At 41.5% G+C, this 70649-nt stretch overlaps 18 gene segments (V, D, J or C); 5 read left to right on the top strand and 13 right to left on the bottom strand.

The window, feature by feature from the left end:
- Positions 1–2693: 2693 nt before the first annotated feature.
- Positions 2694–3184, bottom strand: LOC115579306 (Ig kappa chain V region 3374-like). The segment is given in 2 exon segments: positions 2694–3025; positions 3133–3184. Coding segments are annotated over 2 exon segments (384 nt in total).
- A 6380-nt stretch (positions 3185–9564) lies between these two features.
- On the bottom strand, positions 9565–10055 carry LOC115578483 (Ig kappa chain V region 3381-like). The segment is given in 2 exon segments: positions 9565–9896; positions 10004–10055. Coding segments are annotated over 2 exon segments (384 nt in total).
- Positions 10056–16165: 6110 nt separating this feature from the next.
- On the bottom strand, positions 16166–16656 carry LOC115579305 (Ig kappa chain V region 3381-like). The segment is given in 2 exon segments: positions 16166–16497; positions 16605–16656. Coding segments are annotated over 2 exon segments (384 nt in total).
- A 183-nt stretch (positions 16657–16839) lies between these two features.
- On the top strand, positions 16840–18241 carry LOC115579302 (Ig kappa-b4 chain C region-like). The segment is given in 3 exon segments: positions 16840–16870; positions 17176–17229; positions 17916–18241. Coding segments are annotated over 3 exon segments (411 nt in total).
- A 1842-nt stretch (positions 18242–20083) lies between these two features.
- LOC115579301 (Ig kappa chain V region 3381-like) lies at positions 20084–20574 on the bottom strand. The segment is given in 2 exon segments: positions 20084–20415; positions 20523–20574. Coding segments are annotated over 2 exon segments (384 nt in total).
- A 751-nt stretch (positions 20575–21325) lies between these two features.
- On the top strand, positions 21326–22555 carry LOC115579300 (Ig kappa-b4 chain C region-like). The segment is given in 3 exon segments: positions 21326–21336; positions 21468–21520; positions 22212–22555. Coding segments are annotated over 3 exon segments (408 nt in total).
- A 1941-nt stretch (positions 22556–24496) lies between these two features.
- Positions 24497–24978, bottom strand: LOC115579299 (Ig kappa chain V region 3381-like). The segment is given in 2 exon segments: positions 24497–24819; positions 24927–24978. Coding segments are annotated over 2 exon segments (375 nt in total).
- Positions 24979–26312: 1334 nt separating this feature from the next.
- LOC115579298 (Ig kappa-b4 chain C region-like) lies at positions 26313–29712 on the top strand. The segment is given in 3 exon segments: positions 26313–26364; positions 28254–28304; positions 29369–29712. Coding segments are annotated over 3 exon segments (447 nt in total).
- A 1222-nt stretch (positions 29713–30934) lies between these two features.
- LOC115579078 (immunoglobulin kappa variable 3-20-like) lies at positions 30935–31624 on the bottom strand. The segment is given in 2 exon segments: positions 30935–31252; positions 31469–31624. Coding segments are annotated over 2 exon segments (369 nt in total).
- Positions 31625–33633: 2009 nt separating this feature from the next.
- LOC115579297 (Ig kappa chain V region K16-167-like) lies at positions 33634–34123 on the bottom strand. The segment is given in 2 exon segments: positions 33634–33962; positions 34070–34123. Coding segments are annotated over 2 exon segments (381 nt in total).
- Positions 34124–34369: 246 nt separating this feature from the next.
- LOC115579296 (Ig kappa-b4 chain C region-like) lies at positions 34370–36098 on the top strand. The segment is given in 3 exon segments: positions 34370–34373; positions 34642–34695; positions 35755–36098. Coding segments are annotated over 3 exon segments (402 nt in total).
- A 7621-nt stretch (positions 36099–43719) lies between these two features.
- LOC115578400 (Ig kappa chain V region 3381-like) lies at positions 43720–44188 on the bottom strand. The segment is given in 2 exon segments: positions 43720–44029; positions 44137–44188. Coding segments are annotated over 2 exon segments (345 nt in total).
- A 506-nt stretch (positions 44189–44694) lies between these two features.
- LOC115578401 (Ig kappa-b4 chain C region-like) lies at positions 44695–46161 on the top strand (the record flags this gene model as incomplete). The annotated part of the segment is given in 2 exon segments: positions 44695–44761; positions 45824–46161. Coding segments are annotated over 2 exon segments (405 nt in total), but the record flags the coding sequence as incomplete, so codon positions are not given.
- Positions 46162–47946: 1785 nt separating this feature from the next.
- Positions 47947–48573, bottom strand: LOC115578399 (Ig kappa chain V region 3381-like). The segment is given in 2 exon segments: positions 47947–48414; positions 48522–48573. Coding segments are annotated over 2 exon segments (375 nt in total).
- Positions 48574–50812: 2239 nt separating this feature from the next.
- Positions 50813–51312, bottom strand: LOC115578398 (Ig kappa chain V region 3381-like). The segment is given in 2 exon segments: positions 50813–51153; positions 51261–51312. Coding segments are annotated over 2 exon segments (390 nt in total).
- Positions 51313–58019: 6707 nt separating this feature from the next.
- LOC115579295 (Ig kappa chain V region 3381-like) lies at positions 58020–58513 on the bottom strand. The segment is given in 2 exon segments: positions 58020–58351; positions 58459–58513. Coding segments are annotated over 2 exon segments (384 nt in total).
- Positions 58514–63383: 4870 nt separating this feature from the next.
- Positions 63384–63865, bottom strand: LOC115579293 (Ig kappa chain V region 3381-like). The segment is given in 2 exon segments: positions 63384–63706; positions 63814–63865. Coding segments are annotated over 2 exon segments (375 nt in total).
- A 358-nt stretch (positions 63866–64223) lies between these two features.
- On the bottom strand, positions 64224–67969 carry LOC115579292 (Ig kappa chain V region 2717-like). The segment is given in 3 exon segments: positions 64224–64386; positions 67495–67810; positions 67918–67969. Coding segments are annotated over 3 exon segments (531 nt in total).
- Positions 67970–70649: the final 2680 nt, after the last annotated feature.

Here is a 70649-nt window from a genome sequence, read left to right as displayed (position 1 = left end):
GGAGTCCCCTGAAATGCGCAATAGCTTCCTGCACTTCTTTATTGATAAGGTTGCTACTGCAAGGGCTCTCATTAACACACCTGCATCTGACCCCTCTGACCATGTTCTTTGCTCAGCTGTGTTTGATTTATTTGAGCCTGTGTCTCTGATGGCTTTAGAAAATGTGGTTGGCCAGATTAAGCCATCAGGCTCTCCCTGTGACACTGTCCCGCCTCACTTTTTTAAAGAGGTATTTCCTTGTATAGGGCAGTCAGTTCTGGCCATTATTAACAGCAGTTTATCTTCTGGTGTTGTTCCCCAAAGTTTTAAACATGCTGTGGTGCAACCCCTGCTTAAGAAACCTGGCCTTGATCGTGGTATGCTAGCCAATTATAGATCTATCTCCAAGCTGCCTTTTATCTCAAAAATCCTGGAAAAAGTCGTCCATGCTCAGTTAAAGTCATTCCTGGATGAGCATGATATTCTGGAAGTTTTCCAATCTGGTTTTAAAACAAGGCATAGTACGGAGTCAGCTTTATTAAGAGTCTTCAACGACAGCCTCCTGGCGACTGACTCTGGAGAATACGTGATCCTTGTCCTGCTGGACCTAACAGCAGCTTTTGATACTGTGGACCACAATATTTTAGTGTCCCGCTTGCAGCACCTAGTGGGCATTAGTGGTAGCACCCTGAATTGGTTCAGATCATATCTTGAGGGAAGATCTATGTGTGTACGCCTTCGTGGCTCTGAGTCCCGCTCCGCTGTCATATGGGGTTCCACAGGGTTCAATTTTAGGGCCTCTGCTTTTCTCTTTGTATCTGCTTTCCCTGGGTTCCATCCTGAGAAAACATGGCATCTCCTTTCATTTTTATGCTGACGACAGTCAGATTTAAGTGCCGCTGAAAAAGAAAAACGCCTGTCTGAAATCACTTCTTTTATGTCTTGAAGACATTAAAGCATGGATGTCACTGAACTTTTTAAAATTTATTGAAAAAAAGACAGAAGTGATGATTTTTGGTCCGAGCGGCTCTAGTGAACCCCCCCTGTTGACTTGGGCCCTTTGGCACACTATATGAAGCCAACAGTCTCAAACTTGGGTTTTAAGATGGACAGTGATTTTAAACTGGACCGGCAAATTGGTGCAATAATGAAGTCCAGCTTCTTTCACCTGAGGCAGCTGGCAAAGGTGAAGCCCTTTCTTGCACAAAAGCACTTTAGAACAGTAATCCACGCCTTCATTACATCTCGGCTGGATTACTGTAATGCACTTTACTTTGGAGTCAGCCAGTCCTCCATCACACGTCTCCAGTTAGTCCAGAACACTGCTGCTCGCCTCTTAACTGGAGCACGTAAGAGGGAGCACATTACTCCCATTCTGGCCTCCCTCCACTGGCTGCCTGTGCATTTTAGAGTTCATTTTGAGATTCTTTTATTTGTTTTTAAATCTTTAAATGGTCTCGCCCCGCCTTACCTCTCTGAGCTGCTCCATCCCTACGCTCCTGCCCGGTGCCTCAGGTCAGCTGACCAGCTGCTCCTGGAGGTACCGAGGTCCAAGCGGAAGCTCAGAGGGAAAAGAGCTTTTTCCATTGCCGGTCCCAAACTTTGGAACGCCCTCCCGCTCCATGTCAGACAAGCCCCCTCACTGTCCATTTTTAAAACGCATCTTAAAACCCATTTTTATTCCTTGGCTTTCAACCCAGCTTGAGACTCTGCTGTTGTTTAGTGTTTTAATGTCTTATTGTTTTTATTGTTTTTATTGTTTTAACATTTTTATTGTTTTATTGTTTTTTATTCATTTTATTCTATTTGTTGTTTCCTATGTTTTATGTTTCATGCTCTATTTCTTTTCATGTACAGCACTTTGTTCCAGCTGCGGCTGCTTAAAGCGCTTTATAAATAAAGTTGAGTTGAGTTGAGTTGAGTTGAGTTGAGGACAACAATGTAAACATCTTGTCCAGAGAGGACAGATGGTTTGAAAGAGGAGTAAAAGAATCCATCTATGTCAAACTGGAACAACTATCTATGAACAGAGAAGGTGGCCTGAGATATTAATTATCACCCACCTACAATGTTGTACTGAGTTCCCTCACTGGACAGCATAACAACCATTCACACCTAAACCTACCAGAATTTAGCTTTACTATAATCTGGATGACTGAGAACCATCATCAACTATTAGTTAAGCATTTAAAAGTTTTTGGTGTCATGCTTTCTACTATGTTTTATCTCATAACAGATTATGGCATTTCTGTTCAAATATTCATGGCTTGTTTCATTCCTGCTTGGTTAGTAAGCCTGCTTGGGTGAAATAGTGCCTGTGTTTTTTGAGATGCCTGGCCCTCTTATTTTGTGGAGGAATTATCTGCTGCTGCTCAGGACAGATGTCCCGTTATTACAAAATCTCCCTGCAGAGTTGATGCACCAAAGACTTTTTGTCAAGATTAAATCAGAACATATCATCTATTAATCTGTTCAATCTTCAGTCTATAATGACCTATTATCTTCATTCAATTTGATTTGATGAATGCACACATTTGGTTGATTTGGTGTAAGTGATAATACGTGTGTGTGTGCGTGTTTGTGTGTGTGTGTGTGTGTGTGTGTGTGTGTGTGTCCTCAGTGAAGTGTATCAGTCTCTGCAGTAGCTTCCAGCTGCAGCAGTCAGTTCAGTTTCTGTTCAGTCTGACTGAGGGAGGTTTTTGTACGACGGTTTTTCACTGTGTGAACACACGCTGACTGTTGATGTCATGATAACTCTGACAGTAGTAAACTGCTGCATCTTCAGCCTGAACTCCACTGATGGTCAGAGTGAAGGCAGAGTTTGATCCACTGCCTGTAAAACGACCTGGAATCCCTGATTCTCGAGTGCTAGCCCAGTAAATGAGAAGTTTAGGAGTTTCTCCATCTCTCTGTTGGTACCAGCCTAAGAAGTGGTAGCCGCTCCAAACATAAACATTCTGACTGGTCCGACAGTTGATGGTGACGGAGCCTCCCAGAGCAGAGCTCACTGCTCCAGGCTGAGTCACTGTGTACTGACCTCTGGACTCTGAGGACACAGAGACAAAAACATAAAGCAGCGTCATGGTTTTGTGGGCTTCATTTCAGAGGGACGGATGTTGATAGAGGAGAGAAGTTTGATTCTCTGGACTTTACCTGTGAAGCAGCAGCAGAGGAGAGTCCAGATGAGGACGCAGATCAAAGTCATGTTTTTGATGAGGAGGATTTCTGTGTCTTCTGTTGTCATGAAGGACAGCTGTCAGTCATCCAGTGTTCAACTCTCAGGACTATAAACTCTCCCAGAGCACTGGAGCATGGTGCTGCTGATGCAAAGTGGCTCTCTATGGAAATGCTTCAGTCATGTCAACCTGGACCCTCCCATGAGTTTTGTCTGATACATCCAAGAATAAACTTACGGATCAGTGGTATTTAGAGAAAAAAATTAATAATTTTAACCCACATTGAAGGAGGAATACATTGTGTCCCATTATATCTTTTCAAGCTCTTCAAGGATAGGCATAACTTAACATTCATGAACATTCAACTGCTTTAAGCTGCTTGTTATCCTAATCCATCCATGTTCACATCAAACCATCATTTCTCCTGAGTTCAGAGATTCCAAGGTGCTTTTCCAAACTGAACTATTGTCTTTATTTTACCAGTTTCTACCTGTGCCAGGAGAACGCTTGGCCTGTAAATTCTAAAATTGCATCTCGTCTTGATTTAACTCATCTAGTGTATTTGTCACAATCAGTGGCGTTTTCTTGCAGAGGCCAAGGGAAGCCAGGCTTCCTCACTTTGTTCAGAATATAACCGTCATTTAATAAAAACACTTTTTTAATAGTTTACGTAATCCTTCTTGTGTGTTGTGTCTCTGTCGTCTCCTCCTCGCCTCTCTTCATTAATTATTGGTGAGGTGAGGCTATTGTCATGACACTGCTCCCCTGTGATTGATCAGGACAGTGTAAGGGAAGCCACGCACTTGTTGGCATCACGCCAATCAAATCACAGTATGTTATCATCGACGTCATTGAATGACATAATGGAAGATTTGTTGATTTGTGTTGATATCGTGGTAAGCTAGCAAAATTATTAAGCACAATTATGGAGCATGGAGATTTGGAGTATTTAGTCAAAATATTTTTACTTAACTGACTCTACAGCAACAACTCCGAATTAAATCTGACCGCAGGCCAACGCCAAAATCAGAGCTCCGTACTGAGAGGAAGAAAGGTTTTCAGACTTTGAATGAGGAGAATTCGTTTGCACTGAGTGGCTTGCTGGTAGCGCTAATCTTCAGCGGCTATTTTGCTCGCCCTATCTCCTTTCGGACAAGGATTCCTGCTGGCTGAACAATCCCTGGGTGACCACAGGATTCACCGACCTTAGGGGTATTGCACAAAACTAGGATAAGGGATTAAGCCGGGATATCTTGGTTATCCTGGCTCAATTTATCCGTGATCCAGTTGCACAAAAGCAGGATAGGGGGCAGTAGGATATGTTATGGTATAAGTTACCATGGAGATTTATTCTGTGGAGCTAGCCTGCTCCAGACCAGGCTAACAGCCAGGCTAAGATTAATCCTAGTGATTCACCTGTATTTCCACCGTCAATCCTGTGGGGAATTAATGTGTTTTACAGCATGTCCATGGTCTTTCTAAGTATGTTGCATAATTTTAATTATCCTGCATTAAAATATTACATATATTGTCATTTTTCATTTCATTTAAATCTGTTGGCTGTTTGTAATCGCAACAGTCTTTTGATATTTATTCAAGTGGTAGTATTATTACTTGGGCCAAGTGTTAAATTGCTATGTAATGAAGACTGGTTGCCAAATTGCCATCAGAGATTTCATAAATATGTTTTATTGCAGTAATTGAGATTACAAAACACGGCTAATGAAGTTGCAAAGGTGTTTCCAATGAAATCTGTGACACACACACACAATGTTTTGCAAGTGGGAGCTTCCTTTATTCTGTTGGGGATGTAGAGAACCTCAATAAAGGAACCATTTGCCGCACAATAAGTGTTTGTATGGAGCTGAAGTCATTCAACATATTCATCACCTTCCCTGGCCACAGAAGACCCCTCCACATCAAGGAGTTTTACAAGATTGCAGGTAACCTCAATTTCAACGTGCAACCATTAGTTTCTAATTTGATCAGTCACAGTTGGACACTATTTTTTGTTACAGCTGGATTGCACATCAGGATCAAACGCCCCTCAGGAGAACATGAGGGAGATTACATTAACAGGAAATCCTTCCACAGCATCAATGTTCAGGTAAGAGTGATTTGTGGTTACTATGACCTACATAAATTAATTCTGTGCATTAAATGACCTTAATAGGTTACAACTTAACATTTCAGCTGATCTGTGATGCTGACTGCCTTGTCAGCAATTTAGAGGCAAAGTGTCCTGGCTCAGTGCATGACTCCAGAGTCTTATTTTTTTATTATACTTTATTTGTACTGTAAGCACCTTGGACATCATGAGTGTTTAACTCTGCCGTCTAGTTTTCTAAATGATATCTTGCATTATCAGGCGAATTCTCTGGTGTGCTGCTGGGAGACAAAGGCTATGCCTGCGAGTCATTCCTCTTGACTCCCCTTGCAGACCCCCAAACCCCACCACAGCAGGCCTACAACCATCCACACAGCAAGATAAGGGCTCAAATCGAGATGACCTTCGGCCTTCTGAAATCTCGGTTTCAGTGCCTGCACCACCTGAGGGTTTATTTGGCAGTCATTTCTCTTGGTTGCTTGGATCCTGGAATAGAGAGAGCAAAAGCAACAAAGATTAAAACACTGTATTGCAGTTATGGTTACGGTGTGCACTGAAATACTCACTTCTCTTTCTAGTTTCTGGATTTCCAGGTCCAGTTTCCCCGAGTGTCCCACGTTTGAGCTCAAGCTCCAGCTCCATTTCTTGGAGCTATCTCTTCTTCAATTTGATTTTAATGTCTGCCAGCTCTATCTGTTCCTCCGGGTGCTTTGCATAGTCTTCTGACAGTTTGTGAAGTATGTAAAAGAAATGTCAATTAGCACAGCAGGATTTGTGCATAATGTAGATTTACTTTAGCCAATACTCACAATGTTACCAGGCTGCTTAGGAGACTGTGCAGCATCTGGGTCCTGTAACACATATATTTACTATTAGCACCACATCACTGACTTCATACTTTATGGACTAAATAAGCAGAATATTTCCATAAAATTGACATACCGCAAGCCTTCTGGAGTCCAGTGACAGTCTCCTCATCTGCAGAAGTGCATTCTGCAGCTGCAGATGTGCCTTCCCCCTACCATATACAAACATACATACATACATGTATTGAGAGAACTTGAATTAAGATTTCACAGGACATACCAAACCTGTGATTTGAATACAATGTACTAACCGGATCATCTTCTGGCGCCAAGAGTGTAACTGTGTTCCCAGACACTGTGAGGAGTCAGACAGTATAATATATTTATTTGACTGTGTTCCATGTGCAGTAGTACTGCGATATGTAACTTGGATGAAGCGGACACTGGCCTCCCTTTATTTAAATGGAGTGCCAGCTCCTCCGCTGGGGTCGTATCCTGGCTTAGTGGGCCCCCCTGTGCCATTTAACTGCTACAATCATACAGACATTCAACATGTCAACAGACACCTATCTATTCACCTCATTTGTTCACTGTTATCTAAAGTCACCAGCCTGCAAAATGTTCTTGTATTTAATTTTAACTTGCTGCCAGGTCATTTTATAGCCAGACAAGTTTGTTCTTTATGAAGGAGAGAAAGATAAAATAGATACAAACATAACATGAGAAAAATAGATTAAACGACACACGTTGTGGATAATTGTTTGCACTTAATCATACTCTACATTTCCTGAGTAACATGCAAAGTGTACAACAGTTGATTAGTGGACTTTAAAAGTATCTCCTTTAGTCCTTTAATTGTAGCCTAATTATGACAGTTCCAGTGGAGCACTGTTTATTAATTGTACAGTTTTGAACTACTTACGCATTAAGCCGGTCCGCTGTTGTCTGTCAGGCTTTCTCTCGTTCTTTAATTATGGCACTGTTGATGCCTTTTTTTCTTATAATGTCTTTCACCTCTGCATAGAACTACGTCAGGAGCTGTTGTTCAGCAGCCGTGAGATATGAAGCTATCGAAAGGCACGGCAAATCCAAAAACTACATCAGCTGTGCCGTGAAACTGAAGCTGTTTGGACGCGTCAGGATTAATAAGGCTCTGGATTTGGCAAATAGTCTGAGCACAAATAAGCACAATGAACAGGTGAAGAAAATCGGGATATTTTAATGAGACTCATCATTGCAGCCCTGTATCTTACGCGCCAAGAGCAAGCATTCAGGGGGCACAATGAGGCTGCTGGCAGCGCAAACAGGGCCAATTTTGTAGAGTTTGTGCATGCTTTTGCAGAGTTTGACAACACTCTTGCTGAGTACTTGAGCTCGTCAACAGTTTTCAGTATGTCAAACACCATACAAAATGACATCATCAAAAGCATCATTCACACTATCCCGGATGAGACTAATAAAGAAATACGCAAGTCCCCTTTCATTGCTGTACAAGTGGATGACACGTCAGATGTGGACAGGACAGGCTGGTCAACTTGGCCATGATATCCATAGACTCTGTTGTTGTGGAGGACCTAAAGGCCAGTGGGAAGTTCTAGACATGGTCAGCAATCACTTTGCCACCATGAGAGAATGAAGAATGGCCTTGGTCTTCAAACAGGGTGAGTAAAACGCTTTATTTTCTGTGTGCAGCTTAATAGTTGCTGAACTGCCCAATTACCAATGTGTGTTATTTTTGATGTGATTATAGGCCTTATTGTGTCTTGCTTGCTTTGATTAAGCAGCATGTGAGTCCACTGAAGTTGTTGTTGGTTGTTGTTGTTGTTGTTGTTTATGTGGAGAAAATGAGCACCACGGACAGCAGCCGTGACGGGCCAGGCTGTCTGAATACATGCACATGTCAGGTGTGCTGTTTACAGCCACTGGTACTGGGTTGTTGTGTTGCTGTATAATGAACATTTACATTTACTATATATATAAACGATTAGGAAAAGTGAAAAGCATTTGTGTATCTCATATAGAGTGTACAAGTAGTGTTTGGTTATTTATTATGGTGATCTTTTAGCATGTATTACTTATGTATAGTGTATGTATGTGTTATGTGATGGGATATGTGCAATACTGTTATGTATTTGTCAGTGATGGTATGGCTGATGATGTATTGTTTATTGTCATTGTGGCCGTCAAGGCATTTATGGCGCAGCTGTTGAGTCCAAGACAAATTTCCCTGAACGGGACAATAAAGTATATCGTATCGTATCGTATCGTTTGACGTGGACGTAAAACGTAACAGCTTCTGAATGAGAGTGTGAATTAATTTGCATCCTTCTTATATGAAATGTGTGCTGTGCGTAAAGTAGCTGGTTGTGCTTTTGGGAGCGTGGTTGCATAAATTAATGACATGTTTAAGAGGACTGAGTGTATGTGTGTGTGTGTGTGACTGAGTGACTGAGGGAGAGAGAGAGAGAGCGCATTGGTGCTCAAAGTGTCAGTTAGATAATAAGCATGTGTAAGTCCTGGTAAAACGATGCTGGGCGCTCTAATAATTCATCCGAGTACATGAAATAGCAACATATGAATTGCAACAATTTTGTGCCCCCACCCCCGTAAAACATATACAGCTGGAGGTTGTGTCTCACTTGGCTTCCTCAGAAATGTTCTGCACGCAACGCCACTGGTCACAATGAACTATATATGGAAAGTTTGTCATTCTTTACTTCAACTTTGATGAGGAACATTGCTGTAATTCTATAACAATAGCTCAGTATTGATTTACCTCAGCTAGACTGGTAACAGTCTTTTAGAGGTGGGACAGTATTTCTTAATTCCTCTGTACAATAAGGATATATGGTCATATGTAACATGAAACCTATTGTTTTTAATCTACTCCTCTTTCTTTGGTAAGTTCTCGTAAATCATGGTAAATGTAAAAATCTGCTCTTCTATGATCAGTTAAACTACATGAAATAGGTATAAAATTGGACGACTAATCCAGACCCACAATATGTTGATTATAGTCTATCAAATGTCCAATATACTGCTATTCAAGTCATTGCTGACCATTTGCCATTGCTGTCTGAGGCCTTTAAATCTCAAGCAGGGCATTTCTGTCCTCTAGCCATTGATGGTGAAGTTACTCAGGTCACTCCTGACTATTCACTATTGCTGACTAAAACCTATTAGTTAAGAATGTTAAAGTTTTGGTGACATGCTTTCAACTATGTTTCATCTCATAGCAGATTATGGCATTTCTGTTCATATATTCATGGCTTGTTTCATTCCTGCTTGATTAGTGAGCCTGCTTGGGGGAAACAGTGCCTGTGTTTTTAGAGATGCCTGGCCCTCTTATTTTGTGGAGGAATTATCTGCTGTGTGTGTGTGTGTGTGTGTGTGTGTCCTCAGTGAAGTGTATCAGTCTCTGCAGTAGCTTCCAGCTGCAGCAGTCAGTTCAGTTTCTGTTCAGTCTGACTGAGGGAGGTTTTTGTACGACGGTTTTTCACTGTGTGAACACATGCTGACTGTTGGGATAGTGAAAACTCTGACAGTAGTAAACTGCTGCATCTTCAGCCTGAACTCCACTGATGGTCAGAGTGAAGGCAGAGTTTGATCCACTGCCTGTAAAACGACCTGGAATCCCTGATTCTCTACTATTAGCATTGTAAATGAGAAGTTTAGGAGTTTCTCCATCTCTCTGTTGGTACCAGGCTAAACGGTGGTTGCTGCTCCAAACACGAACATCCTGACTAGTCCTACAGTTGATGGTGACGGAGCCTCCCAGAGCAGAGCTCACTGCTCCAGGCTGAGTCACTGTGATCTGACCTCTGGACTCTGAGGACACAGAGACAAAAACATAAAGCAGCGTCATGGTTTTGTGGGCTTCATTTCAGAGGGACGGATGTTGATAGAGGAGAGGAGTTTGATTCTCTGGACTTTACCTGTGAAGCAGCAGCAGAGGAGAGTCCAGATGAGGACGCAGATCAAAGTCATGTTTTTGATGAGGAGGATTTCTGTGTCTTCTGTTGTCATGAATGACAGCTGTCAGTCATCCAGTGTTCAACTCTCAGGACTATAAACTCTCCCAGAGCACTGGAGCATGGTGCTGCTGATGCAAAGTGGCTCTCTATGGAAATGCTTCAGTTATGTAAACCTGGACCCTCCCCATGAGTTTTGTCTGATACATCCAAGAGATAGCAGGCTGCAGAAGTCGGGGATGCACTTATGGAGGTGAGGGACAATGCTATAGATCCAGCCATAAAAATGGAGGCACAATCTTTGTCTGAAGAGGTTGGATCTTACCGCTTCTCAATCTGTACTGTAGCATGGCATGACGTCCTGACCAAAATTCTGCATGTCAGCAAATTATTGCAATCAGAGACAATGCAGATGGATCCAGTCAACCTTCTGAGGAAAACTGAAGTGTCAGCTAAAAAAATGTGTGAGAAGATGAATGTGGAAGCTGTTCTTAAGCAGTAGGGTTTGCGAACAACGAAGAGACAATTCTCCTATGAGGCTCCTGACCAGGAAATGACAGATGCACTGAGGAAAATGGAAATCTACTTTTTCAATGTGGTGGTGGATGTCTCCATTGTGTCACTGCAGGAAATATTTCAGACTTTGGGTGAAGTTGAGAAGAACTTTGGTGTCGACTTCCCTGACCTGCCCAACGAAGAGATAAGTAAACAGTGTGAAACATTCAGCAATACCTTGAGCTGTAATGGGCAGTCAGACCTGGACTAGAAGGAACTGGCACAAGAACTGCAGACTTTCCCAGAATTGCCAAAAGGTAAAATGACTACCTTTGAACTTCTCAGCTTCTTACAGGAGAGGAAAGTCGAGGAAATGTATCTAAATGTGTGGGTGGCCCTGAGGATTGCTGTCACCATTCCAGTGACAGTTGCTGCAGCAGAGAGGAGCTTCTCCAAATTGAAGCTCATCAAAACACACCTGAGATCCACTTTGTCTCAGGAGCGTTTAAATAGACTTGCACTGATGAGCATAAACCGTGAGGTGTCTAGGCAAGTGTCATTTAATGACACAATAAATGCCTTTGCTGCAAGGCTGTCCAGGCGTGTAGAATGTAGTTGAAATTTAGTTGAAGCACATGTAGGAAAGAGTGACTTGAAAGTTCATTGTTGTTATTCAAATAAAACTGTTGTGATTGTTCAGATGGTTCAGATTTTGTCATTCAATTGTATGATGGTGTTCTCTTTTATTCGGGGGAGTAATCTTGCCTAGGGCACCAAATGGGCTAGAGCCGGCCATGGTGCCAGGAGAATTATTTCCGATACATTCTTAAATAGCATCTGGTCTTGATTTTCCTCATCTAGCATACTTGTCACAAGGAACTATTTGTGGGAAGCTTGTTATTTTTGTCTTCATTTTAAGGGATTAGGAACATTGCTGTCATTCTATAGCAGCTGGGTCTTGATTTACCTCAGATAGATGGGTAACAGGCATTTAGAGATGGGCCAGTATTTCCGAAAGCCTGTGTACATTTAGGGTATTTGGTTAAATGTAACATGAAACCTATTGTTTTTTTAATCTGCTTCCCTTTGCTTGATAACTTCTCTTACATCATAATGCATGTAAAAATGTGTGTGTGTGTGTGTGTGTGTGTGTGTGTGTGTGTGTGTGTGTCCTCAGTGAAGTGTATCAGTCTCTGCAGTAGCTTCCAGCTGCAGCAGTCAGTTCAGTTTCTGTTCAGTTTGACTGAGGGAGGTTTTTGTACGATGGTTTTTCACTGTGTGAACGAATACTGACTGTTGATGTGATGTTGACTCTGACAGTAGTAAACTGCTGCATCTTCAGCCTGAACTCCACTGATGGTCAGAGTGAAGGCAGAGTTTGATCCACTGCCTGTAAAACGACCTGGAATCCCTGATTCTCGAGTGCTAGCATAATAAATGAGAAGTTTAGGAGTTTCTCCATCTCTCTGTTGGTACCAGGATAAAAGATGTTTGCTGCTCCAATATTGAACATCCCGACTAGTCCTACAGTTGATGGTGATGGAGCCTCCCAGAGCAGAGCTCACTGCTCCAGGCTGAGTCACTGTGATCTGACCTCTGGACTCTGAGGACACAGAGACAAAAACATAAAGCAGCATCATGGTTTTGTGGGCTTCGTTTCAGAGGGACGGATGTTGATAGAGGAGAGGAGTTTGATTCTCTGGACTTTACCTGTGAAGCAGCAGCAGAGGAGAGTCCAGATGAGGACGCAGATCAAAGTCATGTTTTTGATGAGGAGGATTTCTGTGTCTTCTGTTGTCATGAAGGACAGCTGTCAGTCATCCAGTGTTCAACTCTCAGGACTATAAACTCTCCCAGAGCACTGGAGCATGGTGCTGCTGATGCAAAGTGGCTCTCTATGGAAATGCTTCAGTTATGTCAACCTGGACCCTCCCCATGAGTTTTGTCTGATACATCCAAGAATAAACTTACAGATGGGAGGTATTCAGAGAAACTAATAATATTATAAGATATAAAATATCTTATTTCCTGTGATCTGAGTTTGGACTGAGCTGAAGTTTGAACTATAACCATCCACATTATATCATGTTGTGTCTTTTGCCAAACCATTGCTCAAATATCAGTTTCACAGTCTCCATCCTGATCCCTTTATCTTCACACCAATCCACCATTTCTTCTGGGTTCAGAGTTTCCAAGGTGCTTCTCCAAATTGAATCATTGTCTACATTGTACCAGTGTCTAGCTGTGGCAGCAGAACTATTTTCCTGTCAATTCTAAAATAGCAGCCGGTCTTGATTTTCCTCATCTAGCGTCCTTGCAACAGCAAACTATTTTAGGGAAATGTGTTATTCTTTCCCTCAACTCAAGAGATGAGGAACATTGCTGTAATTCTATAATAGCAGCTGGGTCTTGATTTACCTCAACTAGACGGGTAACAGGTTTTCAGAGAAAGTCCTCTGTACAATAATGGTATTTGGTCATATGTAACATGAAATCTATTGTTTTCAATGTACTCCTCTTTGTTTGGTAAGTTCTCGTACATCATGATGCATGTCAAAATCTTCTCTTCTATTATCAGTTATATTACATTAAGTAGGTCTTTATATGGATGACTAATCCAGGCCTACAATACGTTGATTATAATTTATCATGTTTTTCAATGTATTGCCATTCCAGACATTGCTGGCCCATTTGCCATTGCTGTCTGAGTCTTTTTAATGTTAAGCAGGGCATTGTTGTCCTCAAGCTATTGCTGGCTAAGATTCAGGTCACAGCTGACCATCATATATTAATAGTTAGTCTTGAAATATCAAACAGGGGATTTATTTCCTCTAACCATTGATGGTGAAGTAATTCAGGTCACTTCCGACCATTTACTATTACTGACTAAAACCTAGTTAGTTAGGAATGTTAAAGTTTTTTGTGACGTACTTTCTACAATGTTTCATCTCATAGCAGATTATGGCAATTCTGTTCAAATATTCATGGCTTGTTTCATTCCTGCTTGGTTAGTGAGCCTGCTTGTGTGAAATAGTGCCTGTGTTTTTTGAGATGCCTGGCCCTCTTACTTTGTGGAGGAATTATCTGCTGCTGTTGCTTTGTGTGTGTGTGTGTGTGTGTGTCCTCAGTGAAGTGTATCAGTCTCTGCAGTGGCTTCTAGCTGCAGCAGTCAGTTCAGTTTCTGTTCAGTCTGACTGAGGGAGGTTTTTGTACAACGGTTTTTCACTGTGTGAACACACGGTCACTGCCGGGCCAGTGAAAACTCTGACAGTAGTAAACTGCTGCATCTTCAGCCTGAACTCCACTGATGGTCAGAGTGTAATCAGTCCCAGAGCCTGACCCACTGAAACGATCTGAAACTCCAGAATGTCGAGTTGAGCCACATCTAATAAGGAGTGTAGGAGCTTCTCCAGTTTTCTGAAGGTACCAGTTGAAGCAGTAACTTGTACTTTGACTGACTTTACATCTGATAGAAACAGTCTGTCCTGGAGCAACAGACTGAGCTCCAGGAGACTGAGTCAGGGTGGCTTGTCCTGATGAATCTGAAAACATGAAAAAGAGCACAAGAGCTATTGAGACAAATCCAGTTTGGAGAAAGACGATCAACATCCAAACAGAAGAGGATCATTTCTTTAACATGGAGAACAGATGGAAGAAGGTCAATGCTGCTTGTTTCAGTGTTTCTCCATCATAGCAGAACATCACTGTGGTGAACCTGGTCGCATCCTGAAGCAAAGTTTTCAGCAGAGAGTCTCACCCTGAACAAGGAGCCCCAGGGTGGCCAGCAGTAGAACCAGTGACATCATCATTGTGCTGCCGGCGTGTCAGTGGCTGTGAAAGGCCTGGACAGCCACTGATCAACACTTGCCTCTTAACGGCTGGGAGCAGAGAGGCAGGACACATATGCAAACACACAGAGTCAGTCAACTGTAGCTGTCCTCAACATATTTACATATTTACATGGAGAGGATGTTAAAGTCTGGTCGTCAACTGATTTGTTTGTTGACAATCATTATTCATATCAATATTACTGTTGTTTTCACATAGTTAGATGATTAATCACCAAGTACAGCAGTGATGATGGATCTCAAATTTCTTGCTCATGAAACTCTTACCAGAAGTTTTGGACATGTGGGCAGAATCAGAAAACATAGAAGTTTTCATCAGTTACAGTTGGACAGATTTCTTTGTCTCAATTCCATGTTGTAACATTTTGGCAACTGGGCAACTGACTCAGCTGAAGAGTATCATGTCCTCTTTAAAAGCTCTGCATTGGTTTAATTCCTCACTGCTTAATGTTCTTTTTCTTCTGGGTTCTGAGAATATAGTCACACATCTCACACATATTGGGATAGTCTTCATATTTACCAGTTTTCCGAAGAACTTTTCCAAATTAAAACATTGTCTTCATAGTACTAGAGTCTACCTAGTAGAGAAATTGTTTTCTGTAAAGTCTAGAATAGCGGCCAGTGTTGATTTTCCACAGCTAGCATACTAGCAACAAGGAACTATTTGTGGTCATAGTCTGTCACAGTGGTCCAGCCATTCTTTACCTCAACTCAACAGATGAAGGAGATTGCTATAATTCTAAAATAGCGACTAGGTCTTCATTTATGTTGACTACACCGGTAACAGGCTTTTAAGGATGGGCCTGTTTTTCTAAATTCCTTCGTACAAGAATGGTATGTTCTAAAACCTTGCAGACTGTTTTCAATCAACTCCCCTTTGCTTGTACATCCTGATGCATTTAAGAATCACACTTCCATTCTAGATATAGATATAAATAGGTCTAAAGTTTGTTGAGTAATCCAGAACTAGAATATGTTGATTTGAACTATTGCTGGTCAAAGCCTATTCAGGTGAAAAAAAGCATTTATGGTACACAGTTGATTATATATATTTTTCTGTTTCATTCTCTTATTTCATGTCCATCTCTAAAAAGATTTCAGAGACTGTTGTTTAATTGAGGCCTTTTACATTTCCCTTGATAGTTAAGTATTCAGTTTATTTGATGTCAGGCTTTGCTGCTATGTTTCTTCTCATAACAGATTATGGCATTTAAATAACCATTGGTTGTGTCATTCCTGCTTGGTCACTGAGCTTCCTTTGGGGAAATATTTGGCTGTTTTCTTTGGATGGCTTGCCCCATTCATTTAGAGGAGGAATTAACTTGTTTCTGCTCAAGGCGGACGTTCCACAACTACAAAATCTCCCCATAGAGAAGCTGCACCAAATACTTTAATCAAGAATAATCATCACATGTAATCTGTTCATCTGTGAACAAGACTCATGAAGATTCATCTTTAATCCATGATAACCTTTTTACTTTACTCAATGCACCTGTCTTAATGTGATGTGACTTTACGTATGCACATGTTAAACTGGGTCCATGGTCTATAATTAAGGTTTCTAAAGCAGATCTGTGTCACAGTGTTTTTCTTTTGAATTGAATATAGTTAAATTGAATGTGTTCCAGTATGTAGCTGAGGTGAAAGGTGTGTGTGTGTGTGTGTGTGTGTGTGTGTGTGTGTCCTCAGTGAAGTGTATCAGTCTCTGCAGTAGCTTCCAGCTGCAGCAGTCAGTTCAGTTTCTGTTCAGTCTGACTGAGGGAGGTTTTTGTACGACGGTTTTTCATTGTGTGAACACATCTTGACTGTTGATCCAGTGATAACTCTGACAGTAGTAAACTGCTGCATCTTCAGCCTGAACTCCACTGATGGTCAGAGTGAAGGCAGAGTTTGATCCACTGCCTGTAAAACGACCTGGAATCCCTGATGCTCGAGTGCTAGCAAAGTAAATGAGAAGTTTAGGAGTTTCTCCATCTCTCTGTTGGTACCAGGCTAAAAAGTGGTATGGGCTGCTATAAGCAACATCCTGACTGGTCCTACAGTTGATGGTGACGGAGCCTCCCAGAGCAGAGCTCACTGCTCCAGGTTGAGTCACTGTGATCTGACCTCTGGACTCTGAGGACACAGAGACAAAAACATAAAGCAGCGTCATGGTTTTGTGGGCTTCATTTCAGAGGGACGGATGTTGATAGAGGAGAGGAGTTTGATTCTCTGGACTTTACCTGTGAAGCAGCAGCAGAGGAGAGTCCAGATGAGGACGCAGATCAAAGTCATGTTTTTGATGAGGAGGATTTCTGTGTCTTCTGTTGTCATGAAGGACAGCTGTCAGTCATCCAGTGTTCAACTCTCAGGACTATAAACTCTCCCAGAGCACTGGAGCATGGTGCTGCTGATGCAAAGTGGCTCTCTATGGAAATGCTCTGACTGACTCCAACAGGGACTTGGATTAAACTCATCATGCTGCTTATCAATGGATCAGTCACTTCAAGTATTGATTAGGCAATTTTCTCATATCAATTTTATAGGAGTTGGCTTCATGCTTGTTGAAAAATGTGTTTGACAACGTCGTCTGTCTTGGTAAATTAAATGAAAAGTAAATTAAGTTGTATTAAAAATGAACATATATCAAATAAAAACATACATTCTGTAAATCTGTGGCTCTGTGTTATCGTCACTTTTCATATCAGCTGATCATATTTTACAATGAGAGACTAATTGTGTTGAATGTGTTTGTGTCAAAGTCAGAGAGCCGTGTCTCTCTACAGTCAGAGGTTTTTGTACGGCGGCTCAATGAGTTTGTATCACTGTGGTACACGTTCGGTGGAGGAACCAGACTGGATGTTGGAAGTAAGTTTCTGCACAAATCCTTTGTAAAATACCGTGAAATCATTTTTAATGTTATGTGTTGGATGTTTGAGGCAGATAAATATATCTTGTTTTCATTCCAACACTTTTAGTCTTCAAGTTTTAATTCTCCTACTTGATCATGGAGGCTAACTCAGAGCAGCTTTACTAAACATTTCTTTACACATTCCTGTCAAAGTGACATTTAAACAGCCTGAAGTGTAGAAAAGATAAAACTGTGAACCTGTTTTACAAATGTTTTGTAAGAGGAGATGTAATTTTTCACCTCAATGATAGCAGTGTTCAAAACGCTCCTCTTGTCCAACATTTGATTGCAGTCGGTTCATTTTCTGTATTTGTGTATGTGTCCACTAAATACTTTAAAGTCACATATAGTTCAGGTTTTGTCTGATTGTGATGAGAAAGTTTGATGTGTTTTATTTCCAGTGTAGTTTGATATATTTCAGCTCATTCTGTTTGATGATTCTCTCTGTGCTGATATGCATGAGAGGCTTCTTAAAGGGAAGTGAAACAATGTGTGAGTGAGTGACTGGTGGAGCAGAAAAACCATCTGACAGAAACTCCTTAAAGGACTAAATCAACTCTCACACAGTGAAGGTGTCCCAGTGTCTGCTGGTTGATTGACAGCAGTGTGGTCCCTGTCCTCTAAGCTGATTGGTGTCTCCTAGGTGATGTCCGTCCCACCCTGACGGTGCTGCCCCCCTCCAGTGAGGAGCTGCAGCAGGGGAAGGCCACGCTCATGTGTCTGGCCAACAAGGGCTTCCCCTCAGACTGGAGTCTGTCCTGGAAGGTGGACGGCAGCAGCAGCAGCAGCTGGGAGCAGAGCAGGAGCCCCGGGGTGCTGGAGAAGGACGGCCGCTACAGCTGGAGCAGCACCCTGAGGCTCCCTGCAGACCAGTGGAGGAAGGTGGGCTCTGTGACCTGTGAGGCTACCCAGGGCTCCCAGACTCCAGTCTCAGAGACACTGAGGAGAGACCAGTGTTCCCAGTCCTGACCTGACTCACTGGGACTCTGCTGCTGGTTTTACTCTCATACTGCTCTCAGCTCTCTCTCTGTTCTCTCTTTCTCTCAACATGTTTCAACATTAATGTCTTCTTGCTTCTGTTTCAACATTTTACAACAATAAAGATTTCATTACCTTTAGTATAAATGTGACATGTCTTTGACCTTCTTTTTCAAGATATATGATATATGAGGAGCATTTCTCAGATTAATGCACACAGTCACTCAAATAACAACGTCATTATTTCCTCATTACTTTTTCAATGTATTAAGACTGTAGGTATTCTTCTATAGTCTGTCTAGTATGATAAATATATAAGCACCAATCAAACATGATTTTTGGTTCATCGTTGTTGAAAAATGATTCCAGATGTCATCTGTCTAATTTTAATTCATCAAAATAAAAAATGAAGTTTTGTGTCTTTATTGGACGTGCATCAGACTGACATGAAACCATCATCAACATGACAGAGTCTTTATGGATGGAAATGACTGTTTATGCCATTCAGTCAATTATTTTGAAGTTTTTAATATGATGCTGACACTGTTTGAGATGAAGACATAATTTTATACTTTACTTTTATTTGTGTATTTATGCTTAAATACAACTTTTCTCTGACTATAAAAGGCACAATGCAACAGTGTTTATGTTCTTTCTAGGTTCACAGCAACTGCTCAGAGTTTGTATAAAGTATGGTATGTATGACATCAAATTTAAATTAAAAAAAGAGAGTTATCATGATAGCCAGAACTAAGAAGGATCAGAAGCTAAAGTTTCCCTCCTTTTACTTGTCTGAGCAAGAGCTAGATACTGTAACCAAAGTAAAATACTTAGGGCATATCATCAGGAATAACCTTAATGATGATGATGATATTCAGCGCCAGTGCTATAAATTTTGTGCTCAGGCAAATATGCTGGTAAGCTAATTTCATATGTGCACTGATGAAGTTAAAACAGCTCTTTTTAGAGCATACTGCACTCTGCTTTACACAGCACACCCATGGTGTAGCCACAGTAAAGCAAAGACGAATAAGATTGAGGTGGCATATAATGATGCTCTTAGAATCTTGTTAAAGTAACCAAGGTGGGAAACTGCTAGCAAGATGTTTGTGAACTGTAATGTTCCCACATTTCAGGCATTACTTAGGAATTTTATGTATAAATGTATGTGTCGGATGATTGAGTCAAGGAATGGGATTATAATGTCTTTGATTGACCCAAAGTGAGAAAAGATATTCCTCCAGCTTTTGGAAATATTGGAACCAACATTTGTATGTTTTTTAACCATTGAGGACACATGTCTATCTATGAGTAATCTTATGTCTGTCTGTATATTGTGTGTGTCTTTTATATCTGGATGTCGAGTCTGTCAATAAAGATAATCATTTTGTCTTGTGTTCTTTTTCATGCGGACATTTAAATGTTTTTCGCTGAACATGACTTTGTTAATTTAAGATAATATCAGTTATAATTTGAGGATAACAGCTTATTTTGGGCCGACCATGATCAGGATTGTTTCTGATGCTGCTCTGTGTCTTCATGTTGTCTTGAATTAAGAAATGTTCTAATCTGATGTGATACAGTATCAAGCTGAGGTCAAAGGTCAGAAGGTTTTTCATTAACTGTCCTTGTTTGGCTCCTCCTGATTATATGGTAACTCAAATAAGAGCATGGCATTATAATTGAATTTAAATGGAAGTTGAGACACTGTGTGTGTGTGTGTGTGTGTGTGTCCTCAGTGAAGTGTATCAGTCTCTGCAGTAGCTTCCAGCTGCAGCAGTCAGTTCAGTTTCTGTTCAGTCTGACTGAGGGAGGTTTTTGTACGACGGTTTTTCACTGTGTGAACACAGCTTGACTGTTGGGATAGTGAAAACTCTGACAGTAGTAAACTGCTGCATCTTCAGCCTGAACTCCACTGATGGTCAGAGTGAAGGCAGAGTTTGATCCACTGCCTGTAAAACGACCTGGAATCCCTGATGCTCGAGTGCTAGCAGCGTAAATTAGACGTTTAGGAGGTTCTCCATCTCTCTGTTGGTACCAGGCTAAATAGTGGGTGCTGCCAGAAACATAAACATCCTGACTGGTCCTACAGTTGATGGTGACGGAGCCTCCCAGAGCAGAGCTCACTGCTCCAGGCTGAGTCACTGTGATCTGACCTCTGGACTCTGAGGACACAGAGACAAAAACATAAAGCAGCGTCATGGTTTTGTGGGCTTCATTTCAGAGGGATGGATGTTGATAGAGGAGAGGAGTTTGATTCTCTGGACTTTACCTGTGAAGCAGCAGCAGAGGAGAGTCCAGATGAGGACGCAGATCAAAGTCATGTTTTTGATGAGGAGGATTTCTGTGTCTTCTGTTGTCATGAAGGACAGCTGTCAGTCATCCAGTGTTCAACTCTCAGGACTATAAACTCTCCCAGAGCACTGGAGCATGGTGCTGCTGATGCAAAGTGGCTCTCTATGGAAATGCTCTGACTGACTCCAACAGGGACTTGGATTACTCTCATCATGCTGTTTATCAATGGATCAATCACTTAAAGTATTGATTAGGATATTTTCAGTGTCAATTTTATAACAGTTTGGCTTCATGCTTGTTGTACAATGTGTTTCACAATGTCGTCTTTCTTGTTAAATTAAATGAAGAGTAAATCAAGTTTCATTAAAAATGAACATATATCAAATAAAATCATACATTCTGTAAATCTGTGGCTCTGTGTTATCGTCACTTTTCATATCAGCTGATCATATTTTACAATCAGAGACTAATTGTGTTGAGTGTGTTTGTGTCAAAGTCAGAGAGCCGTGTCTCTCCACAGTCAGAGGTTTTTGTACGGCGGCTCAATGAGTTTGTATCACTGTGGTACACGTTCGGTGGTGGAACCAGACTGGATGTTGGAAGTAAGTCAAATGTTTCAATGTTTTTATCATTTCAGGCACTATTTTCATTTTTTTCTTATTAGAAGGAAAATAGTCAGTTTTTATCATTGATGCTTAATTTTTGCACAAATACTTTGCAGTAAGAGACAAAGTTTGCTTCAGAAATATGAATTCAAAAAATTATTGCAAGTATTACTAAATGTTAAGACAGTAGACAAAGCATTATTTCATGCTTTAATAGTAAAGTTGCACCTTGAGGGCTTGTAGGTTTAGTTCAGTGTGTCAAAGTCAGAGAGCCGTGTCTCTCTACAGTCAGAGGTTTTTGTACGGCGGCTCAATGAGTTTGTATCACTGTGGTGGACTTTTGGTGGAGGAACCAGACTGGATGTTGGAAGTAAGTTTCTGCACAAATCCTTTGTAAAATACTGCCTTTTTATTTCATTTTTGATGTCATGTATTGGATGTTTTAGGCAGATAAATATATCTTGTTTCAATTCCAACACTTTTGGTCTTCATGTTTTAATTCTCCTCCTTTATCATGGAGGCTAACTCAGAGCAGCTTTACTAAACATTTCTTTACACATTCCTGTCAAAGTGACATTTAAACAGCCTGAAGTGTAGAAAAGATAAAACTGTAAACCTGTTTTACAAATGTTTTGTAAGAGGAGATGTAATTTTTCACCTCAATGATAGCAGTGTTCAAAACGCTCCTCTTGTCCAACATTTGATTGCAGTCGGTTCATTTTCTGTATTTGTGTATGTGTCCACTAAATATTTTAAAGTCACATATAGTTCAGGTTTTGTCTGATTGTGATGAGAAAGTTTGATGTGTTTTATTTCCAGTGTAGTTTGATATATTTCAGCTCATTCTGTTTGATGATTCTCTCTGTGCTGATATGCATGAGAGGCTTCTTAAAGGGAAGTGAAACAATGTGTGAGTGAGTGACTGGTGGAGCAGAAAAACCATCTGACAGAAACTCCTTAAAGGACTAAATCAACTCTCACACAGTGAAGGTGTCCCAGTGTCTGCTGGTTGATTGACAGCAGTGTGGTCCCTGTCCTCTAAGCTGATTGGTGTCTCCTAGGTGATGTCCGTCCCACCCTGACGGTGCTGCCCCCCTCCAGTGAGGAGCTGCAGCAGGGGAAGGCCACGCTCATGTGTCTGGCCAACAAGGGCTTCCCCTCAGACTGGAGTCTGTCCTGGAAGGTGGACGGCAGCAGCAGCAGCAGCAGCAGCAGCAGCAGCAGCTGGGAGCAGAGCAGGAGCCCCGGGGTGCTGGAGAAGGACGGCCGCTACAGCTGGAGCAGCACCCTGAGGCTCCCTGCAGACCAGTGGAGGAAGGTGGGCTCTGTGACCTGTGAGGCCACCCAGGGCTCCCAGACTCCAGTCTCAGAGACACTGAGGAGAGACCAGTGTTCCCAGTCCTGACCTGACTCACTGGGACTCTGCTGCTGGTTTTACTCTCATACTGCTCTCAGCTCTCTCTCTGTTCTCTCTTTCTCTCAACATGTTTCAACATTAATGTGTTCTTGCTTCTGTTTCAACATTTCACAACAATAAAGATTTCATTACCTTTATTATAAATGTGACGTGTCTTTGACCTTTTTTTTCAACATATATGATATATGAGGAACATTTTTCAGATTAATGTGCACAGTCACATCAGAACCAAATCCATTTTTCCCAGATTACTTTTTAATGTTTTTAAGACTGTTGACTTTATCTGACAGAGTTTTCTGATTCATCTACTCTCATTAAATTTGGAAACAACACATTTTTTAAAAACAGTTTTGTCATTACAATCATCTTGTTTTGAAGAAGAAGAATTCGTTCCTGAAACGTATTCTTATTTTCTTAATGAAAAAATCTAAGTATAAGAACAATAATTCAGCAATATGAATAGAAATCAGAGTATCATCTGCGTGAAGTGATAACTTCTTTTCTTTCTCCAGATTGATCACGGTTTAAAAGTGTAATTTTTTAAGATGCAGTAATCTTTCTCTCTTTCTCAAAACATGTTTCAACATTAATGTGTTCTTGCTTCTGTTACAACATTTTACAACAATAAAGATTTCATTACTTTCATTATAAATGTGACGTGTCTATGTCCTTCTTTCAACGTACATGATAAATGAGGACACAGTCACTCAAATAACAATTCCATCATTTACTGATTACTTTTTCAGTGTTTTAAGACTCTGGATATTCTTCCATAGTCTTTCTTCTTTGATCTATATGAATTTATTTCCAATTTACATTCAAAATGTCATCTGTCTAATTTTAATTAATTCTAAGAGAAAATTAAGTTTTGTGTCCTTGAAGGGACGTGCATCAGACTGACATGAAACCATCACGAACATGACAGAGTCTTTATGGATGGAAATGACTGTTTATGTCATTCAGTCAATTATTTAACTTTTCAGAATAGAATAGAATAGAATATCTTTATTGTCATTGTAACAGGTTCAATGAAATTAAGTGCAGTCCTTATTCAGTGCAACAGGAGGTAGTAAATGCATAAATAGATAAATAACTAAAGTCTACTGTATGCATATTAATGCTAAAAACGCATAGGAGACGCACCCATGCATACATCCAAAATTACATTTAAAAATTGCACATAGCCATTTTGACAAAGGTAAGTGGTGAGAACCATGCTTTAGTAGCACTATTCAATGCACTTATGGCTGTTGGATGAAAACTGTTTTGTAGTAATTAAACCCCTTTTTGCTTGGTAAGTTCTTGTACATCATGATGCATGTAAAAGTCTGCTCTTCTATCATCAGCTATACTACATGAAGTAGGTCAAAAATTGGACAAATAATCTGAACCTTCACTATGTTGGTCAGGATGTATCATATTGTTTAATGTATTACTATTCAAGTCATTGCTGACCATTTGATATTGCTGTCTGAGGCATTTAAATGTCTAGCAGGTAAGTTCTCCTCAAGCTGTTGCCAGCTAAGATATTTAGGTCACAGCTGACAATAATATATTAAAGGTAAAGTCTTTAAATCTCAAGCAGGTCATTTCTGTCCTCCAGCTAGTGATGGTGAAGTTATTCTGGTCACTCCTGACTATTCACTATTGCTGGCTTAGTCAAGCATTTTAACATTTTTGGTATCATGCGTTCTACTATGTTTCATATCATAGCAGATTATGGCATTTCTGTTCAAATATTCATGGTTTGTTTCACACATTTGGTGGATAATGAGTGTCAGTGAGAAGAGTGTGTGCTTGTGTGTGTGTGTGTGTGTGTGTGTGTGTGTCCTCAGTGAAGTGTATCAGTCTCTGCAGTAGCTTCCAGCTGCAGCAGTCAGTTCAGTTTCTGTTCAGTCTGACTGAGGGAGGTTTTTGTATGACGGTTTTTCACTGTGTGAACACATCTTGATTGTTGGGATAGTGAAAACTCTGACAGTAGTAAACTGCTGCATCTTCAGCCTGAACTCCACTGATGGTCAGAGTGAAGGCAGAGTTTGATCCACTGCCTGTAAAACGACCTGGAATCCCTGATGCTCGAGTGCTAGCAGTGTAAATGAGAAGTTTAGGAGTTTCTCCATCTCTCTGTTGGTACCAGTGTAACCAGTTCCCACCATGAACATTCTGACTGGTCCTACAGTTGATGGTGACGGAGCCTCCCAGAGCAGAGCTCACTGCTCCAGGCTGAGTCACTGTGTATTGACCTCTGGACTCTGAGGACACAGAGACAAAAACATAAAGCACCATCATGGTTTTGTGGGCTTCATTTCAGAGGGACGGATGTTGATAGAGGAGAGGAGTTTGATTCTCTGGACTTTACCTGTGAAGCAGCAGCAGAGGAGAGTCCAGATGAGGACGCAGATCAAAGTCATGTTTTTGATGAGGAGGATTTCTGTGTCTTCTGTTGTCATGAAGGACAGCTGTCAGTCATCCAGTGTTCAACTCTCAGGACTATAAACTCTCGCAGAGCACTGGAGCATGGTGCTGCTGATGCAAAGTGCCTCTCTATGGAAATGCTTCAGTTATGTCAACCTGGACCCTCCCCATGAGTTTGAAAGAATAAACATACAGATGGGTGCTATTCAGAGAAACAAATTCAAATCATAGAGGTCAGGAACATCTTAATCACTAACTCCTCATTTCTCTGGGAAAAGTCTCTACTGACTCTTCCTCGACGCCATTGGAGGTGTTGATTTTGACCGGGTGGCGTTTCCACCTGACAGGCTTTCCCAAGCCGATTGCTCAATGGAATAGGAGCACTTGACCTATGGAGAGGAGGAGGAAGATGGAGGAGAGAGGGAATCCAGGGGCTCGGGGTCTGACGAACGGAGTGGTTAGATGTGTACATCACCAGGGACGATGGGCATCTCAGCATTGAGTTCAGAGGGATGGAGCTTGATACAATCCTGCAGGATAGGATGGAAAAGTTGTTGAGGTTCTCAGATCTCTTGCTCATGAAATTCTTACAAGAAGTTTTGGACATGTGGGCAGATCCAGGAAACATAGAATTTATATCAGTTACAGTTGGACAGATGTCTTTGTCTCAAGTCCATGCAGTAACATTTCAGTGACAACTGGGTAACTCCCTTTACAGAAGAGGATCATGTGATATGATTCAAAGCGTTGCAGCAGTTTATTTCCTGACCACTAAGTGTTGACATCAGTCTTCTCCTCTGGGTTTAGTGTTTGTGGACACATTTACTTGCATATCACAATAAGCTATATATTTATCAGTTTCCAAGGTGCTTTTTCAAACTGAAACATTGTTTTTGTTCCCAGTGTCTACCTGTGCTAGGAGGAATGAATTCCTGTGAATTCTAGAATAGCGACCGGCTTTGATTTTCCTTATCTAGCGTACTTGTGACAGGCAAATATTTGAGGACATTCTGTCATAGTGGCCGGTTTAGCTCATATCTAGCATGAATCCTCTTGTTTTTAAACTATTCCTCTTTGCTTGGTTAGTTCTTTCACATCATGATATGCGTAGAAGAATCTGCACTTCTGTATCTGTTATACTAATGAAAGAGGTCTATGAAATTGAAATGAGTAATCCAAACCTACTAAGTGTAGATCAGCATTTATCATATCATTTCATGTATTGCTTTTCAGGTCACAGCTGAACATTAGCTGCTGCTGGCTAAACCGATATATCACGAGCAGGTCACTGCTGTCCAAACTTCATTCAGGATACTGCTGACCATTAGCCATGTGTGGAAAAAGCCTTCAGAAGCAGGGCAAAGAATCATTGATGGCAGACTGTTAGTTTTCTTTCCGTGCCATGCTTCCTAATAAATTCTGTCCCTATGTTTGTGGTTATATTGTAATGTCTGTTTTTCCTACACATTCTGAGCTGTGATTTAATGGTGACAAGTTGTTTTCCTGATGTTGAGTTAAGAAATGTGGCCAGAGTGGGGTTTACAAGACCAGGAGCCCCCAGAGCCATTAATCAGTTCTGTCTGTATGTTAAAGGTTAGCTAGTGGAAGTGGTCCCTACAGAGTACTAAAACTGAGCTTATCTCCCATGCCAGATGTTGGGAGATGTTCAAGCATATACATTTCCCCAGAAGGACTAAGAGACCATTTGGTCTCTCTCAGGGTGTGAGGATTGACAGCAACAGAGTTAAGCATTGGGCATAACTTTGCCATAAACTTGTGAATACCAGGGTGTGGCCACACTCTTTCAGACGCAGGCTTGAGATCTGTTCAATAAAGATTGCTCTATCATACCACCCAGTCTTGCCTCTGCAGATTCTTTTATTAACAAACTACACGCTGACACATTTGATGAAGACAGCCCAGAAACAACAGTATCTTTATTTGTTTAACAGGGTCCTGTTTAATTTGTTTTATGGTGAGAAGCATTGATGGTGGAATTAACTTGCTTTCTACCATAACAAGTTTGTCGTTGAATTTGTTCTAATACAACTTTATTAGTGGTGTAAGCATCAATGATTGACATCATTAATCTGTTAGATAAAACTTTGTATGTGTGTGTGTGTGTGTGTGTGTGTGTGTGTGTGTGTGTCCTCAGTGAAGTGTATCAGTCTCTGCAGTAGCTTCCAGCTGCAGCAGTCACTTCAGTTTCTGTTCAGTCTGACTGAGGGAGGTTTTTGTACGACGGTTTTTCACTGTGTGAACACATATTGACTGTTGATGCTATGTTCACTCAGACAGTAGTAAACTGCTGCATCTTCAGCCCGAAGTCCACTGATGGTCAGAGTGAAGGCAGAGTATGATCCACTGCCTGTAAAACGACCTGGAATCCCTGATGCTCGATAGGTAGTATAGTAAATGAGAAGTTTAGGAGTTTTTCCATCTTTCTGTTGGTACAAGTGTAAACCGTGGGATGGCTCAAAGGCATTATAATAAACATCCTGACTGGTCCTACAGTTGATGGTGATGGAGCCTCCCAGAGCAGAGCTCACTGCTCCAGGCTGAGTCACTGTGATCTGACCTCTGGACTCTGAGGACACAGAGACAAAAACATAAAGCAGCGTCATGGTTTTGTGGGCTTCATTTCAGAGGGACGGATGTTGATAGAGGAGAGGAGTTTGATTCTCTGGACTTTACCTGTGAAGCAGCAGCAGAGGAGAGTCCAGATGAGGACGCAGATCAAAGTCATGTTTTTGATGAGGAGGATTTCTGTGTCTTCTGTTGTCATGAAGGACAGCTGTCAGTCATCCAGTGTTCAACTCTCAGGACTATAAACTCTCCCAGAGCACTGGAGCATGGTGCTGCTGATGCAAAGTGGCTCTCTATGGAAATGCTCTGACTGACTCCAACAGGGACTTGGATTACTCTCATCATGCTGGTTATCAATCGATCAATCACCTTTTAAAGTATTGATTAGGATATTTTCAGTGTCAATTTTATAGGAGTTTGGCTTTATGCTTGTTGTACAATGTGTTTCACAATGTCGTCTTTCTTGTTAAATTAAATGAAGAGTAAATCAAGTTTCATCAAAAATCATCATATATCAAATAAAAACATACATTCTGTAAATCTGTGGCTCTGTGTTATCGTCACTTTTCATATCATCTGATAATATTTTACAATGAGAGACTAATTGTGTTGAGTGTGTTTGTGTCAAAGTCAGAGAGCCGTGTCTCTCTACAGTCAGAGGTTTTTGTACGGCGGCTCAATGTGTTTGTATCACTGTGGTACACGTTCGGTGGAGGAACCAGACTGGATGTTGGAAGTAAGTAAAATGTTTCAATGTTTTTATCTTTCCAGGCGCTATTTTCTTTTTTTTCATATTAGAAGGAATATAGTCAGTTTTTCATATTGATGCTTAATTTTTGCACAAATATTTTGCAGTAAGAGACAAAGTTTGCTTCAGAAATATGAATTCAAAAAATTATTGCAAGAAATACTAAATGTTAAGACAGTAGACAAAGCATTATTTCATGCTTTTATAGTAAAGTTGCACCTTGAGGGCTTGTAGGTTTAGTTCAGTGTGTCAAAGTCAGAGAGCCGTGTCTCTCTACAGTCAGAGGTTTTTGTACGGCGGCTCAATGAGTTTGTATCACTGTGGTGGACTTTTGGTGGAGGAACCAGACTGGATGTTGGAAGTAAGTTTCTGCACAAATCCTTTGTAAAATACTGTCATTTCATTTCATTTTTGATGTCATGTATTGGATGTTTTAGGCAGATAAATATGTATTGTTTTAATTCCAACACTTTTGGTCTTTATGTTTTAATTCTCCTCCTTTATCATGGAGGCTAACTCAGAGCAGCTTAACTAAACATTTCTTTACACATTCCTGTCAAAGTGACATTTAAACAGCCTGAAGTGTAGAAAAGATAAAACTGTAAACCTGTTTTACAAATGTTTTGTAAGAGGAGATGTAATTTTTCACCTCAATGATAGCAGTGTTCAAAACGCTCCTCTTGTCCAACATTTGATTGTAGTCGGTTCATTTTCTGTATTTGTGTATGTGTCCACTAAATATTTTAAAGTCACATATAGTTCAGGTTTTGTCCGATTGTGATGAGAAAGTTTGATGTCTTTTATTTCCAGTGTAGTTTGATATATTTCAGCTCATTCTGTTTGATGATTCTCTCTGTGCTGATATGCATGAGAGGCTTCTTAAAGGGAAGTGAAACAATGTGTGCGTGAGTGACTGGTGGAGCAGAAAAACCATCTGACAGAAACTCCTTAAAGGACTAAATCAACTCTCACACAGTGAAGGTGTCCCAGTGTCTGCTGGTTGATTGACAGCAGTGTGGTCCCTGTCCTCTAAGCTGATTGGTGTCTCCTAGGTGATGTCCGTCCCACCCTGACGGTGCTGCCCCCCTCCAGTGAGGAGCTGCAGCAGGGGAAGGCCACGCTCATGTGTCTGGCCAACAAGGGCTTCCCCTCAGACTGGAGTCTGTCCTGGAAGGTGGACGGCAGCAGCAGCAGCAGCAGCAGCAGCAGCAGCAGCTGGGAGCAGAGCAGGAGCCCCGGGGTGCTGGAGAAGGACGGCCGCTACAGCTGGAGCAGCACCCTGAGGCTCCCTGCAGACCAGTGGAGGAAGGTGGGCTCTGTGACCTGTGAGGCCACCCAGGGCTCCCAGACTCCAGTCTCAGAGACACTGAGGAGAGACCAGTGTTCCCAGTCCTGACCTGACTCACTGGGACTCTGCTGCTGGTTTTACTCTCATACTGCTCTCAGCTCTCTCTCTGTTCTCTCTTTCTCTCAACATGTTTCAACAATAATGTGTTCTTGCTTCTGTTTCAACATTTTACAACAATAAAGATTTTATGACCTTTATTATAAATGTGACGTGTCTTTGACCTTCTTTTTCAACATATATGATATATGAGGAACATTTGTCACATTAATGCACACAGTCATATCAAAATCAAATTTATTCTTCCACAATTACTTTTTAAAGGTTTTAAGGCTTCTGATTGTATTCTTGCTTTTTCCAGATTCATCTACTCTCATTAATTTTGGCCACAATACTTTTTCAAAAATTCACCTGTTATTATCATCATCTCGGCTTTAAGAAGATGAATTTGTTCCTTGAAATCAAAACATCTAAATAAGAAATATTAAGTCAGTGTTAGAAATATAAATCAGAGTATCATCTGCGTAAAGTGATGACTCCTTCTTTTCCTCCAGATTCATAAGTTTGAAAGTGTAATTTTTGTTTCCTAAAGTAAATCTGATATTCTCTGAATGTTCAAACAATAAAGCTCTGTTGATAACTCAGTGATGTTCACACATATTATTCCAAGAATAACTCCTGTCATGTGTTGATGTCTTCATTTAAAACAGTAGATCATTTAGATCCTCACAGTTCTTCTGAGCAGCATTTTGTTAAGTTAGATATTCATGAAAATTGATGAGAATATGTAATGCAGGTGAAATCTGATAGTTGTGTCAGTGCAGCCTGACAGTGTTCAGCTGTGGTATCCTGAAGCAAGTAGATAAATAAGAGAAGGCGTTGATGGATAAAACACTCTCTCTCTCTCTTCAGCTTCACTTTTTACTGATTTGTTTAATAAAGTAAATGTCAGAGAAAGTTATCACAGCTGCTTTGTGTCTTTTTCATTTGACAGGAACAGACACTACTGTCATTCAACTGTTTTGCTGCAGAATTGTATTTCAAGCTTAACGTGAACTGATGTTGTGAAAGTGTTACTTCAAATCAGGTTCATGATGCTTTAAAACATCATGATTTTTTTTTTTTTTAATATTCGTTAATGTGTGTGTGTGTGTGTGTGTGTGTGTGTGTGTGTCCTCAGTGAAGTGTATCAGTCTCTGCAGTAGCTTCCAGCTGCAGCAGTCAGTTCAGTTTCTGTTCAGTCTGACTGAGGGAGGTTTTTGTACGACGGTTTTTCACTGTGTGAACACAAGCTGACTGTTGATGATATGATAACTCTGACAGTAGTAAACTGCTGCATCTTCAGCCTGAACTCCACTGATGGTCAGACTGTAATCAGTCCCAGAGCCTGACCCACTGAAACGATCTGAAACTCCAGACTGACGGGAACCACAGTTAATAAGGAGTGTAGGAGCTTCTCCAGTTTTCTGAAGGTACCACTGGAAACAGTAACCCGTACTTGGACTGACTTTACATCTGATAGAAACAGTCTGTCCTGGAGCAACAGACTGAGCTCCAGGAGACTGAGTCACGATAACTTGTCCTGATGAATCTGAAAAACATGAAAAATAGGAGAAGAGTTATTGAGACAAATCCAGTTTGGAGAAAGACGATCAACGTCCAAACAGAAGAGGATCATTTCTTTAACATGGAGAACAGATGGAAGAAGGTCAATGCTGCTTGTTTCAGTGTTTCTCCATCATAGCAGAACATCACTGTGGTGAACCTGGTGGCATCCTGAAGCAAAGTTTTCAGCAGAGAGTCTCACCCTGAACAAGGAGCCCCAGGGTGGCCAGCAGTAGAACCAGTGACATCATCATTGTGCTGCCGGCGTGTCAGTGGCTGTGAAAGGCCTGGACAGCCACTGATCAACACTGGCCTCTTAACGGCTGGGAGCAGAGAGGCAGGACACATATGCAAACACACAGAGTCAGTCAACTGTAGCTGTCCTCAACATATCATGATGCTGACCTACACATTTACATATTCACATGTAGATTCATATTGTTTTTGTTGTTATTTAAACTGCAAATGACAGAAAGTGTTTGATGGAATATGTGTTTCTAATAAAAATGTGGTTGTGAATTATCTGTGTCTGCAGTAGAAGATGTGATCACACTGTAAAAAATGCAAACTACCATCTGCGTTTCAGTCAAATACTTTATTTCAAGTTATACAAATTTCCAGTTAAAGCAACAAGAGGTTTGAGTTCATCCTGCACTAATTCAAGTTAATGAAGTTAATTCATTTGACATGTTGCAATCCAAGGTGCACAATGAAATGTAAACTGTAGCCCCTTCATGCGACACACATGTAGACCATCTATACAAATATGTATCCATTTTTATGCATGGTGTGCACTACAGTGGACAAATATCTGTAAGGCAATATGAAACATTACAGCTGGAGTAACATGGCCCATCCTCCATGTGGTGGACCCTTAAAGCCCTGTACACAACTTCAGTGGATTATTTATATCTGCTTGTAATTTAGAGATATTGCATCATAAACTCAAAATAACAGCGACAAGAGGAGATGCACCCAGTACATCTGAAATACATGTTAATCCTGAACTCCAGGTGTTAGAATTAAATGTATTCAGATCTTAATAACATATTTTTATACATTTTCTGAGTGAAAGTACCTTAAAAACATGTGTTTTTAAATGACAGTGGACATCACCTTCATAACACTGAAATGTGTTAAAGTTGACAAGTTTACATTATGCGGATAAAACACTGGTCCACAGACAAAGTAATGCCGTATGACACTACTCGTGTAATAATTAACTAATTTTCTTGCATTTCCTTTATACAAGTTTTAGAGGTGCAGATTTAAATTTGTGTTGCTTAAACAGGATCATAATCCAGAAACAATGTGAACATTTGAGTATTTTTAATTTCTATGGTAATCTAAGCATTAATATATAACACTTTCTCTGATTTTTGCACAGATGCTCCAGTGAATGTGTTAATTGACGTCAGTCACATTGGCAGCCTGGCAGAGGGCAGCAGTGTAAACCTGACCTGCAGCAGTACTGCCAACCCAGCTGCAGGCAGATACACCTGTACAGGAGGACTGCCTCCAGCTCCCTACTCAAGGTGGCCTCAGGACAGGTCCTGTCTTTACCCTCTCTGGAGCGGTCCAACACTGGACTTTATATATGTCAGGCAAGGAACCATGTGGGAGAAAATAACTCTGATAAAGTGCTGCTGGAGGTGGAGATTTCAGAGAGTGAGTCCCCAAACTGGGAGAAAGAGAAAGGGGGAATGACATGATGTAGGCCAGGTGGAGACACAGAGAAGTTTCTTGATGAAAGACATTTGTGTTAGTTTGACCTTTCCACAATATCTAACATCTATTCGTTATTTCTTTCTTGTTCTGAATTTTAAAATAAACTTACATTTTATTAATAAACCTGTGTGTCGAAGACTTTCTCTTGTTATTGGTGAATATGATACATATGAATGAGGCAGTCTTTTGCCATTTTCACATCTGATATTGATTTATCCTGGATGGGAGGTGAGTCAACATACACTTCAACACCTGGTCCTTTGTAAGTTGCCCACGAAATTTGCTGTTTAAGAGATCTCATGTTTCTCAATTTCTTGGTCATTTAAAATAGGAGTGATGGTTCTGAGAAAAATGTCACTAACCATCTAACCAAAAACTGAAAAAGGGAGGAGGAGGGTTTTGTATCATATAGCAGGATTTTATCTGCATATGACCTACTTTTCTGATGGTTTAAATTTTCAATTCAAGAAAGATATTGCGATTTATCTTTGGGCCTTTTAGTGAACTACTGGTGTGTGTGTGTGTGTGTGTGTGTGTGTCCTCAGTGAAGTGTATCAGTCTCTGCAGTAGCTTCCAGCTGCAGCAGTCAGTTCAGTTTCTGTTCAGTCTGACTGAGGGAGGTTTTTGTACGACGGTTTTTCACTGTGTGCACATCCACTGACTGTTGATCTCATGTGCACCCTGACAGTAGTAAACTGCTGCATCTTCAGCCTGAACTCCACTGATGGTCAGAGTGAAGTCAGTGTTTGATCCACTGCCTGTAAAACGATCTGGAATCCCTGATGCTCGACTGCTAGCATAGTAAATGAGAAGTTTAGGAGTTTCTCCATCTCTCTGTTGGTACCAGGATAAACGGTGGGCGCCATAAGAATAAACATCCCGACTGGTCCTACAATTGATGGTGACGGAGCCTCCCAGAGCAGAGCTCACTGCTCCAGGCTGAGTCACTGTGATCTGACCTCTGGACTCTGAGGACACAGAGACAAAAACATAAAGCAGCGTCATGGTTTTGTGGGCTTCATTTCAGAGGGACGGATGTTGATAGAGGAGAGGAGTTTGATTCTCTGGACTTTACCTGTGAAGCAGCAGCAGAGGAGAGTCCAGATGAGGACGCAGATCAAAGTCATGTTTTTGATGAGGAGGATTTCTGTGTCTTCTGTTGTCATGAAGGACAGCTGTCAGTCATCCAGTGTTCAACTCTCAGGACTATAAACTCTCCCAGAGCACTGGAGCATGGTGCTGCTGATGCAAAGTGGCTCTCTATGGAAATGCTCTGACTGACTCCAACAGGGACTTGGATTACTCTCATCATGCTGGTTATCAATCGATCAATCACTTAATGTATTGATTAAGGTATTTCCAAAAGTCATTTTATATGAGTTCTGGCTTGAAACTTATTGAAAAATGTGTTTGACAATGTCATCTGTCTTATATAAATTACATAAAGAGTAAATCAAGTTTTATTAAAAATCATCATATATAAAATAAAAACATACATTCTGTAAATCTGTGTCTCTGTGTTTTGTCACTCTTCATATCAGCTGATAATATTTTACAATCAGAGACTAATTGTGTTGAGTGTGTTTGTGTCAAAGTCAGAGAGCCGTGTCTCTCTACAGTCAGAGGTTTTTGTACGGCGGCTCAATGAGTTTGTATCACTGTGGTACACGTTCGGTGGAGGAACCAGACTGGATGTTGGAAGTAAGTCAAATGTTTCAATGTTTTTATCATTTCAGGCACTATTTTCTTTTTTTTCATATTAGAAGGAAAATAGTCAGTTTTTATCATTGATGCTTAATTTTTGCACAAATACTTTGCAGTAAGAGACAAAGTTTGCTTCAGAAATATGAATTCAAAAAATTATTGCAAGAAATACTAAATATTAAGACAGTAGATAAAGCATTATTTCATGCTTTTATAGTAAAGTTGCATCTTGAGGTCTTGTAGGTTTAGTTCAGTGTGACAAAGTCAGAGAACCATGTCTCTCTACAGTCAGAGGTTTTTGTACGGCGGCTCAATGAGTTTGTATCACTGTGGTGGACTTTTGGTGGAGGAACCAGACTGGATGTTGGAAGTAAGTTTCTGCACAAATCCTTTGTAAAATACTGTAAAGTCATTTTTAATGTCAGGTTTTGGATGTTTGAGGCAGATAAATATATCTTGTTTTAATTCCAACACTTTTGGTCTTCATGTTTTAATTCTCCTCCTTTATCATGGAGGCTAACTCAGAGCAGCTTTACTAAACATTTCTTTACACATTCCTGTCAAAGTGACATTTAAACAGTCTGAAGTGTAGAAAAGATAAAACTGTAAACCTGTTTTACAAATGTTTTGTAAGAGGAGATGTAATTTTTCACCTCAATGATAGTAGTGTTCAAAACGCTCCTCTTGTCCAACATTTGATTGCAGTCGGTTCATTTTCTGTATTTGTGTATGTGTCCACTAAATATTTTAAAGTCACATATAGCTCAGGTTTTGTCTGATTGTGATGAGAAAGTTTGATGTCTTTTATTTCCAGTGTAGTTTGATATATTTCAGCTCATTCTGTTTGATGAGTCTCTCTGTGCTGATATGCATGAGAGGCTTCTTAAAGGGAAGTGAAACAATGTGTGAGTGAGTGACTGGTGGAGCAGAAAAACCATCTGACAGAAACTCCTTAAAGGACTAAATCAACTCTCACACAGTGAAGGTGTCCCAGTGTCTGCTGGTTGATTGACAGCAGTGTGGTCCCTGTCCTCTAAGCTGATTGGTGTCTCCTAGGTGATGTCCGTCCCACCCTGACGGTGCTGCCCCCCTCCAGTGAGGAGCTGCAGCAGGGGAAGGCCACGCTCATGTGTCTGGCCAACAAGGGCTTCCCCTCAGACTGGAGTCTGTCCTGGAAGGTGGACGGCAGCAGCAGCAGCAGCAGCAGCAGCAGCAGCAGCTGGGAGCAGAGCAGGAGCCCCGGGGTGCTGGAGAAGGACGGCCGCTACAGCTGGAGCAGCACCCTGAGGCTCCCTGCAGACCAGTGGAGGAAGGTGGGCTCTGTGACCTGTGAGGCCACCCAGGGCTCCCAGACTCCAGTCTCAGAGACACTGAGGAGAGACCAGTGTTCCCAGTCCTGACCTGACTCACTGGGACTCTGCTGCTGGTTTTACTCTCATACTGCTCTCAGCTCTCTCTCTGTTCTCTCTTTCTCTCAACATGTTTCAACATTCATGTGTTCTTGCTTCTGTTTCAACATTTCACAACAATAAAGATTTCATTACCTTTATTATAAATGTGACATGTCTTTGGCCTTCTTTTTCAACATACATGATATATGAGATTTTCTGTTTAATGTACTCTTGTTAATTTTTGTAATATTACAAATTTTTAGTATTTTTTTTCAAGTCACTTGTTATCACAATCATCTTGCCTTCAAGAAGATGAATTTTTTCCTGGAACTTATTCTAATTTTCTGAATGAAAAAATCTAAACAAAATAATAATAATTTAGCATTACAAACATGAATCAGAGTATCATCTGTGTAAAGTGATAATTCCTTCTCTTTCTCCAGATTGATCACAGTTTGAACGTGTATTTTGCGTAGCTTGCAGTAATCTTTCTCTCTTTCTCAAAACATGTCTAAACATCGATGTGTTCTTGCTTCTGTTTCAGCATTTTACAACAATAAAGATTTCATTACTTTCATCATAAATGTGAAATGTTTATGTCCTTCTTTCAACATATATGATATATGAGGATCACTTGTCAGATTAAAGCACACAGTTACTAAAAGAACAACTCCATCATATCCTGATTATTTTTTCATTGTTTTAAGACTGTGGATATTCTTCTGTAGTCTTTCCACTTTGATCCATATGAATTCATTTCTAATTTACATTCAAAATGTCATCTGTTTTAAATAATTAAAAGAGAAAATTAAGTTTTGTGTCCTTGAAGGGACGTGCATCAGGCTGACATGAAACCATCACGAACATGACAGAGTCTTTATGGATGTAAATGACTGTTTATGATATTTAGTCAATTATTTCACTTTTTAGAATAGAGTAGAATAGAATATCTTCATTGTCATTTTAACAGGTACAACGAAATTAAGTGCAGTCCTTATTCAGTGCAACAGGAGGTAGTAAATGCATAAATAAATACATAAGCAAAAACTACTGTATGCATATTAATGTTAAAAATACATAGGAGACACACCATACATACATCCACATTTACATTTAAAAATTGCACATAACCCTTTTGACAAAGGTAAGTGGTGAGAATTATGCTTTAGTAGCACTATTCAATGCACTCATGGCTGTTGGGTAAAAACTGTTTTGTAGTCTGTTTGTCCTTGTTTTCATGGACCTGTATCTCCTGCCTGACGACAGTAGTTTGAACAGTGTGTGACCGGGGTGTGATGAGTCCTGTACGATGGTTTTGGCCTTTTTGAGGCAGTCAGAACTGTGAAGTTCTTCCAGAGAGGGGAGAGGGCAGCCAATGGTTTTCTGTGCTGCCTTTGTGACCCCCTGAAGCTTCTTCCTCTGTGCCACAGTGCAGCTTGGAAACCACACACACAGACAGTATGACTGGACGCTCTCAATTGAGCAGCGGTAGGACACCAGCAGTTTTGGGGGAAGTTGTTATTCCTGAGAACTCTTGGGAAGTAAAGTCTCTGCTGGATCTTCTTTACTAGCTCAGTGGTGTGTATGCTCCAGGTCAGGTCCTCCATGATGTTGACTCCCAGGAAGCGGAAGTCGGAGCCCCTCTCCACACAGGTCCCGCCTATGAGCAGCAGCTAGATGTCTGTTTTCTTCCTCCTGAAGTCCACGATGAGCTCCTTGGTCTTTGATGTGTTGAGGAGCAAGTTGTTAACTCTGCACTACTCCACCAATCGCTCCACCTTGTTTCTGTAGTTGGACTCTTCCACCCTCGAGATGAGCCCCACTACTGTGGTGTCATCTGCATATTTGTCAAGGGTGTTGCTGTGGTGGGCGGGGGTGCAGTCATGGGTGTAGAGGGTGTAGAGCAGGAGACTCAGCATGCAGCCGTGTGGGGAGCCAGTGCTGAGGCTGAGGGCCGTGGATGTATGGGGGCCCACTCTTACCCTCTGAGTGTCAGAAAGTCCTTAATCCAAAGGCAGGTGGAGTGTGGTATTCCAATGTCAGACAGTTTGGACACCAGTCTAGGGGGGAGGATGGTGTTAAAAGCAGAGCTGAAGTTTTTGATGAGCAGCCTAACGTAACTCCCCTGCTGCTCCAGGTGGGACAAGGCAGCATGGAGGGTTGTGGCCACGGCATCCTCAGTAGATCTAACTTTCAATCTGGTTTCAGAAAAATGCATAGCACAACTACAGCAGCTCTTAAAGATGATGTTATTGATTCTATGGATAACAAGCAGCATTGTGCAGCCCTCTTCATTGATCTTTCCAAGGCATTCGACACAGTGGACCACTTTGTGCTCAAGCACAGACTATTCAAACCTGGACTGTCTAAAAAAACTTAAAATCTTAATCTTAAAAACTATCTGTTAATTATCTTACAGACAGGTCACAGTGTGTGCAGGCAGAGGGTTGCACCTCTAGCTCTCTCATTGTAGGTAAAGGTGTACCCCAGGGATCAGTCCTGGGTCCACTCTTATTCATCTTGTACATCAATGACATTGATCTAAATGTGTCAAATGTGAAACCTCACTTTTATGCTGACGATACTGTACTCTACAGCTCAGCACCCACCCCAGAAGGGGCCTTCTCCCAGTTACAACTTGCTTTTAACACGGTCCAAGAACATTTGTATGATTTAAAACTTGTTTTAAACGTTGACAAAACTAAAGTCATGGTGTTCTCTAACACAAAATCAAAACCACAAAATCTGCCCTCCATCTTCTCTTCTCAGGGTCTAAAGATTGAGTGTCTCAAAGCTAACATGCTCTTGACACTGTGTATCATGGAGCTCTGAGGTTCATCACTGGTTTTAAAGCACTGACTCATCACTGTACGCTGTATGATAGGGTTGGATGGTCTTCCTTATCAACACGCAGACTGAGACACCTGCATATTCTCATCTATAAGGCAATTTTAGGTTTTCTTCCTTCTTACCTTTTGTCCTACATTAACCGAAGTAACGCCGGGACTTACAATCTTCGGTCTCAGGATTTGTTCTTGCTGTCTGTCCCAAAAGTCAGGACTGAACTGGGAAAGAAAGCGTTTAGGTTTGCTGCTCCCTCTGCCTGGAACATGTTGCAAAAAACTTTGAAACATAATGAGTTGGTGTCGTTAAACTCTTTTAAGGTGAAATTGGATGACCTGGAGGCAAAAACATCTGGTCGTAGATGTTTTGCCTGAGGCTGTTATTACTGTAGCTGACATTCAAATGTTGCTGTTTTGGATGCTGAGTGTTTTTAATGTCTATGTCTACCTTGTGTTTGTGTGTATGTATGAATATGCTGCTGCCTGTCTTGGTCAGGACACTCTTGTAAAAGAGATTTTTAATCTCAATGAGTCTTTCCTGGTTAAATAAAGGTTAAATAAAAAATTAAAAAAAGATCTGTTAGCCCTGTAGACAAACTGCTGTGAATCAGAGGTGGGGGAGTGGAATGAAATGATGTGACTACGGACCAGTTTCTCAAAACACTTCATCATTACAGGGATGAGTGCTACTGGCTGGTAGTTGTTGAGAGCAACATCTATTGCATGTCTGTCCGTCCTGGAAGAGGGATCCCTCCTCTGTGGCTCTTCCTGAGGTTTCTTCCATTGTTTTTTTTTATCCTGTTAAAAGGTTTTTTTTCCATCAACATGTGAAGTTTTTCCTCACTCGAATCGAGGGTCTAAGGACAGAGGATGTTGTTCACTGTTCAGATTGTAAAGCCCACTGAGGCAATGTGATTGTGATTTTGGGCTATATAAATAAAATTGATTTGATTTGATTTGATTTGGTGATGATGTTTTTTTGGGCAGGGGGACTATGGTGGAGGACTTGAGGCAGGATGGGACAGTGAACTGGGATAGTGACTGGTTGAAGAGCTTAGTAAAGATCCCCACCAGCTGGTCCGCACAGTCCTTCAGCACGCGTCCTCTCCTTTAGCAGCTGCTGGACCTCCCGAGTCATCCAGGGCTTCTGGTTTGGGTAGACCCGGAAGCGTTTGTCTACTGTGACAATGTCTATGCAGTTTTTAATGTAACACAGAACACTGTCTGTAAACATATCCGGGTCTAGATGTTTTAATGTGACGTTGACATTGTTTGAGATGAAGATACCATTTTGTCTTTAATCCTTTTTTATGATCATAGCTGACATTTAAATTTTCTTCACTGAACATCATTTAATTTATTTAACCTGTTCACACCCACCTATTTTCAGTAACTTCGCCTATTTAGCATACCCAAATGGAAAAGCTGATAACACAAGAACTACAAGTCCGAGATGGATGTATGATACGCCATTTGAAAGCTGACAACCTCTAGTTTCTGTGAATGTGTTTATTTAGCATGTACCATACACACAACTAAAATGACATCAGTTCAAACATGGCTCTAAAACATTTTTTTTGTCTTCGAAAATAATAGGTCATATTTGAATAACAATAACTAGGATGTGCTTTATGTAAGGCATATGGCAATATAGCACATGCCTTCCTCATCTTGTCAACTACACCTGGGTGAAATTTTAGACTTCTAGGCCTACCCTTATGGGAGTTATGGAGGTTTTAGTTTGTGGTGTCACTGGCGTCCACGAACCTCTCCAAAACGTCTCCAAATGGCCAAATTGTGCCAAATGCTTTTACTCACTTCTGTGACACTGGAAACATTACTGAAGCATTCTGGTGACTATAAAACCTTTCTCCATGATTCAAAACATAATTTATTCACACATTCATTTGATGGGTGGTTGGAGGGGTTTCCACACGCTTCTAGGTGGCCATATTGAGATATTGTCATGTGACAAGACACTACAGAATAGTTACCATTATACAAAAATGACAGACTATACTGAACTGAATTTCAAACAAGGATTGTATTATCTATCAATACACTATTACTGTATGTATAACTGTGCCAATATCAACAAAATATTAGTGTTTGCCATCAAAGTCCCAAGCACTGCGTCGGTGAAAAACAGTCTGAAAAACTGCAGTGGACTGGTTGCCACTCTGGTCTCCTGCTGTGGTCCGGGCTGTCTCACCGGCATGAAGGCAACTTGAGCAGGCTCAACGTCGTCATCCCCCACATCATGCCACTGTTGTTCCTCCGTGTGGGAGCTATGTGCTCTGGAGGATCCTCCTCTTCTGCCCCTCCCCCGGGCACGTCTGGCAGCACGGGAACGTCCAGCAGTTGGTGTAGAAGCTGCAGCGTCCCCTGAGCCAGAGGGGGCAGTGAAAGATGCAGCGGGGGAGGTAGCACTGGTGGATGCAGAGGATCGTTGCCGCTTCTGCCGACCACCTTCAGCAGGAGATGGGGTTTGGCGTCTGAGTGTCCTACTTTGAGGCTCCCAATCCACGTCACTGTCAGACTGTGACCTACAAAACACAATGCAATGCACAAATGTTACCAAATATAATGAAAAAAATATATAAATGCATTTCAATGGGGTGTTATTTACATAGGAAACAAATAAACACGGAAATGATATTATATATTACACAAAAACATCAGGGAAATAACTGTACATTAACAGAATAATTGAATTGGGGGAATATTCCCAGTGTCTGGTCAGTGAAAAAGATCTAGTTCAATTTGTTTACAAGCTTGAAAAAAAAAAATCGAAATAAAAGGGAATTAGAGGCTGAAAATGAATTACATTCATTTTGAGCCTCGTCGCACCGTCTGTCCCGGGGGGTGGGGGAAGAGAGAGACACGGATGGACGGACGCTCATCGCCGTCAACCAGGGGACGGACGCCCGTCACCGTCACGCGCGGAGTATAGCGCCACTGACCGAGCGGTATAGCGGTGTAGCGCCGCTGTTCCACCGTCTGGGGAGAACCCTGCTTAGGCGGGAGGCAAAAACGCTTGGGCGCCGCGCCTAAGCCGCGCCTAAGCCGCGCCTAAGCCGTATAATGGCAGGGAAAACCCTGACATTATAGAATAGGATTACAAGGATTACATAACTTTAGTTGAGTAGTTGAGTAGCTAGCTAGCTAGCTAGGCTTAGCAAGGCTAATTAGGCCCTGGGGCGCTAACCATTTAGCATCATTTATGACATGCTAATGTATACTGTAGGCTACTGTTCACTGTAATCATAAAAAAAAACCCACCCACTAACTTTCATTCAAATTTCACTCATGGCTAAATAAATAAATAAAACATGATCAAAGATAACGTTACTCACCGATCTAAGATGTCGTCAAGTCCCTGAGCGAACATCTCCTCTCTCTCAGAGTCATACTCACTGTCTTGACTCTCATCAGATGATGCTATAGTCCATTCCTGGTCGTCTTCTCGGATATATTTGGATTTCTTCCTGGCTTTCGCCATTGTAAACTCTGAAAATGCCTACGAAGAAATGTAAATGTTTGCTGCGTCTCTTCACCATGCGTCTGCTGCGTAAAGTCCGCCCAAAGTCGCCAGACGCACGGAAACCCCTCGGCTCATAAATACCTGACCTGGGCACGCCTGCCCTCATTAGAAAGGTAAAATAATTGGCTAGAAGCCTGAGTTATTGACATGTCGATAGCCAATACGCTATTCCTATACTACGGCAGCGAAAAACAGTAAACAAAGTCTATTGGTCCTTCAAACGGGCAGCGCTCGATCTACTTCAGGGGCTCTGCTGGGGTGAAAACTGAACAGAAAAAGATGGGGACACGTTTATTTTGTAGCCAGCAAAGTGATGAAAACAAGCATACCCAACATCACCATACAGGAACTAGAAAACATTTCGGTGCGGCCGGTAAAGTATGGACTTTATTTGCCGGACAAAGTTGGCAGACGGTAAACAAATGGACTTTACAGGACGATATTCACAAGCTGGAATAATTTTATGAAAAACCATTTTGATGCTTTTGATCAGTGGATTCTTACGGACAACTGGAATATAGATAATTGAGGAATGGACACATATTACGGCTTTATGGCCGCTTCAAAGGTAGGGAGTCGCCGTGTGTTTCTTGTGTCTCACGTTTACCATGCTGGTGAATATCAATGATTTATGGTTTGGTGCTCATGATTTCTGCAAAATCAACTGGATGAATGAATTGCGGAGATTCTCCCCTTTCTAACGACGTATAGTATGTCCATATTGATGAAAGTTGAAGCGGGATACGTCACTGCGCAGTGTAGACATACAGTCATTTATCTGAAATCGCCGTCGGTGGGCGGGTGGGTGCGGAGAGGTTAAGATAATATCAGTTCTGATTTGAGGATAACAGATTTTTTTGGGCCAACCTTGATCAGGATTGTTTCTGATGCTGATCTGTGTCTTCATGTTGTCTTAAATTTAAAAAGGTTCAGATCTGATGTGATACAGTATCAAGCTGAGGTCAAAGGTCAGAAGATTTTTCATTAACTGTCCTTGTTTGGCTCCTCCTGATCATATGGCAAATCAAATGACAGCATGGGATTATAATTGGATATAAATGGAAGGTGAGACACTGAGATGGAAATTATGTAGTGTGTGTGTGTGTGTGTGTGTGTGTGTGCGTGTGTGTCCTCAGTGAAGTGTATCAGTCTCTGCAGTAACTTCCAGCTGCAGCAGTCAGTTCAGTTTCTGTTCAGTCTGACTGAGGGAGGTTTTTGTACGACGGTTTGTCACTGTGTGCACAGCCACTGACTGTTGGGTTAGTGAAGACTCTGACAGTAGTAAACTGCTGCATCTTCAGCCTGAACTCCACTGATGGTCAGAGTGAAGGCAGAGTTTGATCCACTGCCTGTAAAACGACCTGGAATCCCTGATTCTCGAGTGCTAGCATAGTAAATGAGAAGTTTAGGAGTTTCTCCATCTCTCTGTTGGTACCAGGCTAAATAGCTCCCACCATAAACATCCTGACTGGTCCTACAGTTGATGGTGACGGAGCCTCCCAGTGCAGAGCTCACTGCTCCAGGCTGAGTCACTGTGATCTGACCTCTGGACTCTGAGGACACAGAGACAAAAACATAAAGCAGCGTCATGGTTTTGTGGGCTTCATTTCAGAGGGACGGATGTTGATAGAGGAGAGGAGTTTGATTCTCTGGACTTTACCTGTGAAGCAGCAGCAGAGGAGAGTCCAGATGAGGACGCAGATCAAAGTCATGTTTTTGATGAGGAGGATTTCTGTGTCTTCTGTTGTCATGAAGGACAGCTGTCAGTCATCCAGTGTTCAACTCTCAGGACTATAAACTCTCCCAGAGCACTGGAGCATGGTGCTGCTGATGCAAAGTGGCTCTCTATGGAAATGCTCTGACTGACTCCAACAGGGACTTGGATTACTCTCATCATGCTGTTTATCAATGGATCAATCACTTAAAGTATTGATTAGGATATTTTCAGTGTCAATTTTATAACAGTTTGGCTTCATGCTTGTTGTACAATGTGTTTCCCAATGTCGTCTTTCTTGTTAAATTAAATGAAGAGTAAATCAAGTTTCATTAAAAATGAACATATATCAAATAAAATCATACATTCTGTAAATCTGTGGCTCTGTGTTATCGTCACTTTTCATATCAGCTGATCATATTTTACAATCAGAGACTAATTGTGTTGAGTGTGTTTGTGTCAAAGTCAGAGAGCCGTGTCTCTCTACAGTCATAGGTTTTTGTACGGCGGCTCAATGAGTTTGTATCACTGTGGTACACGTTCGGTGGTGGAACCAGACTGGATGTTGGAAGTAAGTCAAATGTTTCAATGTTTTTATCATTTCAGGCACTATTTTCTTTTTTTTCTTATTAGAAGGAAAATAGTCAGTTTTTATCATTGATGCTTAATTTTTGCACAAATACTTTGCAGTAAGAGACAAAGTTTGCTTCAGAAATATGAATTCAAAAAATTATTGCAAGTATTACTAAATGTTAAGACAGTAGACAAAGCATTATTTCATGCTTTAATAGTAAAGTTGCACCTTGAGGGCTTGTAGGTTTAGTTCAGTGTGTCAAAGTCAGAGAGCCGTGTCTCTCTACAGTCAGAGGTTTTTGTACGGCGGCTCAATGAGTTTGTATCACTGTGGTGGACTTTTGGTGGAGGAACCAGACTGGATGTTGGAAGTAAGTTTCTGCACAAATCCTTTGTAAAATACTGTCATTTCATTTCATTTTTGATGTCATGTATTGGATGTTTTAGGCAGATAAATATATCTTGTTTCAATTCCAACACTTTTGGTCTTCATGTTTTAATTCTCCTCCTTTATCATGGAGGCTAACTCAGAGCAGCTTTACTAAACATTTCTTTACACATTCCTGTCAAAGTGACATTTAAACAGCCTGAAGTGTAGAAAAGATAAAACTGTGAACCTGTTTTACAAATTTTTGTAAGAGGAGATGTAATTCTTCACCTCAATGATAGTAGTGTTCAAAACGCTCCTCTTGTTCAACATTTGATTGTAGTCGGTTCATTTTCTGTATTTGTGTATGTGTCCACTAAATATTTTAAAGTCACATATAGTTCAGGTTTGTCTGATTGTGATGGGAAAGTTTGATGTCTTTTATTTCCAGTGTAGTTTGATATATTTCAGCTCATTCTGTTTGATGATTCTCTCTGTGCTGATATGCATGAGAGGCTTCTTAAAGGGAAGTGAAACAATGTGTGAGTGAGTGACTGGTGGAGCAGAAAAACCATCTGACAGAAACTCCTTAAAGGACTAAATCAACTCTCACACAGTGAAGGTGTCCCAGTGTCTGCTGGTTGATTGACAGCAGTGTGGTCCCTGTCCTCTAAGCTGATTGGTGTCTCCTAGGTGATGTCCGTCCCACCCTGACGGTGCTGCCCCCCTCCAGTGAGGAGCTGCAGCAGGGGAAGGCCACGCTCATGTGTCTGGCCAACAAGGGCTTCCCCTCAGACTGGAGTCTGTCCTGGAAGGTGGACGGCAGCAGCAGCAGCAGCAGCAGCAGCAGCTGGGAGCAGAGCAGGAGCCCCGGGGTGCTGGAGAAGGACGGCCGCTACAGCTGGAGCAGCACCCTGAGGCTCCCTGCAGACCAGTGGAGGAAGGTGGGCTCTGTGACCTGTGAGGCCACCCAGGGCTCCCAGACTCCAGTCTCAGAGACACTGAGGAGAGACCAGTGTTCCCAGTCCTGACCTGACTCACTGGGACTCTGCTGCTGGTTTTACTCTCATACTGCTCTCAGCTCTCTCTCTGTTCTCTCTTTCTCTCAACATGTTTCAACATTAATGTGTTCTTGCTTCTGTTTCAACATTTTACAACAATAAAGATTTCATTACCTTTATTATAAATGTGACGTGTCTTTGACCTTTTTTTTCAACATATATGATATATGAGGAACATTTTTCAGATTAATGTGCACAGTCACATCAGAACCAAATCCATTTTTCCCAGATTACTTTTTAATGTTTTTAAGACTGTTGACTTTATCTGACAGAGTTTTCTGATTCATCTACTCTCATTAAATTTGGTAACAACACATTTTTTAAAAACAGTTTTGTCATTACAATCATCTTGTTTTGAAGAAGAAGAATTTGTTCCTGAAACGTTTTCTTATTTTCTTAATGAAAAAATCTAAGTATAAGAACAATAATTCAGCAATATGAATAGAAATCAGAGTATCATCTGCGTGAAGTGATAACTTCTTTTCTTTCTCCAGATTGATCACAGTTTAAAAGTGTAATTTTTTAAGATGCAGTAATCTTTCTCTCTTTCTCAAAACATGTCTAAACATTAATGTGTTCTTGCTTCTGTTACAACATTTTACAACAATAAAGATTTCATTACTTTCATTATAAATGTGACGTGTCTATGTCCTTCTTTCAACGTACATGATAAATGAGGACACAGTCACTCAAATAACAATTCCATCATTTACTGATTACTTTTTCAGTGTTTTAAGACTGTGGATATTCTTCCATAGTCTTTCTTCTTTGATCTATATGAATTTATTTCCAATTTACATTCAAAATGTCATCTGTCTAATTTTAATTAATTCTAAGAGAAAATTAAGTTTTGTGTCCTTGAAGGGACGTGCATCAGACTGACATGAAACCATCACGAACATGACAGAGTCTTTATGGATGGAAATGACTGTTTATGTCATTCAGTCAATTATTTAACTTTTCAGAATAGAATAGAATAGAATATCTTTATTGTCATTGTAACAGGTTCAATGAAATTAAGTGCAGTCCTTATTCAGTGCAACAGGAGGTAGTAAATGCATAAATAGATAAATAACTAAAGTCTACTGTATGCATATTAATGCTAAAAACACATAGGAGACGCACCCATGCATACATCCAAAATTACATTTAAAAATTGCACATAGCCATTTTGACAAAGGTAAGTGGTGAGAACCATGCTTTAGTAGCACTATTCAATGCACTTATGGCTGTTGGATGAAAACTGTTTTGTAGTAATCAACTCCTTTTTGCTTGGTAAGTTCTTGTACATCATGATGCATGTAAAATTCTGCTGTTCTATCATCAGCTATACTACATGAAGTAGGTCAAAAATTGGACAAATAATCTGAACCTTCACTATGTTGGTCAGAATGTATCATATTGTTTAATGTATTACTATTCAAGTCATTGCTGACCATTTGATATTGCTGTCTGAGGCATTTAAATGTCTAGCAGGTAAGTTCTCCTCAAGCTGTTGCCAGCTAAGATATTTAGGTCACAGCTGACAATAATATATTAAAGGTAAAGTCTTTAAATCTCAAGCAGGTCATTTCTGTCCTCCAGCTAGTGATGGTGAAGTTATTCTGGTCACTCCTGACTATTCACTATTGCTGGCTTAGTCAAGCATTTGAACATTTTTGGTATCATGCGTTCTACTATGTTTCATATCATAGCAGATTATGGCATTTCTGTTCAAATATTCATGGTTTGTTTCACACATTTGGTGAATAATGAGTGTCAGTGAGAAGAGTGTGTGTTTGTGTGTGTGTGTGTGTGTGTCCTCAGTGAAGTGTATCAGTCTCTGCAGTAGCTTCCAGCTGCAGCAGTCAGTTCAGTTTCTGTTCAGTCTGACTGAGGGAGGTTTTTGTATGACGGTTTTTCACTGTGTGAACACATCTTGATTGTTGGGATAGTGAAAACTCTGACAGTAGTAAACTGCTGCATCTTCAGCCTGAACTCCACTGATGGTCAGAGTGAAGGCAGAGTTTGATCCACTGCCTGTAAAACGACCTGGAATCCCTGATGCTCGAGTGCTAGCAGTGTAAATGAGAAGTTTAGGAGTTTCTCCATCTCTCTGTTGGTACCAGTGTAACCAGTTCCCACCATGAACATTCTGACTGGTCCTACAGTTGATGGTGACGGAGCCTCCCAGAGCAGAGCTCACTGCTCCAGGCTGAGTCACTGTGTATTGACCTCTGGACTCTGAGGACACAGAGACAAAAACATAAAGCAGCATCATGGTTTTGTGGGCTTCATTTCAGAGGGACGGATGTTGATAGAGGAGAGGAGTTTGATTCTCTGGACTTTACCTGTGAAGCAGCAGCAGAGGAGAGTCCAGATGAGGACGCAGATCAAAGTCATGTTTTTGATGAGGAGGATTTCTGTGTCTTCTGTTGTCATGAAGGACAGCTGTCAGTCATCCAGTGTTCAACTCTCAGGACTATAAACTCTCGCAGAGCACTGGAGCATGGTGCTGCTGATGCAAAGTGGCTCTCTATGGAAATGCTTCAGTTATGTCAACCTGGACCCTCCCCATGAGTTTGAAAGAATAAACATACAGATGGGTGCTATTCAGAGAAACAAATTCAAATCATAGAGGTCAGGAACATCTTAATCACTAACTCCTCATTTCTCTGGGAAAAGTCTCTACTGACTCTTCCTCGACGCCATTGGAGGTGTTGATTTTGACCGGGCGGCGTTTCCACCTGACAGGCTTTCCCAAGCCGATTGCTCAATGGAATAGGAGCACTTGACCTATGGAGAGGAGGAGGAAGATGGAGGAGAGAGGGAATCCAGGGGCTCGGGGTCTGACGAACGGAGTGGTTAGATGTGTACATCACCAGGGACGATGGGCATCTCAGCATTGAGTTCAGAGGGATGGAGCTTGATACAATCCTGCAGGATAGGATGGAAAAGTTGTTGAGGCTCTCTGATCTCTTGCTCATGAAATTCCTACAAGAAGTTTTGGACATGTGGGCAGATCCAGGAAACATAGAATTTATATCAGTTACAGTTGGACAGATGTCTTTGTCTCAAGTCCATGCAGTAACATTTCAGTGACAACTGGGTAACTCCCTTTACAGAAGAGGATCATGTGATATGATTCAAAGCGTTGCAGCAGTTTATTTCCTGACCACTAAGTGTTGACATCAGTCTTCTCTTCTGGGTTTAGTGTTTGTGGACACATTTACTTGCATATCACAATAAGCTATATATTTATCAGTTTCCAAGGTGCTTTTTCAAACTGAAACATTGTTTTTGTTCCCAATGTCTACCTGTGCTAGGAGGAATGAATTCCTGTGAATTCTAGAATAGCGACCGGCTTTGATTTTCCTTATCTAGCGTACTTGTGACAGGCAAATATTTGAGGACATTCTGTCATAGTGGCCGGTTTAGCTCATATCTAGCATGAATCCTCTTGTTTTTAAACTATTCCTCTTTGCTTGGTTAGTTCTTTCACATCATGATATGCGTAGAAGAATCTGCACTTCTGTATCTGTTATACTAATGAAAGAGGTCTATGAAATTGAAATGAGTAATCCAAACCTACTAAGTGTAGATCAGCATTTATCATATCATTTCATGTATTGCTTTTCAGGTCACAGCTGAACATTAGCTGCTGCTGGCTAAACCAATATATCACGAGCAGGTCACTGCTGTCCAAACTTCATTCAGGATACTGCTGACCATTAGCCATGTGTGGAAAAAGCCTTCAGAAGCAGGGCAAAGAATCATTGATGTCAGACTGTTAGTTTTCTTTCCGTGCCATGCTTCCTAATAAATTCTGTCTCTATGTTTGTGGTTATATTGTAATGTCTGTTTTTCCTACACATTCTGAGCTGTGATTTAATGGTGACAAGTTGTTTTCCTGATGTTGAGTTAAGAAATGTGGCCAGAGTGGGGTTTACAAGACCAGGAGCCCCCACAGCCATTAATCAGTTCTGTGTGTATGTTAAAGGTTAGCTAGTGGAAGTGGTCCCTACAGAGTACTAAAACTGAGCTTATCTCCCATGCCAGATGTTGGGAGATGTTCAAGCATATACATTTCCCCAGAAGGACTAAGAGACCATTTGGTCTCTCTCAGGGTGTGAGGATTGACAGCAACAGAGTTAAGCATTGGGCATAACTTTGCCATTAACTTGTGAATACCAGGGTGTGGCCACACTGTTTCAGACGCAGGCTTGAGATCTGTTTCAATAAAGATTGCTCTATCATACCACCCAGTCTTGCCTCTGCAGATTCTTTTATTAACAAACTACACGCTGACACATTTGATGAAGACAGCCCAGAAACAACAGTATCTTTATTTGTTTAACAGGGTCCTGTTTAATTTGTTTTATGGTGAGAAGCTTTGATGGAGGAATTAACTTGCTTTCTACCATAACAAGTTTGTCGTTGAATTTGTTCTAATACAACTTTATTAGTGGTGTAAGCAACAATGTATGACATCATTAATCTGTTTGATAAAACTTTGTATGTGTGTGTGTGTGTGTGTGTGTGTGTCCTCAGTGAAGTGTATCAGTCTCTGCAGTAGCTTCCAGCTGCAGCAGTCACTTCAGTTTCTGTTCAGTCTGACTGAGGGAGGTTTTTGTACGACGGTTTTTCACTGTGTGAACACACTCTGACTGTTGATGCTATGTTCACTCTGACAGTAGTAAACTGCTGCATCTTCAGCCCGAAGTCCACTGATGGTCAGAGTGAAGGCAGAGTATGATCCACTGCCTGTAAAACGACCTGGAATCCCTGATGCTCGATAGGTAGTATAGTAAATGAGAAGTTTAGGAGTTTTTCCATCTTTCTGTTGGTACCAGTGTAAACCGCGGGATGGCTCGAAGGCATTATAATAAACATCCTGACTGGTCCTACAGCTGATGGTGACGGAGCCTCCCAGAGCAGAGCTCACTGCTCCAGGCTGAGTCACTGTGATCTGACCTCTGGACTCTGAGGACACAGAGACAAAAACATAAAGCAGCATCATGGTTTTGTGGGCTTCATTTCAGAGGGACGGATGTTGATAGAGGAGAGGAGTTTGATTCTCTGGACTTTACCTGTGAAGCAGCAGCAGAGGAGAGTCCAGATGAGGACGCAGATCAAAGTCATGTTTTTGATGAGGAGGATTTCTGTGTCTTCTGTTGTCATGAAGGACAGCTGTCAGTCATCCAGTGTTCAACTCTCAGGACTATAAACTCTCCCAGAGCACTGGAGCATGGTGCTGCTGATGCAAAGTGGCTCTCTATGGAAATGCTTCAGTTCTGTCAACCTGGACCCTCCCCATGAGTTTTGTCTGATACATCCAAGAATAAACTTTCAGGTGGGTGGCATTCAGAGAAACAAGTTAATATTTCAAGAAGTCAGGAACATCTTAATCACTAACTCTTGATATCCCCTTGGAAACTCTAGGCTGACTCTTACTCCAAGGCATTGGAGGTGTTGACTTCCACCCAGTGGAAATGTTTCATGGAGTAGGAGCGCTTGGCCTGAGGAGAGGACAAGGAAGATAGAAGAGAGAGGGAATGCAGTGGCTCAGGGTCTGGTGGAGGAAGAAGTTGGAGGTGGGCATCGCCTGTGACGATGGGCGTCTCAGCAGTGACATCAGAGCCACAGAGCTTGATGCAAGTGGACGGAAAAGTTGTTGAGGTGCTCTGAGCTCTTGCTGATGAAATTCCTAGCAGAAGTTTTGGACATGTGGGCAGATCCAGAAAACATAGAAGTCTTTATCAGTTAGAGTTCGACAGATGTCTTTGTCTCAAGTCCATGTAGTAACATTTCGGTGAAAACTGGGTAACTACCTCTACAGAAGAGGATCATGTGATCTGATTGAAAGCGTTGCAACAGTTCATCTCCTCACCACTAAATGTTCACATCAGTCTTTTCTTCTGGGTTCATTGTTTGTGGACACATTTTCTTGCATATCTTAACAGGCTGCATATTCATCAGTATTCCAAGGTGCTTTTTCCAAACTGAAATAAACTCATGAGATTAGGAACATGGCTGTAATCCTAAAACAGCACCTGGGTCTTGATTTTGTAGTTTCTGTGCTGTCTTCATCAAAGGTGTCAGCGTGTATCATGTTTATAAAAGAATTCCACGGTGGCCAGGCTGGGTGGAATGATAGTGCAATCTTTATTGAAACAGATTTCAAGCCGCCGTCCGAACAGAGTGCGGCTGCACGTCTGAGTTCTCAAATCTCTGGCAAAAGCACTGCCAAAATGCTTTACCCTCTGCCCTATCAGAAATCCTATCGAGCTTTCGATCTGAGGAGATCTTCCAATTACCACCCCTCTTTCTTTGTTGTGCAGGCCTCTTTCAGAGTCTATTTTCCAAACCCACCTACTTCTCCTAATTGGTCACTTTGGTGGATTAAGGGTTCATCTGTCCAATGGGAGAAAAGAAGGATGGTTCTGCCTGACACCCCTATGAAATTACTCTTGTGTGTGTTACTTTGCTGATGTCAGCTAAAGTGGACAGGATGGTCTCTCTTTACTTACATGACAATGTATAGTTGAGTCAGCTCCGAACGTCTGGTGTGGGCCCTTTCCTGTAGCTTATCTCTGATGCCCACCTCAGGGCTGATCAAGGCTCCTGGTCATGGGGAACTTTGCACTTTCGCATTCCCACTCTTGTTTATAGGGGAGCATCTGGTCCTGTCCCATCCTGTCTTCTCACTATACCCTATTGTCTTAGAGCCCGGGGTGTGCAAGAAACATATAGACACTACAATTTACCTCAACTACACAGGTAACAGGCTTTTAGAGATGGGCTGGTATTTATTCGTATACATTCTTCTGTCCAATGAGTGTATTTCCTTGTATCTAGCATGAATCCTCTTGTTTTTAAACTACTCCTCTTTGCTTGGTAAGTTCTTTTACATCGTGATAAGTGTAGAAGAATTTGCACTTCTGTATCAGTTATACTCAATGAAACAGGTCTATAAAAATGAGATGAGTAATCCAAACCTACAAAGAGTTGATCAGCATTCATCATGGTTGAATTCATTGCTCTTCAGGTCACAGCTTAACATTAGCTGCTACTGGCTAAACCGACATATCACGAACAGGTCACTGCTGTCCAAACTTTAGTCAGGACAGTGCTGAACATTAGCCACGTGTGGAAAAAGCCTTCACATCAGAAGAAGGGCAGAGAATCGTTAATGTTAGACTGTTTTCTTTGTGTGCCATGTTTCTTATTTAATTATGTGTATAAGTTTATGGTTCTATCTTTGTTTTTTTAACTGGGTCCTGTTTCATTTGTTTCATGGTGAGAAGCTCTGATGGAGGAATTAACTGGTTTTCTGCCGAAACAAGTTTGTCATTGAACTTGTTCTAGTACAAGTTTATTGGTGGTTAAAGCATCAATGGAGGAAATTATGAATCTGCTTGATAAAACTGTGTGTGTGTGCGTGTGTGTGTGCATGTGCGTGTGTGTGTCCTCAGTGAAGTGTATCAGTCTCTGCAGTAGCTTCCAGCTGCAGCAGCCAGTTCAGTTTCTGTTCAGTCAGAACGGTTTTTCACTGTGTGAACACAACTTGACTGTTGATTTCATGATAACTCTTACAGTAGTAAACTGCTGCATCTTCAGCCTGAACTCCACTGATGGTCAGAGTGAAGGCAGAGTTTGATCCACTGCCTGTAAAACGATCTGGAATCCCAGATGCTCGAGTGCTAGCATAGTAAATGAGAATCTTCAGAGTTTCTCCATCTCTCTGTTGGTACCAAGCTAAACCTTTATTAATATAAACATCCCGACTGGTCCTACAGTTGATGGTGACGGAGCCTCCCAGAGCAGAGCTCACTGCTCCAGGCTGAGTCACTGTGACCTGACCTCTGGACTCTGAGGACACAGAGACAAAAACAAAAACCCTAACCTCCCAGCAGCAGAGGAGAGTCCAGATGAGGACACAGATCAAAGTCATGTTTTTGATGAGGAGGATTTCTGTGTCTTCTGTTGTCATGAAGGACAGCTGTCAGTCATCCAGTGTTCAACTCTCAGGACTATAAACTCTCCCAGAGCACTGGAGCATGGTGCTGCTGATGCAAAGTGGCTCTCTATGAAAATGTTCAGTTATGTCAACCTGGACCCTCCCCATGAGTTTTGTCAGATAAGTCCAAGAATAAATTTATGGATTGGTGGTATTCAGAGAAAAGTTTTTAACCAACATTGAAGTAGGAATACATTGTGTTCCATTATGTCTTTTCAAGCTATTCAAGGTAGGCTTTACTTAACATTCATGAACATTCAACCGTCTTAAGATGGTTGTTATCCTAATCCGTCCATGTTCAAATCAATCCATCATTTCTCCTGAGTTTAGAGATTCCATGGTGTCTTTATTTTACCAGTTTCTACCTGGGCCAGGCAGTGGAAAAGTCAGTTATTTGGGGGCTCCAGGTGAACAGCCATTTGGGGGCCCCTGCATCTACCGGTCTAATGTACCTTATATTGCATAATTAGATACTCTAACTGATGAACAAAAGTAACTATCCTTCCTTTCCTCCAGGGGGTTGGACAGGGCCTTGTGGTCTATCTTGTGTCACATACAAAGTGAGGATAGCATACAAAACAATAAGATCAGTTATGATTACACACATTACACTGACTGTTAAACTAATATGTCATCATTTACCACTTCAGTCTCTGTTTCTTTACCTCTCCCGTCTTACTGGGCTGTTACTATTATATTAACTTGACTTTGCGAGCCTTAGCATCAGCCAAGCTTGCTATGACATCTTTCATGTCTATCGATTTTCTCATTTCCTGCTCAATCAAAAGAGCCGCAAGGGAAGACCAGTCTTTTATTCCAACATTTTATTTATAAATGCAGATGCCATAATCTGTTATGAGATGAAACATAGTAGATAGCATGTCACCAAAACTTTCCTGTGTCATGGTGGTTTGCAGGTATGTTTTTATGAGTTTTAGTTTCTCTCACTTGAAGCTACAGTAACTGGGAGAGTAAGAAGGAGCCTGAGTGTAATACTTAAATTTGGATACAGGTCATCCATGTTCTCCTTACAGATATGATTTAGCATCTCTGATGGTGTCTGTTGGGAAGGACTGAACTGCCCCCTCTACCTCCCGCTCAGGTCCTGTGCTTCAACATCTTCTGTGGCCTGCTCTAATTTGTGGCAGCATTCCCCTAGCCTTCTTGCCTCCTTTGTGCTTTTCATCAGGTCCTTGGAGTACAGAAATCCATAAAGCTGGAAAAATGTTCCATATGGGAAAACCTTTCTTTGACAGTGACCAGGGCTGTATCAACAAGAGGAAAAAAAACTTCTTGTTCGAAGATCTCTTCTGCTGTACCCTGTGTTTCCTCTCCTCTTTCATATTCAAACTATTTTTTTTGCTCTTCTCTTTCGGACCTCTGGCCAGCTCATTTCTATCTCAATCTCCTCTGCAATTTCCCTGGCATCTGTTTTAACTGAGTTGAATCCCATTTCTCTCTACGGTGAAGGTCTTCACATGGTTCTCTGGGATGGTCCAGCAGTGTACTGAGGAGCTGAAGAGAGATTAGAGACGCGGCAATAGACCAAAGACACTGACTAATGCCAAAGATGACTTGGCTGTGTCACCAACAACAAGGTTCAGTGTGTTACTTCCACAGGGAACACATAAGGCCTTGCTGTTGAGATCTATCACTCTCTTCTGGACTCCCTGGTTCTTGCCCTGCATCTTGCTGCCATTGTCGTATGACTAGCCACGACAGTTAGCAAGGTTCAGACCTAGTTTTTCCAGGTGCCCTAAAAATATCTCAAACAGGCCTTTGCCTGTGGTATCATGGGCCAGGAGAGTCCAACAAAATGTTCATGAACTGCTATGCCTTTTTTTAAATCACAATTTACTATTCGCAGCACAACTGAGAGCTGCTTGTTGTGACTCAAATCGGGTGTGCAGTCCATTATTTCCGAATAATATTTGGCTTTTTTTACTTGGTCAACAATGGCATGTGTTGTGCACTTGGCCACAAGTGAGACTACTTCATTTTGGATCCGACTACTCAGGTACGTGTCTGAGGCTTCCTTAGCTTGGATTCGTCTGAGATGCTCACACATCACAGGGTCAAACTGAACCATTAACTTAACCTGACCCAAGAAATTTCAATTGCCTGGTTCATGAAGTTTGTCAGAGCGGCCACGGAGATGATGGTTTCTCTCTGACAGGAAGTTGATAATTGTCACTAACCTGGATAAAATCTCATTCTAGCATTTTGCTTCAACTTTAATTATGTCCTGATTCTGATGACCTATTGTCGTTTTTGTCTCAAGCTGATGTGAGAGCTGCTGCCAGCTATCAGCATTTTTCTTGTTCTCTTCAGACCTTTCATGGTTGATTAAACGCATTGCAAGGTTTTTCCAGTCATTAAATCCTTCCTCACTCAGTTGTTGTTTTTGTTTTCCTAAAAGGTGACATTAAAAGCAAAAAACATGGTCTGCATTTTCACTGTAGACTTACCAAGACCTGTTCACCCTTCCGCCATTTTTCAGAACTATGTAATAGTTTGCCTTTGTGAATCTGCAGCCCTTTTTCATTTTGTGGAAAATCTTGATCGTTGACCTGGACTGGTCCTATTTTGACCATTGAGCAGCGCTCTCTATCAGTGAGCAGCTTGGGCCAGAGTGCTGGTTCATCTACAAGAATATGTGTCTCACTGTTATTGTTGTCAGCAATATCCGAAGTTGAAGAAGAGGAGGGAGAAATGCTGTTACTCACCGCCAGTTGTGCATCATCTCCATCAGTTTGTTGATTAGAGCCACTCGGATTGACAGGAACGATAACGTTACTGTCATCGGTTCTGTTATCTGTCAAGTTACTGGTGAGAGCAAACAGTGTGGACGGCAGCTCTACTCCCGCCAACGATCCCGCTGCCACCACAGTTCCTGGAAAAAAGCTTGATAGCTTTGGCAGCTTCGAAATAAACTCCTGCCTTTGGTCCCTCTTCTTCTTTTTGTGTGACCTGCTTTCATATATATGCCTGATTTTCCTCATCTAGCATACTTGTCACAATGAACTATATATGGAAAGTTTGTTATACTTTACCTCAAATCAAGGGATGAGGAACAGTGCTGTCATTCTACAACAGTAGCTGGGTCTTTAATTACCTCAGCTAAATGGGCAACAGTCTTTTAGAGATGGGACAGTATTTCTAAATTCCTCTGTACAATAAAGGCATTTGGTCATATGTGACATGAAACCAATTGTTTTCAATCTACTTCTCTTTGCTTGGTAAGTTCTCTTACATCATGATACGTGTAAAAATCTGCTCTTCTATAATCAGTTATACTACATGAAATCCGTCTACAATCGGAAGACTAATCCAGACCCACAATATGTTGATTAGAATTCATCACATTATTTAAAGTGTTGTTATTCAAGTGATTGAAGAACATTTGCCATTGCTGTCTACTATGTTTGATCTCATAACAGATTATGGCATGAAACACTGCCTGTGTTTTTTGGGATGCCTGGCCCTCTTATTTTGTCGAGGAATGTCCATTTATTTTAAAATCTCCCTGCAGAGTTGATGCACCAAAGAGTTTTTGTTAAAACCTAACCAGAACATATCATCTGTTAATATTTTTAATCTTCAGTCTGTAATAACCTATTATGTTTACTTAATTCACCTGTCTCTACTGATTGAAAGCATCTGAGTGTAAGTGATAATAGTGTGTGTGTGTGTGTGTGTGTGTGTGTGTGTGTGTGTGTGTGTGTGTGTCCTCAGTGAAGTGTATCAGTCTCTGCAGTAGCTTCCAGCTGCAGCAGTCAGTTCAGTTTCTGTTCAGTCTGACTGAGGGAGGTTTTTGTATGATGGTTTTTCACTGTGTGAGCACATACTGACTGTTGATGTAATGTTGACTCAGACAGTAGTAAACTGCTGCATCTTCAGCCTGAACTCCACTGATGGTCAGAGTGAAGGCAGAGTTTGATCCACTGCCTGTAAAACGATCTGGAATCCCTGATTCTTGAGTGCTAGCCCAGTAAATGAGAAGTTTAGGAGTTCCTCCATCTCTCTGTTGGTACCAGGACAAAATTTGGTAGCCGCTCCAAACACGAACATTCTGACTGGTCCTACAGCTGATGGTGCCGGAGCCTCCCAGAGCAGAGCTCACTGCTCCAGGCTGAGTCACTGTGATCTGACCTCTGGACTCTGAGGACACAGAGACAAAAACATAAAGCAGTGTCATGGTTTTGTGGGCTTCATTTCAGAGGGACGGATGTTGATAGAGGAGAGGAGTTTGATTCTCTGGACTTTACCTGTGAAGCAGCAGCAGAGGAGAGTCCAGATGAGGACGCAGATCAAAGTCATGTTTTTGATGAGGAGGATTTCTGTGTCTTCTGTTGTCATGAAGGACAGTTGTCAGTCATCCAGTGTTCAACTCTCAGGACTATAAACTCTCCCAGAGCACTGGAGCATGGTGCTGCTGATGCAAAGTGGCTCTCTATGGAAATGCTTCAGTTATGTCAACCTGGACCCTCCCCATGAGTTTTGTCTGATACATCCAAGAATAAACTTACAGATGGGAGGTATTCAGAAAAACAAATTCAAATTCAAAGAGGTCAGGAATATCTTAATTACTAACTCCTCATCTCACCTTGGAAACTCTCTGCTGACTCTTCCTCCACGGCATTGGAGGTGTAGACTTAAACCCAGTGGAAATGCTCACAGAGTAGAAGCGCTTGGCCCGAGGAGAAGAGGAGGAAGATAGAAGCGACAAGGAATCCAGGGGCTCAGGGCCTGACAGAGGGAGAGGTGGTAGGTGACCCGGGACAATGGTTGTCTCAGCGGTGAGGTCAGAGTGACGGAGTTTGATACACTCCTGCAGGAGAGAATGGGAAAGTTGTTGAGGATCTCAAATCTCTTGCCAATGCAACTCCTACCAGAAGTTGTGGACATGTGGGCAGATCCAGAAGACATATACGTTTTTATCAGTAACAGTTGGACAGATTTCTTTGTCTCAAGTCCATGTAGTAACATTTTGGCCACTGGGCAACTAACTCAGCTGAAGAGTATCATGTCATAGTCTTTTCCTCTGGGTTCTGTGATAACAGTCATGTCTGACACATTTTGGGACAGGCTGTATATTTATCAGTTTACAGAGGCAAAATTAAAACATCGTCTTCATAGTACTAGGGCAAGGGTCGGCAACCCTTACCACTCAAAGAGCCATTTGGACCCGTTTTGTTATGGTAAACTACAGAGGTAGAACCCAAACACACAACTCGACTTCAGTTCAGTTCAAGGTGATATTTATTGTGACACGGTGAAAATACCACGGTGCAAGATGGAATAGTGGCGTGCTGGGAGGGTCCCGGGGTCCCGTGAGGAGTGCTGGTGGTGATGGGTGAAAATGTGGCGATCTCCCCGGTAATGGCGGAGCCGCGTCTCTACGCGGTCTGCGTCGTGCTGGTCGGGAGCTTCCCAAGATGGAGGTCGGGTGGCTGTGACCGGCAGTGGCAGAGGAAGACGAACAGGCATAGTAGCAAGCAGGCAGACGAACTGACAAGCAGGCAGGCAAGCAGGATTAACTGGGACAGAGGAATCAACAAGTTAGTAACGCTACACAAGCAAAACACACAAGAGATAACTAGAGGCCGGTGTCAGACTAGGTACCGCTCAGGCTGAGAGTATGAACTGGCAACAGGTGGCTGGGAATCCGGAGGTTTTAGGGAGAGGTTGATTAGTGAGATGAGACGCACCTGCTCTACCTGCTGGAGAGAGAAGACCCCGCCCATGCACAACACTGGCTGGGAAGGGGGAGACAAGAGGATCAGACAGACACAGAGAACAGACAACAAACAAAAGGAGAAGAGGGGCTGCCATAATGTAGATCATGACACATTTCACACAGTAAAGAAAACACAGGGAGCCACAAAACCCTTTTGAAATTTGTGCGATGTTTGTTTTTAATAAAGTTCATGTTGGAGAACACCTGCTCACATACATATGTGGATCCAAAGATCGACAGGACTCCAAGTGCATACTTTTTCATGTTCACATAAATGTCGGGGATAGCATTCCAAGTTTCGAACACAAGTTTGTCTGATTTGGGGAGGTTTTCAATATCACGCCATTTGTGATTCTGAGCAAGAACGGCCTTCTGAAGTGAAACATCTTCAAGGTCCGCTGTCAAGCGCTTGAATTTGGACACCCACATGTCTTTGTCGGCTATGTCAGCCAGTTCCATCTCAAGATCAGGTGGACTCACACCTGGAAATGCTGTCATATTCAGCGGGGATGGGTCAAGGCTTAGGGGAGTGACAGGGAAGGATAATGTGTTTTTTTCCTCTCTGAACTCACTGAATCGTTTCCTAAACGATGTTTGCATTGCGATGACTGCACAATGTAAATACTCCAAATTCATCATGTGAGCTTATTTGAATTCTCTCAAACTGGGGAAGTGTGACAGTGTACCTTTCTGTAAATCTCTGGCAAGCACTGTCAACTTGCGCTCGAATGCCAAAACCTCCTCCAACATGTGCAGGGCTGTGCGTCCTTTACCCTGAAGAGCTGTGTTCAGCGTGTTCAGGTGCGCTGTCATGTCTACCAAGAAGTTTAGCTTTTCCAGTCATTCTGGCTGTTCCAGCTCAGAAAATGTGAGCCCTTTGCTGCCCAGGAAGGTTTTCAATTCTTCCAGACACATGGCAAAGCGTTTCAGCACCTCGCCTCTGGACAGCCACCGGACTTTGTTGTGCAGCAGGAGATCAGAATACGTGCTTTCCAGCTCATCCAGTAACGAGCGGAACTGACGGTGATTTAAACCTTTCGCCATTATTTTATTGACAATCTGAATGACAACATTCATTACTTCTGTGCATTCCGGAGGACACGTTTGAGCACACACTTTCTGTCTAGAGACTTCTGCAGTAAAGCCACGAAGCCCTTGTGCGCTCCTGTCATACTCGGTGCCCAGTCTGTAGCCACTGACACCAGGTGGGTGGTGTTTATTCCTTTGGCTCTTAAAAAATTCAAGACAGCCTCACAGACGTCCTCCCCCCGTGTTTGGCCTTTTAGTGGTATCAGCTCATTCATTTTTGCCTGTGGCCCAGCAGAGTTTACATACAGGCAGAACAGCGCTATTTGTTCAATATCACCTTTGTCTTTAGATTCATCACAGGCAATTGAGTAAGCCACAGCTGAATTGATGTCTTTAATTTGCTGTCTAGTGATGTCTTCTGCCATTTTTATGGTTGTGTCTTTGACAGTCTTTGCAGAGAGGGGCATATCCCTGTTTTTCTGCACAATTTCATTCTTGTATTTAAAGTCCATGAATAGATGTTCTGAAATCTTAATGAAAGATTCTTTTATATATTCTCCATCTGTGAACGGCTTCCCTTGCCTGACTATTTCCTGAGCGGCAACAAAACTAGCATCTGTACTTGAATTTGCTGACTTCATCCACTTCTTGAAGTTATTTTTGCTCAGATCAGCCTTCCAGATCAGTTAGTTGCAGACTGTTTTCAATCAACTCCCCTTTGCTAGATGATGCATGTAAGAATCTGCACTTCCATCCTAGATACAGCTATAAATAGATCTAAAGTTTGGTGAGTAATCCAGGACGAGAATGTGTTGATTTGAATGTATCATATTGTTCAATTTTGCTGTTTAGGTCACTGCTGACGGTTTGCCATTGCTGTCTACAGCTTTTAGATCTCAACTTGGGCATTGTTGTCCTCAAGCTATTGCTGACTATGATATTCAGGTCACAGCTGACCATTATACATTAATAGTTAAAGTCTTTAAATATAAAGCAGGGCATTTCTCTCCTCTAGACTCTGATGGTGGGGTTGTTCATGTAACTGCTGACCATTCACCACTGCTGGTCAAAGCCAATTCAGGTGAAGAAGAGCATTTATAGTACACTGTTGATTATATATATTTTTTCTGTTCCATTCTCTTATTTTATGTCCACCTCTAAAAAGACTTCAATTGAGACCTTTTACATTTCCCTTGATAGTAAATTATTCAGTTTGTTTGATGTCAGGTTTTGTTGCTATGTTTTGTCTCATAACAGATTATGGCATTTAAATAACCATTGGTTGTTTAATTCCTGCTTGGTCAGTGAGCTTCCTTGGTTAAAATATTTGGCTGTTGTCTTTGGATGGCTTGCCCCATTCATTTAGAGGAGGAATTATCTTGTTTCTGCTCAGGGCGGACATTTAACAATTACAAAATCACCCTATAGAGAAACTGTACAAAATACTTTCATCAAGAATAATCATCAAATGTAATTTGTTCATCTATGAACAAGACTCATGAAGATTCATCTTGAATTTTTACATTGACAATCTAACACTCTTAGAGACACTCTTCTTTGTGCAATAACTTGATGCACCCCTCAAGTGCAATAATTTAATGTAATTTAACCACTGTAAAAAAACAATGTCATATAGCCCATATGTTATCATATTTATCTGTACTTATTCCCTATACAGTTCTCTACAGTTACATTTATTTATCTTATTTGATTTTGTTTTCTTATATATATGTAGCTAAGAGTTTATTGTTTACTGTTCATTCTAAGAGTTTTATTGCTCATCTTATACTGTCTAAGAGTTTATCGTCTATTTAAACTGTATTTTTATACCTCTCCTTTTTTCTACGTGTAAGCTGCTGGAAATTCAATTTCCTTGCGGGAGTCATCCCAAAAGGATAAATAAAGCTAAGTCTTAGTCTAAGTCTAATTTTATCTTCGCTCATGTGATGTGACTTTACGTATACACATGTTGAACTGGGTCCATGGTTGATAATGAAGGTTTCTAAAGCAGATCTGTGCCGCAATGTTTTATCTTTTTTTATTGAATATAGTTAAAATAAATGTGTTCCTGTAAGTTGAGGCCAAAGGTCATGGCCAAGACATCTCTCATTAACTATCCAAAGTTGGGTACTTGTTAGTACTTGTAGTTGGGATATAAATTGAAGGTGAGACACTATGATGGAAAATATTTAGTGTGTGTGTGTGTGTGTGTGTGTGTGTGTGTGTGTGTGTGTGTAAGATGTAGTAAAATATTTGCAGAAATGTGAGGGGTGGAATCACTTTTGTGAGATACTGTAGATGGAAAATATGTGGTGTGTGTGTGTCCTCAGTGAAGTGTATCAGTCTCTGCAGTAGCCTCCAGCTGCAGCAGTCAGTTCAGTTTCTGTTCAGTCTGACTGAGGGAGGTTTTTGTATGACGGTTTTTCACTGTGTGAACACATCTTGACTGTTGATGACATGTTCACTCTGACAGTAGTAAACTGCTGCATCTTCAGCCTGAACTCCACTGATGGTCAGAGTGAAGGCAGAGTTTGATCCACTGCCTGTAAAACGACCTGGAATCCCTGATGCTCTTCTATTAGCCCAGTAAATGAGAAGTTTAGGAGTTTCTCCATCTCTCTGTTGGTACCAGGCTAAATGATTAACATAATAAACATCCTGACTGGTCCTACAGTTGATGGTGACGGAGCCTCCCAGAGCAGAGCTCACTGCTCCAGGCTGATTCACTGTGATCTGACCTCTGGACTCTGAGGACACAGAGACAAAAACATAAAGCAGCGTCATGGTTTTGTGGGCTTCATTTCAGAGGGACGGATGTTGATAGAGGAGAGGAGTTTGATTCTCTGGACTTTACCTGTGAAGCAGCAGCAGAGGAGAGTCCAGATGAGGACGCAGATCAAAGTCATGTTTTTGATGAGGAGGATTTCTGTGTCTTCTGTTGTCATGAAGGACAGCTGTCAGTCATCCAGTGTTCAACTCTCAGGACTATAAACTCTCCCAGAGCACTGGAGCATGGTGCTGCTGATGCAAAGTGGCTCTCTATGGAAATGCTTCAGTTCTGTCAACCTGGACCCTCCCCATGAGTTTTGTCTGATACATCCAAGAATAAACTTACAGGAGGGAGGTATTCAGAGAAACAAATTTAAATTCAAAGAGGTCAGGAATATCTTACTAACTTACTAACTCCTCATCTCACCTTGGAAACTCTCAGCTGACTCTTCCTCCAAGGCATTGGAGGTGTAGACTTCCACCAAGTGGAAATGCTCACGGAGTAGGAGCACCTGGCCTGAAGAGAGGAGGAGGAAGATAGAAGCGACAAGGAATCCAGGGGTTCAGGGCCTGACGGAGGGAGAGGTGGTAGGTGGGCATCACCCGGGACAGTGGTTGTCTCAGCGGTGAGGTCAGAGTGACGGAGTTCGATACACTCCTGCAGGAGAGAATGGGAATGTTGCTGAGGATCTCAAATCTCTTGCCAGTGGAACAGAAGTTTTGGACAGGTGGGCAGATCCAGAAAACATATAAGTTTTCATCAGTTACAGTTGGAAAGATTTCTTTGTCTCAAGTCTGTGTAGTAACATTTTGGCCACTGGGCAACTAACTCAGCTGAAGAGTATCATGTCATCTTTAAAAGCACTGCATTGGTTTAATTCCACACCGCTTAATGTTCTCATTACATTAGTCTTTTCTTCTGGGTTCTGTGATAACAGTCACATGTCTGACACATTTTGGGACAGGCTGCATATTTATCAGTTCTCAGAGGCACTTTTCCAAATTGAAACATCGTCATCATAGTACTAGGGTCTACCTGTGCCAGGAGGAAATCTTTCCTGTAAAGTCTAGAATAGCGGCCGGTGTTGATTTTCCACAACTAGCATACTTGCAACGAGGAACTATTTGTGGTCATAGTCTGTTGCAGTTGCTCAGCCATTCTTTACCTCAACTCAAGGGATGAGGAAGATTGCTGTAATTCTAAAATAGCAACTAGGTCTTGATTTACTTCGACTACACGGGTAACAGGCTTTTAAGGATGGGTCTGTTTTTCTAAATTCCTTTGTACAAGAAGGGTATGTTCTAAAACCTCTCAGACTGTTTTCAATCAATTCCCCTTTGCTTGTACATCATGATGCATGTAAGAATCTGCACTTCCATCCTAGATACAGCTATAAATAGGTCTAAAGTTCTGTAAGTAATCCATAGCTAGAATGTGTTGATTTGAATGTATCATATTGTTCAGCTTTTTGCTATTTAGGTCACTGCTGACTGTTTTGCCATTGCTGTCTATAGCTGTTAGATCTAAACTTGGGCATTGTTGTCCTCAAGCTATTACTGATTATGATATTCAGGTCACAGCTGACCATTAGATATTAATGGTTAAAGTCTTTAAATATAAAGCAGGGCATTTCTCTCGTCTAGTCTTTGATGGTGGGGTTGTTCATGTCACTAGTGACCATTCACCATTGCTGGTCAAAGCCTATTCAGGTGAGAAAAAGCATTTATGGTACACTGTTGGTTATATATATTTCTTCTGTTCCATTCTCTTATTTTATGTCCATCTCTAAAAAGACTTCAATTGACTTGATAGTTAAATATTCGGTTTATTTGATGTCAGGCTTTGTTGCTATGTTTTGTCTCATAACAGATTATGGCATTTAAATAACCATTGGTTGTTTAATTCCTGCTTGGTCAGTGAGCTTCCTTGGTTGAAATATTTGGCTGTTGTCTTTGGATGGCTTGCCCCATTCATTTAGAGGAGGAATTATCTTGTTTCTGCTCAGGGCCGACGTTTCACAATTACAAAATCACCCTATATAGAAACAGCACAAAATACTTTCCATTTTTTTTCGATTGCTAAGACGCATTTGTCGAAACTGAAGCGACATGTTCAAAACTCTTAGCACAGTCTGCAAAACAGAAATGCATGTGGGCTAAACTGTGTCTCACTTTTCATTGCTTTCAGACGAAGTGCATTCAGTGCCCACAGTCACCGAAATGGATGAAGTCTTTTCTCATTCACTAGTTCACACCTGCAAAACACTATGCTTTAACAGCACATTTTTCAAATGCTAACACACTTTGTTCAAAACAGTTAAAAACACACTCAGAACAGAATGATAGGGGAAAAAACACTGGGAATTCTTAAGTTTGGCCTCATTAGAAAGCATCCAAGGATGTCTGTGCTGTTTTTGCCTCCATACTCGCCCTTCTTGAACCCTGTTGAAGAATTTTTTTCAGCATGGAGGTGGAAGGTTTATGATCACGCTCCACACAACCAGCTCTCCTTGCTGATGCAATGAATGCTGGTTGTGGAGATATTTCTCCCGAAGCCTGCCAGGGATGAATCAGACATTCAAGAAGATTCTACCCTAGGTGCCTTGCCAGAGAAGATATAAGATGTGACGTTGATGAAAACATCTGGCCGAATGCAGATGACAGGGTCTGAATATTACAGTATACATGTGTTGTTTTTTAGTTTTATCTCTTAGTGTAATTTGTATTCTACCCCTGGAATTATGAGATTCTGCATTATTTTGTTTATGTAATCTTTATTTTTTGTATGGTCCTGAAGTACTTATGCAAAAGCACAAATGTTCTTGAATAAATCTCTGCATTCATGATTCAGTGTTGTTGCAATATATTACAGCATATACAATAATTTAGAACCAAAAGTGCAAAAGATCCTATATAAAATACTGATTTACCTGACAAAAATGTTTCTAACTTGAAATATAAGATGTATTTGATGTAATGTTCTTTGTTGTTGGTATTTTGTCGTTCCGTTTGTTAAGGGTGATTGTGTGTGTTTCCAAAGTGAGACAGTGTGCTAGTGTTTTGTTGAATGAGCTTCTTTTGAGACAAGTATGAAGTGTTTTGGTGGTGAGACACATTTTTGGGCATGAGATTAACCGTTGAGCTGAGCTGCATGATGGAAATGCAGACGGTGTTAAGAGTTTTGAACATGTCGCTTCAGTTTCGACCAATGCGTCTTAGCAATCGAAAAAAACTGTAATCAAGAATAATCATCACATGTAATTTGTTCATCTGTGAACAAGACTCATGAAGATTCATCTTCAATTCGAACATTTTAACTTTACTCAATGCACCTGTATTAATGTGATGTGACTTTACCTATGGACATGTTGAACTGAGTCCATGGTTGATAATGAAGGTTTCTAAAGCAGATCTGTGCCGGAATGTTTTATCTGTTTTATTGAATATAGTTAAAATAAATGTGTTTCAGTAAGCTGAGGCCAAAGGTCATGGCCAAGACATCTCTCATTAACTATCCAAAGTTGGGTACTTGTTAGTACTTGTAGTTGGGATATAAATTGAAGGTGAGACACTGAGATGGAAAATATTTAGTTTGTGTGTGTGTGTGTGTGTGTGTGTGTGTGTGTGTTTGTGTGTATGTGTGTCTGTGTGTGTGTGTGTGTCCTCAGTGAAGTGTATCAGTCTCTGCAGTAGCTTCCAGCTGCAGCAGTCAGTTCAGTTTCTGTTCAGTCTGACTGAGGGAGGTTTTTGTACAACGGTTTTTCACTGTGTGAACACCCACTGACTGTTGGCATGAAAACTCTGACAATAGTAAACTGCTGCATCTTCAGCCTGAACTCCACTGATGGTCAGAGTGAAGGCAGAGTTTGATCCACTGCCTGTAAAACGACCTGGAATCCCTGATGCTCGAGTGCTAGCAGTGTAAATGAGAAGTTTAGGAGTTTCTCCATCTCTCTGTTGGTACCAGGCTAAATAGCTCCCACCATGAACATCCTCACTGGTCCTACAGTTGATGGTGACGGAGCCTCCCAGAGCAGAGCTCACTGCTCCAGGCTGAGTCACTGTGATCTGACCTCTGGACTCTGAGGACACAGAGACAAAAACATAAAGCAGCGTCATGGTTTTGTGGGCTTCATTTCAGAGGGACGGATGTTGATAGAGGAGAGGAGTTTGATTCTCTGGACTTTACCTGTGAAGCAGCAGCAGAGGAGAGTCCAGATGAGGACGCAGATCAAAGTCATGTTTTTGATGAGGAGGATTTCTGTGTCTTCTGTTGTCATGAAGGACAGCTGTCAGTCATCCAGTGTTCAACTCTCAGGACTATAAACTCTCCCAGAGCACTGGAGCATGGTGCTGCTGATGCAAAGTGGCTCTCTATGGAAATGCTCTGACTGACTCCAACAGGGACTTGGATTACTCTCATCATGCTGTTTATCAATGGATCAATCACTTGATCAGATCATTGATCAGCAGCATGCCATTGTTGATTTCTTTGTGAATTTGGGTTTTTAACATAGATACGTCAGAGGAACAAAATGCAACCTTTAACTTTTTATCTTTAGTAGTGAAACCTGTCTGTTGTCATGGTTCAGCAGTGATGCCTGTCTGTTGCCAGCAACATAAACATGCTGACTGGTCCTACAGTTGATGGTGACGGAGCCTCCCAGAGCAGAGCTCACTGCTCCAGGCTGAGTCACTGTGATCTGACCTCTGGACTCTGAGGAGACAGAGACAAAAACATAAGGCAGCGTCATGGTTTTGTGGGCTTTATTTCAGAGGGACGGCTGTTCATAGAGGAGAGGAGTTTATAAGTTTATAAGCTTATATAAGCTATCAAACAAGACACTTCAAACAAGTGCACCACCATTTGTCTGTCAACCGGTCTCTCACGGCTCCAGCTTCAACTTGTACCACTTCTCTGTCCCTCCTCTCTCTCTGCCCGTTATAACTCCATCTGGCGAATTTCGGCATAAGTGTATTCGGGTTCATAATAATAATAATAATGATAATAATAATTTTAATTTATATAGCACCTTTCATGGTACCCAAGGACACTTAACAAAGTGGAGCAAACATATATGAAAACAAAGAATAAATGGAGCGCCTGTCAGTCAGTACGGAGGGAACAGACGCACATTCGTCAATACTGCCTTCTGCACCGCAGGGAACAGCATCCTTCGTCTAGATGTGAACTTGTGTCTGGAGGCTCCGTGCACACAGCGTGGGGCGATGCAGGAGACCCAGAGATCCAGTCCCAGCTACGGAGACCGGGGCGAAGCCACAGCAGAATTCCAGGAGCTCCCGATCTGAACACCTGAAGACCCCACCAGCAACGGCGGAGCAGCGACCATCCAACATCGACGCGAGCCGGGAGAGACCACAGCAGCAGAAGAGAGCGACAACGGAGCCAGGTGGTGAATAACCCCAAGGTTGTGGTGGAGGGAGGACCAGCGGAGCAGCGATGGACAGCCCACAGAATATCGAGTAAGTCTGCTTATAAGTTAGCGTTGTTATGCTAACAGCTGAGCGGTGAGGCTAACAGCTGAGCGGTGAGGCGAACAGAGAAAGTGAGTCCACGGAGTCAGTTCTTCAGGTGTGCAGGCTTCGAAGGTAGTAGCACAGCCTCAGAGCTTGTAAAGACAACTTGGCTTTCTTCTTTTAACAGAAAAAAAAGCCGTTTTGTCACGGATCGAGAAGCGGCGATATTCACGCCAGCGTCCTCTCGCATCCGGGTTGCCATGGAGAATATAAAGATATCATAAAGATACCCCCTTGGCTCTGTGCTAAAGTCGAAGTCTTCATGATCGTCGGTGTCGTAGTCAGACATGTTAACTTTCTGAGCAGTAAACACAGTGAAACAGGCTGGCAGCAGCGCGCAGTGACACGAATCGAGAGAAAATAGCGCCAATCGATTATGAGGTCTGACTTTTTCGTGGACAATGGTTTTGTTATGCAAATGAATCACTCTTTTGAGCACATTTTGTTATGAGAAGAAAAAGGCTTTATTTTCATGACCCCAGACAACTTGCCGGACTACTTTCGTCAGCACCAAAACCGGGCAAGAATTCGGCGCACAGGACACTGTCGGGGGTAAGTCAGAGTTGATGCACGACACTGCTGACGGGGATGCCATACAGATTGATATCAAAAAACCCGAACTATCCCTTTAAGCATTAGGCAAAAACTGTAATCTCTCTCTCTGCAATGGGTTGAGTTGTTTTACTTGTTACTTTTACTGCTTTTACTCTTTCTATCTCACTCTTTGTTTCTGTCTTCACACCAACTTACAGTTTTTGCCTGACGCTGAAACACTAAAAGTGGTTGCTATGCCCAAAGCATCACAACCTCTAACTTTGGTGACAATGCCCTAAACAAAAGCACCAACCCTGCAAACACAATATATGCTTTGCACTGTTTGAAATTCTCCAACATGTAGGAGACACTACTTTGATAAATATTTGATACTTAATCACTGGCAATTAATTAATTATTGGTAATCAACTATGCCTCACACGGGCACCACAAATTTATAGGACATGTAGGTAGGCTATGCGGGCCTCACGTGGACGGCACCATGGATATAAATGTAGGGGACTATCACTGCTTGATAATCAAGGTCATTAATCACTGGTGATTAATTTTACACTTGTAGAAGGGGCACCACCTCCATTGTTTGATTTACTGAAATAGGCTGGAGGGAACTATTCCAAACATCTAACTGTACAAGTTTGACTTGGATGGTTAGAGTATCAATTTCAAATCAATTTATTCAATCTCAATATTCTGAAGCAGTGAATTCTTTGCACGTATCCATCGATTCTCCACATCAAAATTAAGTTCCAGACAAAAACGAATGATTATATATATTTATTGACTAAATAATTTGGGGTAACATAAATGAACGGACAATTTTAGGACGAA

The sequence above is a fragment of the Sparus aurata genome, chromosome 3 (genome assembly GCF_900880675.1).
Source record: "Sparus aurata chromosome 3, fSpaAur1.1, whole genome shotgun sequence".
Taxonomy (NCBI): domain Eukaryota; kingdom Metazoa; phylum Chordata; class Actinopteri; order Spariformes; family Sparidae; genus Sparus; species Sparus aurata.
This window is presented reverse-complemented; position numbering and strand designations above follow the sequence as displayed.